This window comes from Lepisma saccharinum, chromosome 5 (genome assembly GCF_977018435.1).
Source record: "Lepisma saccharinum chromosome 5, izLepSacc3.1, whole genome shotgun sequence".
NCBI lineage: Eukaryota > Metazoa > Arthropoda > Insecta > Zygentoma > Lepismatidae > Lepisma > Lepisma saccharinum.
Window position 1 is genome coordinate 18,579,258 of NC_139233.1, and position 61,946 is coordinate 18,641,203.

Sequence of the window (61,946 nt, forward strand, 5' to 3'; positions counted from 1 at the left end):
TGCATATTCCCATTTTATAGTTATTCATACTTACTTACTGGCTTTTTTAAAGGTTTTCTCATTTCCTTGCTGAATATAGACCTTCATTTACGATTAAACACTCACACTCACACACAATTGCTGCACAACTATCAGGAGTGTAAGAGATGGGATGGTCCTTTCTGAACATATCCAAATGTCAACCTCTCTTCCATGTAGTACATGTTTGTTCTGTTCATGCGTGTTACTGATGGTCCTTCATCCATTTTATCTTATCACCATCCATCCTCATCTTCGCGATTAGCGAAAATCGGCAGCAAAACGAGGTAAAATGAAACATATTCAACCACTCAATCCTGCGTAGTTGTTATTTGAACAACCAATAGAATTTCTTTGTTTACATTGACTTTGATCGTGCGTTGGACAGAGAATACATAAATGATCCTTTCATAATAACACACTTCAGAGCAGAAAAATATTATCCTGTAAATCATCTAAATCGAGGATGTTGGTTTTATCAACTAGCTTCAAAATAAGCTGTTTGGGTGTCAGCCAGTGGTGTGCCCAAACGGGAGTTGGTGGGGTCATAAGCCTCCTCCATTGGCCCAGTATTTCTAAAAAAGAGAACTTCAAAGGCAGGAAAAGATGGGAAAATGAGAGCTAAATACTAAACAAAAGTGTATATAACCCTCCCCATTTGGAAAATCTTGGGTATGCCGCTAGTGTCAGTTATGGTAAAATTAGAAATGTATTGTAGTTAGTTGCTCTCTTGTTTAGATTCATTGATTGGACTATAGTTTCTTGGAACATGGATATGTAAAGAAAGTTTGGTAAACCTTGGAATATGTGAACACAATATAGTAATTTCGCCTTAATACACATGCAGCAAGTTCATGACCTTGTGCTTTACACGTTAAGCAAACATGCCTTTTGTTGTGAGCCACTCAGAAAAGTATTAAATATTTAATATGTATTCAATGTTTGCTCGTATTAATACACTTCAGGCTGTCCCACTGTTGCTGTGTATCTAAGTAGCACGTGACGAAAAATATGATATATCGAACACGGTCACATGAACAAATCATTGAAATTTACATTACGAATAAAAAATTGGGTCAGTTAGTTGTGTGAGTGGTTGTAGGCTAGTGCTTCCAAGGTTGGGATTTGACAAATAATGTAAGTTTGATAATTTCTAATTTCACATCACTGCAATCACAGTGAATTTTCTTGAATACGATTAAAAAACAATTAAACTAATGTTGCTAACCAATATGACTGTCTGTAGGATATTGAACGGGCATGGTAATGATGTTAAGTAAAGGTTCGTCGTTTTCTGTAGAACACTACTTTAATTTTTACAATTGTATGCAACTAATTTGAAACATATCAGTGATATCACTTAGTATTTTCTAGGGGGCACTCATACCTAAATATCACGCAAAATGCACATTTCGGATAAAATAACATTTATTTAAGTGTTTTTATTTGCTGGGGGTACTGGTCATGTGGGAGAGACGCTTTTCTATCTCTCCCCCTTTGGAGCTCTGACTACAGCATGTGTGTTAGATTAGGTTGAAATAATTTTGATCTTATTGGTATTTATATCATTTATATATCATTTATAAGCACAACTAACGTGATGTCTACCAATCATTTAACTTATTTGAAGTTGTTATAAGACTCATCCACATTAAAGAAAATCCTGACAATGACAACTAAAAAATGGTGCCAATACATACAGAACTGACACCTTTGGAGAAATTTCCCAATTCTTTCAATACAATTGCCCATCAAGGTCGGGGACTCGAGGAGTAATACTCCCTGCATTCAAATAGTGCCAATGAAAAGTCATACTTTTAGTGAAAGGACGTGGCAATTAGCTCAGATACTCATGCATAAATGGGTTAAGTTGAGGAGAAAATTCGAAATCTTTCCCTTGACGTCCCTCTGCACATCTAGGAGCTGCTGTATCCGAACCAGTATGCAATGTGCCTTCATCAGGAATCGAAGCTGGTACTCCTTGACTAGAGTTAACTTTAGCCTATTGCGTCGTTTATTTTTTATATTTTGTTGTTATATCAAAGTGACCTAATTCAACATACTTACCGGTGTGTGGTACCTGAACGACAACTGAAACACCAATTCAATATAACCTGTCGAATAACACATTCGGAAAAGTAAAAACTTATAGAGATTGTGGTATACGCAAAGGCGAAACTACAAACAATAGAATATGTTAAAAGTATAAAATGAATAACAAAATGCATTTTTTCCCCACAGATCGAAGAGAAAGAAGATTTAGTCCATTTTGTTTACTCTTACGTGAGGTTTGACAGCTTCCATCATGCAGATGACTACTGCAATGAAAATCTTCATGCTTTATTGTATGGGTGGAAATGTGTATGTGGCTGAAGAAAAAGAAACTGTTCGTCAGTTAACTACATCTATTTTTGCCCTAATTGACAATCACTGTAAGAATTCTCAACTTGCCACAATACTCTTCGAAATCGACAACGAACACCATCACATGTTTCTTCAAGAATTTCTTAAACGTACCATTTTGTCTGTATCTGCAATAACACATGATAGTATTTGCAAAAAGAGCATTATGCAAGGTAAGGAGTTATCAAGAGATGAAGACATAGTAATTGTACTGACCTCTAATCAAGTTGCGCTGAACAAGCTTTTTTGCAATGAGAATCATTGTTCCTACTGGAACAACAGATCCAAGTTCCTCGTCATATTGACAAATTCTCCAAGTGTCACGAAAAATGACAGCTATAGTATCTTAAACAAGTTTTGGGATAGATGTGTACTCAAAGTCGCTATCATCATGGTAAATCTAGAGTTTTCTTCTATTGAGAATTCCAGTTACACTGAATATCAAAATAGAGTACTTGTAACTGCTTTCAATCCATTTCTGGATGAGACATATGCTCAATACATATCATTACGCAATGTACAAGGTGGAAACAAAGTATTTTCTGAAGCGTACTCGCCTTTGAAAACGGCAAATCTTTATGGGTACACACTGAAATTAACAGGACAATGGTTTGACTTTTTTCCAAATCTTGCCGTCTGGAAAGAAGACGGTGTAATCAAAGTGAATGGATTTTTCGCGATAGTCTACGATACTTCAAAGAAGTCGATGAACTTCACGAGTGACTTCATGGTGCAGCATGAACGAACATTGAATTATGGACTAAAGTTAACAAACGGAACGTGGTTAGACATGATAGGTGATCTGGTGAGCAAAAAGGTGGATATGGCATTTGGTCCTTTTGCAGTCATCCAAGAACGATATGAAGTGGTAGAGTTCACCGAGTATATCTTGGCAGATAGTCAATCAATCTTGGTACCTAAGGGTAAAAAGATTCCACCATGGTTATCTCTTCTGCTATTTTACCGATTAGAAGTATGGATTGCTATCATAACGACGTTCTTTGTTGTAGTAGTGGTGTGTAAATTCCTTAGATACATGCTTTCCCTCCGAAAAGAACAAATGGAATCAGTTATATCATATTTTGAACTGTTTAGAGTCTTTCTTCAGTCATCAGTGGCCTTTCCTAGGAACAAGTCTCTGCGAATGGCGATAATCTTCTGGACATATTACAGCTTCGTCATTGTTAGTCTCTACCAGGGAGGAATAGTAAGTATTCTGACGGTTCCGAAATATTTTCCTGCAATAGATACATTAGAAGAATTGGCACATTCAAAAATTTCTCTCAAAGGTTTCATGTATTTTAAAACATTACTTAACCTTAAATCAGATCCTGTGCTAAGTTCTCTGCATAACAGATTTCAAGCGAGTCATGACTATGAGGAAATGGTGAGGAACCTGGCCCGTGGTGTTGAACACGCAGTAGTACGCAGCAGAGTAAATCTGGAATATTTTGTTAGGAAGGTATACAACTGTCCTAGTTGTCCATACCCTTTACACTTCATGAAAGAAAGTATTGGGTTTGTACAAATAGGCTTTCTATTCTCCAAAGGTTCTCAGTATATTGAGCGATTTAATATTATCATTAGGAGACTACGAGAAAGTGGAATTATAGGAAAGTGGATTTGGGATACTTTGAATAAATCCATAAGTGGTAGAAACTGCGAATCACCATGCAATGTGGAAATACAACTCTCAATGGAGCACATGATGCCAGCGTTTTATCTTTTAGGGATTGGATGTTGTACCGCCCTGATCATAATTTCTGTTGAGTATTGCGCATATAAATATAATACTAAGAATTCATGAATTAAACCCAATGAATGATATATCATGTATATACTGCATATATTAATATGGTAAATATTTTTATTAGAGAAAATCCACATAGATGTTGTGAAATTAGTAGAGACTTTATTTTGCTGTGATTTGATAGAGACAGGTTGCAAGAACTTTTACAATTAAGTATAATTTTATCTCAGCATATACAAAATCTTAAGAATAAACTGACAGCGACATGTATTTATTAAATACATCTACACATAATCCAATATTACGTAGGACATTTCCGTATATATGATGAACATGAAGTACTTAGACAAAAGAAATGTGCTCCTAAACCAGAATTCAATTCTTAGTTACATATCAAAGCCTGGATGGTTCCGGGAATCCTCTGTTTCTGATTATATCAGTATAAACAGTTGATGATTGCTTGGGTGTTCGTGGTCTTGCTGGATCGTCAAAATCTACACGGTAGAGGCCAAATTTCGTCCTGTAACAATGAGAAAGGTACTCATATACACGCAAGAAATATTAAAATTAATGTTCTCTACAATTGAGGGGTTCAGAGCAAAGCAGCGTAACTCCACTTTGTGTGAAAATTGAATTAAATGTATAACTTAGAACTGTGAAATATCAAAATTTCAGTGCTAGAAGTAAGTGTATTCTAAGTTTAAAATTCTTACTCATAGAGGCACCACAGGTTTGTGTTCCAATAGCTAAACATAATACTAAATGTGCTTTTTTCTAAAAACTGTATCGAATGGAGTTATGCCACTTGTGCTCTGAACAGCTCAGTTCATGCTATTTTACTTCTTAAAGCCTCTTTGCCATATAAAAGTACAAGTCAATAAAAAAATGGAAATTTCTATCTGCTAAGGTACCAATTCCAACAATTAGTTTCAAATTATAAAAATGCTCTTACAATGAACTCCAAAATGTAAATGTTTGAACATAAATGACAAGAGGAAGTGCTACATCTAAGTTAATGTCCTCTATGAGGATTGAGCCTTCATTGTATGAAAGGGAACATAATAAAATTTCAATAGGTAAACCAAACAATCTTGCAAGAACGCAATAGATGTTCAAATGTACGTTATTTTGTAAATAACCACGATGTTCTATGAGCTTCCTGTTACATACAGTTTCCATGTGTCAAATATGTGATTGATTGATTTATTGATTTGGTTTACTTTCTTCGCTTTTCTACCACTTTTAGCTAATCGCGAAGATGAGGATGTGTGATGATATGAAATTCATGAAGGGACAAAGAGCACCCATGCCCTAGGCCGGGATTCAAACTCGGGACTCATGGGGTCGTAGAGCGTTCTGCTAACCACTTTGTCATGAGTCTCGGCTCAAATATATGAAAAACTGTGATACTTTTGAGGAATAGATTAAGATTATGAACGAGTTCTATCATTTTGTCGCAATTAGAATCCAATTATAGTTCTATTCAACACCCACATAATTATGTTGATATAAGATGAAATGTATGTGTTTTAAAAAATATATATTTTATTGAGGTAAATCATGTTTTCTTCTCTGACATATAAGCATCCAACGAAGTTATCTTTACTATGATAGTGAAAAATTAAAAATAATTACTGGGGCCTCCACGATGGCGCAGTGGTAGGGTCGTCGCCTTGTAATCAAAGGGTCCCGGGTTCGATACCCGATGGAGGCACATTGTGGTTCGGATCCCACTTTAAACTGTAGGTCCAGTCCCGATTAGCCTTACTGTGCATAAAGTGGACTTAAAACACCAAATCAATCAATCAATTATTTTATTTACAAAGTTTACAAAGTAATGATCATATGAGACTAGTTTATGGCAAGGACAAACAGAGTAATAAATAAATGTAACATATTTCATGTGGATCTGTCAGTTTGTATCTATATCAAAGTCCATTTTCAAAGAAGGTTGTATATTAGCTTATAATGATATGGCGCATTCTACATCCCTAACTTAATGCCTGAACAACCACTTGAATTTTTTGAAAGGGAGAGAAAGTTTATTTTCCTTTTCTACTTATATAGTCACCTTTCTATAGTAGCTAGTAACTGAATTATATTAAAATATCTCACAAAGGATAGGATATAATATTAAAACTATCACTTGATTTGAATCAAAGCCGTTAAGAATTCAAAGCAAAGTCTGTTGTATTTATTGAAAATATAGATAACACAGATTAAGGTAAACACTGTGGTAGAGTTTAAACGACATAGAGTACCAAGATCCCAGGTTCGATTCCTTTTCTACCAGTATTTTTCAATATCTAGAAGAGGAAAAATAATATTAGAGTTACTGCATATAATGTTAATTGAACGTACGAGAATCCGCTCATCCATTCGAAATTATCCATCAGGCTCCAAGCAGCATACGCTCTTACGTCACATCCGTCCAATTTGATAGCCTTTAGGACCTCGTCTAGATAATTCTGCAATTAGAAATGAATTTAGAGTAGTTTTGTAGAGAAAGAATCACGAAAGGCGTGTATACAGATAAATGCACACCGACATTTCAAATCAACTCTCAGAGGGGAATGGCCATTAACAAAACGAAATCGAAAAGAAGTTTGTTAGTTACGTCTCTATTGATTTTACTTTTCATAATCATGTTCTACAATGAAATGTATCCCACTAGGTATCAAACGTTAGACCTGTTGGCTGCAAGACTAAACGCACGGCCATGAAATTAGGCGGGTGGCAGAAGTTTGCGCTGTTGCCACGTAGGTACACAATCCCGTGTGTTCGGAGGTTTAAGAGCAGTCCAACGTGTAGATAAGGGACTCCATTTCTGGCGCCTGTAACGAACTTTCAAATTCACACGATCACCAACTCTGTATCGAATGGGACTCGAAAGTGCTCCCGAGAGAGGTCGGTCTGATGCTCGAAATGGGCAACGCAGCCCGGTTGACGTTGCCACACAGGGCGCGGGAATCAGTGACTTCTGTGCCGCTCTCGGTTTGCTTTTCCTATGTGTGGCATCAGCGCAATTCTGCCCAATCTCCTATTTTCATTTCCATGAGTTTAGACTAATCGATACACTGTTGTCAAATCATTCAAGGTTTGAAAAAATAACAGAAGCATATGTTAAGTTTAGCATATTAAGAAGCACTCAAAAGTAGTGGGGATGTTTGTATATATAAGCGAATTAACGTTGATCTTAATAAGAAATCCGTGAATGCATCCGGCAAAATCGAAACAAAGTCATTTCACCAGAAATACAGAGTGTCCCACAAAGGGGTTTACACTATTTGAATGTTAATAACAGAGAAAATATTACAGATAACCTGATGGAACTTTTTGTATGTGGATCTGTCATGATTAGTGCTTGTTGCCATTCATTTGTTTTTCTTTAATTTCAGTTCAGTTGCCAGCAGTGACAAGTAATTGACAAGATGGCTGGGAACCTTTCCGTTTAGCAACGGAAGTGGATTTTAAAGTGTTTTTGGACGGGCAGAATTTGATACTGCGCCACACCGTCACGTGTAACAATTACGAAATTACGCGACACGTTTGAGAGGGAATGAACTGTGTGTGATCTGGGACGGTGTGGCAGGAAGAAATCAGTATCGGACGGAAGAGAAATGGAAGCAGTGGTACAAACTTTCACAAGATCCCCCAAGAAGTCCATACATCAAATTCTGCCCGCCATCGTCTCTGCACTTCTTTCAGGTTCTCACCTTTCCAAGAACACTGTAAAATCCACTTCCGTTGCTCAACGGAAAGGTTCCCAGCCATCTTGTCAATTACTTGTCACTGCTGGCAACTGAACTGAAATTAAAGAAAAACAAATTAATGGCAACAAGCACTAATCATGACAGATCGAGATACAACAAGTTCCATAAGGTTATCTGTAATACTTTCTCTGTCATTAACATTCAAATAGTGTAAACCTCTTTGTGGGACACTCGGTATGTGTTCACGTATAGACGTAAATCTGCCATCTAAAGAAAATTACTGATTGATACATATGGAGAATACAGTTATTGCACACTTTTCTCATTTGACGACGAATGTGATGTCATCTTTCAAACTGGATAATTGATAAATTGGACAAACTAAAAACTAACTCTTTATCCTTCTTAAACCCGGAGGTTTATGGCTGCACCAACACAAGCCTTCCATCTGTATCTATCCTGAGCAATCCAATCTTTTCCATCCTTACCGATTGCCTCTAGGTCCATCTCAACGTTATCCCTCCATCTTCGTCTTGGCCTTCCTACAGGTCTCTTACCATCAGGTTTCCCAACAAGAATCCTGTAACTCTTCTTTCCTCTCCCATTCGTGCCACATGGCCTGCCCACCTAAGCCTTCTTGATTTAATTATTCTAATTATATCTGGACATGAATACAAATTATACAGTTCTAAACTATTTATAAATTAGACATCAGCAAAATAAAAATAAATTTTGAAAGGAATTGTTAGGAAAACAAGTTTCATTTCACATACCGTGACCTGTGTAACTCGATACGTATCGTTGAGCGTTGGGTTACTGTCCCCGTATCCATTTTCTGTGATGTAAACCTTTGGTGTGTTGTACTGATTAGTCACCCAGTTCAGCTGCTTTCTCATACTCTCCGGAACCAACTGGTTTAAAAAGATTAAAAAAAAGAAAATAAACTTGTTCAACAGAAGTTGCAGACACTACCGAACCCATAAATATGGATTTATGCTCTATTCTGGGAATCTCTGGAGCAAGGCCGCGCGTTATGGTAGAGAAGAGGAGAAAGGGAGCGGGCGGAGCGAAGCAGTACTCGCTGCTGAAAAGGTTGGTAGTTGCAGTCGCTCTTCCTCCTCCATGCAACCCCATTCCATCGGACGTATTCATTGGTCGAGCCCTCTCGAGTCCTTGAATAGACTAGCTCCAGAGATTCTGAGGACAGAGTATAGGGCAGGGCAATGCAAGTAAAGAGTATGCAAACGGAATACTGTACCAAAATTGTTGTATTTCTAGAAAGTAACAGTTTTAAAATAATACAAATTCTAAAAAGTTGTATAAATTTTTATATTGCTTATTTTTTTCTTTCCGTGAGTGGCTTATCTCTAAGGAAACGTGTTATTTCTAAGACATTACGGTTTTAAGTTACAAGCATATCCTATCCCAGGTAAAATATGTTTGTCAACTTATCAGCGAATAGCAACACAACGATCCTGCAAAATTCAGGTTTTATAGTACCCCTAAATAAACAACAGCTGTTATATCGAAACATACAAAAAACAAAGAATATAAGTTATACCTTACATGAGCAGCTATAAAAAGTTTGTTATGTACAGATTACAGCTGCTTTGTGTTATACAAAGTCAAACAGGAATTATATAACAGACCTTGGTTCCTTCCCCTGGCCAGGAAGGATCCTGGCTCTTAATGACTCCTTGGTCCCTGTTTATAGAAGGGTCCTCTCCAGTTTCTCCTGGTTCTATGAGGAATGTCGTATAATGGTTGAATCCAAGAAAATCACCAGTACCTATCACGAAAATAGAATAAATATATTTTGGATGCAGAAAAGTTAATGTGATTCATCGACATTTTAAATTTCTGTTACTAAATATTTAATATCGAATAATTTTGATGATGGATTTGTGTAGATTTAAAAAATTTCTTCTTAGTTTACAAAGAGAAGCGAACTTTACAGCACCTACCTTTAATGTAATCTATCTCTTCCTGGGTGAATGTTGGTAGCCTTGATCTGTTTCTTCCCTCTGCAAAGCTGTTTCTGTCGATGTACTCCCTCATCACAGGAGGGTAGTCACCCTCTTCTGAGTAGATGGGGTGGCCGAACCACCCGAACTGGAAAAGTAACAGAGTTCTAACGGAAATACACGATGAGACAAGCACAATGATTTGTCCTAGGAATCAAACCTAAAGTCGGCGCTGATGAAAACGGCTGATTGTTGCACTCACTTCTCCCCTCACGAGTTAATTGGTCGAATCCTCTCGAGTCGCCACTTGCGCAGATACTTGTGTCATTTCGTTCGCTCCAGAGATTCCCTGGACAGAGTGTAGTGATTGAAAGCTGTTGTATTATACCCTGTCCCAGCTATCTGTGGAGCAGGCGAACGGGAACAAGTATCTGCGCAAGAAGTGCTCCACCAATGAACAGTGAAAGGAACGGGATTGCGTAATGGGCGCTTTCCCTCCTCCTTCTCTGCCGATATGCGCGGCCCTGCTCCACAGTTAGCTGGGACAGGGTATACAATTACATCGCCATTCGATCAATAGAGCAATGATCGTCAAAAGTGACTGAAGCTAGTATTACAAGGAGGGTATATACCTATATTAAGGAATCTAAACATAGAAAATAATCTTACCTGAACTTTCTCTAGTACAGTAGGACAAAAGTGAAAAAGATGAAGACTTTGCTGGAATTATCGAAAACAAAGTTGTGGTGACTTGCAATGCATTCTGGATACTATTAGTTGCCCGGTATCTAATATACTATGTTTCACGCATCAACAGTGCCAGGTCTCTTTTCTTTCCGCCATGTAAAAAATATCCTGAGTGATTTAATTTGAATGCAATACCACACCAGTCCTCGAAAATACGAGTAGCTTAGAGAGAGACAGTTGTGCAAATTTCAATTCGAAAGGTCTAATTCTCACGGTCAAAAATTTATGACTAGTCCATAAACCCTTGTTTCTCGAGCTTTTTCGCGAATTAAGAATTGATCAATTAACTAGCAAGATGACGGACAACCATCGCCAGAGTGAACTAAAGCTACCAACATAAAATCTATCACCCTATCCGAGAATCTCTGAAGAAAGCCAATAAAAACAAGTCTTTGCCCAAGCGGTGACCAATGATCTCTTGAGAGGAGAAGTGAGGTCAGCTACCAGCCATACTTTTTGTGTAAAAGACGACTGAAAGTATTAAATCGGATGGAATTTCTATCAAAATTTTATAGGATAACAACTACGTATTTCTTAGAAATGGACTCCATAATTAAATTATTACAAAATATATTTTAGAATCTCAATAAAATTTGTTATTATGCATTTTTTCCGTGGATAAGTCCACACATGAACCTAGATTGTATCATTGAACTTCAGTGTTGCTCTTCAGTGACTGGCCAAAGGCAAATCTTAACTTCCAATGTCTCTAATGAAGTCACAGTACATTTCTTAGGTGAAATATTTCTTGCAGGCATTTTCATATTTAGCAATGTTTGTTATCCCTAGGAAAACTAAGATTATTGAACTCACCATAAACTGCCTGGCTCTTTCAGCATCTTCTTCGTATTCAACAGCCTTTGCTTCGGGCCAGTCCATGCTAATGGTTATTCCAACTTCCCCTACAGAGCAAAATGCATGTTATTCACAGTACTGGACTTTCATAGGCATTTTACACAGTTATTAAAAAGTCTCACATGTTACAAGGCAAGTTATGATGACTACTCTTCTCATGCATTATACTTGGAAATTGGACATAGGGTGTCCATATAATGTGTAGTTGCAATGTGCAGGAGGTAGCTTTATCTCATCATTTATGTAATAAACAAATTGATATTATACAAATTTATTCAATATTTTAGAGATTAATTCTAATCCTAATCACATTCAGAAATTGTATTTCATGAAGTCTGTAACAGGATTATGCTTTTAAAACTAAACAGTTTCTGCGCCACTGCATTGCTCACTTCACACTGATGCATTTTAAATTTTCACGAACCTGTGAAGGTATTATTTGTCAGTATGTATGAAGTGTATTGTCAAGGAAATTAAATCATTTGTATGAAATACGAAACAAAAAAGATTCGCCTTCTGATGGGGTTAGTATCACCTGGGGCCAGCGTTCGAAATCTTAACAGAATATTATCTCACCTTGTTGTTCTTCTTTGAACTCGCTGTCGTAGATATGGTACGCTAATGCATGAGACTTGAGGAGGGTATGACCTGACAAGTATTCACCAATGCCGTGAGCGTTTACCCCAGTGGCGCCTCCATTGGTTGCATAGTCTGTGCTTACGTAGTACGGTTCGTTAATTGTAATCCACATCTTCACCTGAAAAATTCAATGATGACTTAATGAGGCATTTAAGAAGTTTATTAGTTATATTCAATAAATGTTTTATATATTTTGTTGTACTTCAAAGACAACATAGTTAGTATGCGACTCCAAGCGTCTCCATCCAAAAAATATATTCACCTTTCTCTTTTTGTGTTAGGGTGTGTGTCTGTGTGTGTGCACGCGCGCGCATAATTTAATATGTAACAGACATTCTTAATATATAGAAAACACTATATAATGTATTGCCATATTAAGCTAAAAGAAAATCCGCACCAATCTGCAATCATTATAATACTAGTAATGCAAGTATATAGGGAAAATCGGTTTTTCGCCCGCCATTTTGAATCGTGTTACAGAACGTTGATGATATCTATCTCCAGTGCAAATTTTAGTTGCATTACTTTCTTAAGACGCCAGGGAAATACGCGCTGGCTTGCGAATAGCAACGAATCTGAATAACTAAGGATAGTAAGCTACAGGAGCGCTGCTCTTATATCCGGTGCGGTAACCGCCTTCACGGCAGTGACCCTCTGTTGCCGCGTTTCCCTACGAAGGAACTCGCGGTCAAACAACCATGGGCAGGAGCCGACAACGTTAAAATTCAACCTTCCCATAATAGCCAGTAGAGAAACAGGATTTTATTAAATTAACCGTTCTGCGCTGTGATTGTCCTTCGGAGATAATAGAATACCATTTCCACTCACCCTGTCGCCGAATTCTCTGAATGCAACCCTGGCAAAGTCTCCAAAATAATCCACCAGCACCGGATTCGGCCAACCTCCAAGGTCTTGCAGCGGTTGAGGAAGATCCCCATGGAACAAGGTAATCTGACCATTAAAGAAAATCAAGTGCATTACCATTTACTAGCGCAATGATAGCAAGTAAAAATAATATAATTTTCCCAATAATTTCTTTTTATTTTTCAACCTAATTACATTTTTGATATTGTATATTGCACTTGTGCTTATTTGATTAATTGCAACCACGAGAATGAATAATAAACAAATACAATACTCAGATTTTAAACTTGAAACATATAGTATTGTATGTGTTAAACGAATCACTTTGCCATAGAGTACACCATGCACTTCTATTTGTTTGTACACACTGTACAATGTATATTTTTCTTGGATCAAACAAGTTTGTTAGTAAAGAGTAGGCTTACGCAGAGAATACTTTGACATTTTTAACTATTAATTTTTATCAGTCATTAAAATATTATTAAAACAGATCAGTATAACAAATTGAAATTTTAAATATTTTAGAGTACATTAATTACAGAGTTTACTTTCATACTTAATTACACTTATACGTTGCATGAAAAATACCTAAATTGTACTGTATTGTAATTGTACTAAATTGTATATTAATAGTTCTTCCAAGCTATTTTAAATAATTACTTAACAACGAATTAGATTGATCTAGACAGAAATAAAGAAACTATTAAAAATATTTTAATCTAAGCACAAATATATGTATTTTACAACGTATCAGCTAAGCCCAACTTCTGAAACGGAGGGCCACGAGACGTCTGTAAAGTTTTAAACATCGAGCATATAAATACAGTAAAATTTCTACAGGAGGAACAATAATACTCTTAAATACTCTTACATAAAAAAAAACTGAAATCAGAAGCCTCCTCGATGACGTAGTGGTAACGTCGTCGCCTTGTAATCAAGAGGTCATGGGTTCGATACTAGTGGAGACACTAGTGGTTCGGATCACACTTTAAACTGTAGGTCCAGTCCCAATTAGCCTTCCTGTGCACTTAAAACCGAAACTCAAACTCAATCTGGTGAGATCGCAGTGACAATAAAATTATTTCAAATATCGCCTTACAACTAATTTACGTAGTCTAAATAACAAGGATAGTAACACGTTAAGTCCAACTTAGATATTGAAAATAATATAATTTTGTACATTTTACTTCTGTTTGGAATGCAATATTATCGTGCAACAAACATTTATATAATTAGCCAAAGTGTAACTCGCTCTTATCATATTTACTATCTTACCATGGGTTGGATATCATTGTCGAGAAGTTCGTTGATTAGATTATTGTAGTAGTCGATTCCATCTGGATTTATGAAGTCAATATAACCAGTAGGCAGTATTCTTGACCATGACAAAGAAAATCTATAGAATTGTGCCTGAAAAATAAACTTTTAACTTGAGAAACAGCTTACAAAGTAAAGTAATTTATTATTCCCAAAGTTCAAATATGCTTATACATGTGCGTTTGCGAATCAGTAGCGTCGGCTTGAAATACATTTGGGTCAATCCATATGAAGTCATACAACCTGGTTGCTTGACCATTTTTAAAAAAAAAGTTTATTTTTTGAGTGGTGTGAGCCTCATATATTGACAGTTCAGAACCACTCTTATTTTATTTTTACTATTACCGATTTGAAGATGGCGGGCATTTTTTTATCATGGCGCGTGTCATTTTCTCCATTCGTAAGCATCAGCGGCAACTTTTTTTTCTCAGCTCTGGTAAATCCTACGACAATGAGACAAAATCTGTGATGTTAAGCACATTATAGGCTACAATTATATTTCTGTGTAATTTTCTAAATATTATTCCTTTATTATAAATTTTAAGGTTAAAATTGTGTATTTTAATCGCTCGAAATGACATTTTCGGACATTTTTTTGAGGGGGAAGGCAGTTTGCTTGACACTTGAATTTTTTTGTGCAAGTACCTGTGTACCAATAGAGTACGTCACAATTATTTGAAGCTTGAGACTTTAATATTTTTTTTTCTACAGGGTCATAAACATGTACTTTTTGTTAAAAAAATTCCAAGTTCAGGGTTAAATATCTCTGGTGGGCATTTGTTTAAAAATCTGAAATTTGTACACAATACAGTACTTCAGGATAAGTAACTTCAGTAAAAATTTTGAGTTTGAGATTTAATTGGTTTAAGAGATACAAAACTCGTGAAAAATTCAACATTTTGCAGTAAATATGGCATGTCTAATTTCATTTCTTATTAACATTTTGTGTTGAAATTCTGCAAACTGTAATTTGAAATGTCAATGAACAACATTATAATCCTGAAATGGCTCTGCAATAAAGTATATATACGAGGGTGTGCTGAAAAGAAACGCTTCCTATGTTTTTATTTTCTTTGTTACCTTGTAAACGCATTTTGGATTTTGAGCAACCATACATTGCACTTACAAGACTTTCCCGCTTCTCCATTGAAGGTTTCAAACTTCTATCGCCAGAGGGTGCTGAACTATTGCGAGGAAAATGTCAGCATGTAACCATGCAATGTCGGTGGAGCACCTGAAGTAGCGTGCAGTGATCGAGTTTCTAAACGCAGAAAATTTGCTACAAATTGACATTCATCTGAGATCAGTCTCATAAAGATAACCCTAGCTGAACACGATTCCGATGACCTCCATCAGTTGCAGCTCGCGGCCTTTCATTCCATTCTCTCACATAGCTGAGATTTCTTTAGCTGGGGTTATCGTTACGAGCATGAACAGCCCACGATTGCACAGTACTGATGTTTACACATTCATCCCCATAAAGTGCCCTCAGTCTCAGATGAATGTCAATTTGTAGCACATTTTCTGCGTTTAGAAACTCGATCACTGCACGCTACTTCAGGTGCTCCACCGACATTGCATGGTTACATACTGACATTTTCCTTGCAATAGTTCAGCACCCCCTGGCGATAGAAGTTTGAAACCTTCAATGGAGAAGCGGGAAAGTCTTGTAAGTGCAATGTATGGTTGCTCAAAATCCAAAATGCGTTTACAAGGTAACAAAGAAAATAAAAACATAGGAAGCGTTTCTTTTCAGCACACCCTCGTATATATACTTTATTGCAGAGCCATTTCAGGATTGTAATGTTGTTCATTGACATTCCAATGAACAACATTGACGTACTTTATTGGTACACAGGTACTTGCACAAAAAAAATTCAAGTGTCAAGCAAACTGCCTTCCCCCTCAAAAAAATGTCCGAAAATGTCATTTCGAGCGATTAAAATACACAATTTTAACCTTAAAATTTATTATAAAGGAATAATATTTAGAAAATTACACAGAAATATAATTGTAGCCTATAATGTGCTTAACATCACAGATTTTGTCTCATTGTCGTAGGACTTACCAGAGCTGAGAAAAAAAAGTTGCCGCTGATGCTTACGAATGGAGAAAATGACGCGCGCCATGATAAAAAAATGCCCGCCATCTTCAAATCGGTAATAGTAAAAATAAAATAAGAGTGGTTCTGAACTGTCAATATATGAGGCTCACACCACTCAAAAAATAAACTTTTTTTAAAAATGGTCAAGCAACCAGGTTGTATGACTTCATATGGATTGACCCATTTTTAAAAGGCTGCAAAATTGGCATAAACGATACATACGTGTATATACCGTGTGTTAAATAAAATTAAGCACGGTACTCTTGCCCTTATTTTTATTCTTTGGGTGCAATAAATAACCTCTTTCTTCAACATATTCCTATTTGTATATTTGCCTTATTGTATGTCGCTTTTCCACCTCTTGAGGGAATGAATTACGATTTGGTGAAACTGATTCAGGCACCTCACACCGACACACTAGCCATGGACTCGAACTCAGAGCCTTAGTTTGACCAGATCCTGAATGAATAACATTACTTGAAATTAGCTGTTTTATCAAAATACCGCCGTCATATTTAGTTTGGCATCTAACTGATTTTACCTTGTAGTTTTCTTTAGCTTCTATATACTGAAAAAACATTGGTGTTTAAGCGACACAGATTTTGGTCAACGTTTAGGATGTAAAAATGGTGTTGATTACAAACATTACTCTGTGTTATTATAACACCACTGTGGTTCAATGTTGACCTAATTAGATGTTGACATTGTGAACCACTTTGTGTGTCGCCTTAACACCAATTTTTTTTTACAGTGTGAATAACAATAATAATGAGATTTATGTTCTGTTGACTCATGAAAGTTTAGATTCTTTAATTCTAAACTAAAATTAGGCCTATTATTACTAAATCTGCAGACGTTTATACGAACCCCCATTTCCTTCAGAATGCGCACATCTTCCTGGTAGTTGTGATAGGAATCACATGCCACATCCCCATTGTTGTGATCCGCAATGCTTTCAGGATGCTCGTGAGTGAATTTATCCCATATATTCATTCCCTTGCCTGTGAATGTAAATTACAATTACTACGTATGTACATTTCTACAATTGCCCTCCTCGATTTCAAATTTTACGAAATGTATTTTTATTTGCATAAAATTTGAAATCGAGGGGCATTTGCCCCTCTGTGTCAGTCCCCCATGCAGGTGCCCTTGGTCGTCTGGAAGAAAAAAATGCAAGAAATGCATGAAAACTAATTCCATCTTGAGTATCCTATTGTCCTGCTACTCTTAGATTCCACTAGCTTTGCATTTCTGGAGAGACTGTAGCTCCATCAGCTCATATGATATCAGTCACATATGATATTATATGATATCACTTCAGGCAGAGTAATTTGCATTAATTATTGTAAAGGACTGATGCTTTCTATTAATACTTAATTTGAATTTTTGTAGTCAGCTTAATGTACAGATAGGCTAATCGGGACTTGACCTACACTCTGTCCCGAGAATCTTAGGAGCAAGCGAAGGAAGACAAGTCATCTTTGCAAGTAGGACTCGAGAGGGCTTAGCCAATGAATGCGTAGAAGGGGAAAAGAGGCTGCAGCTATACCAGTCGTTTCCAGCAGCGCACATTGCTTTGTTCCGCTCACTCGCTTTCTGCCCTAGTTTGCCTTTATGAGCGACTTTGATTCACAAATTCACGAGACAGAGTGTACAGTTTAAAGTGGGATCCGGACTACTACGGGTCTCCACAGTGTATCAAACCAGGGACCCATTGATTGCAATGTGGCGACGTTACCACTAGGCAATCGGGAAGATCTACGAGTAAAACTGGCACAGATTATTACGGAAACGCGATATCTCCAAACTGAAGCTGTGTTTTGTGGGTAAAAAAATATGTCCTCCCCCCTCCCCGGACAATATTCTGTGGGTGCTCAGACTTGGAGTTATTAATGTCAGAGGTCTGCGATTATCCATCTCCACTGAAACTTCGCAAGGAATTATAACATGTATGACTTACCACTAGCATTCCACCCTCCTTCAATTTGATAGGTTGAAGAGGCACAGCCGAAGAGAAAATTTTCGGGGAAAGTGTCATAATAAAAGCCATCATCCTGCCCTGAGGACAAGCCTAGAACAGAAGCGGTGAGGAATAGCAACAACATCGCTCTAGGAACGTCACTTCAGCACTAGAAACTAGGCCACGGACATCTCTTCTTTAACAACAACGAATGATGAATGATAAGATTATCAAATACTCTTCAGCAAGAGACAATGGCATTTTTCATTGTTTCAGCTCTTCTATTATGTAAGTTAATTATGAATGTCATCCATGATGAAGTGTTGTTATTTTTTTCCAGACAATTTGATGTTACCAAGTGTTGTAAGAATTATCACTTATTTATATGAGAATTCAATAAATACATCTTAAGACTTGCACATATTATACAAGAACTTTGATGCTTTTCTTATGATTTACATGTGAACTTTCATCTATAGACCCAAGTATAAGCTTAAATTCGTTTCAATTGAAAGCATTGGCAGATATGTTGTCTTAGTTAATAAAATTTAGCGGGAGAACCTCGTTGTTATAGCAACAAACAAACAGCTTGTGAAATTCTATTGTCCATAGCCTCAATCAATTCTAAAAACTTTGTCTTGAAATGGATGACTTTCCTTCTACCAACACACAACCTACTTCGATTTTGAAAGGTGTCTAACGACTTTTGGAACACCATGTAAATCCAATTGGTCAAGAGTTTGAAAAAAACATGTTTTATATTCACTTTAGGCTTTCTCAGGTTAATGTGGATTGGGAATACAGTTTAAAATTGGATAAGACGCACTAAAATGTGTCACTACTGAGAATCAAACCCGGGACCCCTCGATTACCAGGTGACATGATAAAGTACTATGTTGGTTTTAATATTCAAGAGGTTGTAATTGGTCAGTGTAAGAACAAGTTCTTTGACCTTGCCATTGAAGCATCCGGAGACAAAAATCTCGCCATCTTGCTATCAATGTACACCTGAATATTAGCGATGTGTCCCACTACTTATTGTTAATAGCAGTTTCTGTACAATACATATATTTTAAAAAAGCATTCAGTGAGTTTTTTTATTTCTCCTTACATTCCTAAAAAATCTCTTGACGTCATTCGTCGTCAACCAATGGTCGCTTACTACTCATCATTGACCAACTGTTATATTTTCACCTTGAATCTCAACCTCTGTTATCTAAATCTGCTCTAAGTTTTTGATTTATAGCTTGCTATAATTAAATGCACTTTTTTCTGCCTTTTGAAGGCAGTGATGAAGCCTGAAACCGATACAAGACACGAATCTTGTAAATGTAGTATCAAGGTATGAAAAAGCAAGATGAAGAAAATAATATTTTTCTGTGGAGATGGATTCATCGCTGTAAGTTCACATTAACATATATATTCAGTAGATTGAAAATATGTTTTTGCTATTGTTAGGTTATTACATGAATTTGCTATTCTTATCCCAATATATTATGAAATGTTTTGTTGTGGTATTTCCAGAATTAGTGATATATCAGGAAGAAAAGTAATCATTGTTTTCTGACTTCATACTTCGACAATTAGCCACACAAATGTGAAGCAAATTATGTTTCAGATTATGTTTCACATAAAAACGTATGTATGTCTACATGTCTGTTGTCTTTACACATACTTAACAATGTACGTACACCCGACGGCAAAAGAAACAATAGCTGAATTGTCAATCACAATTTTCATTCTTTTGTTTTCCACAGTATGATGATGATGAATTGAAATAAAAGCGTCAATAAGTAGAATAAACATAATTCCATTCTTTTAAACAACACAGGATGTAGATTAAATATATAATGAAAAACCGATGGACAATTTGCCTACTATTATCTTTGCCGTTGGCTGTACAATTATGAACAAGGTAGAATCGATTCAATATTTAGTTAAAGGTTCTATAGTCCTATATTTCCTTACTTTACTACCTATCACTCTTTTAACCAATCTCAAGATTACAACAATAAATGCTACAACTAGGTTTAGTGAAATATAATATCATGTAACCAGACTGTTATCACTCATTATCAAATAAGTAGTTTTTACAGGACATCAGGGTCTTCTAAAACTTACAGGGATGTACACCGTGTATTCTCCATTCACCTAATGGCTTATGAGTACACGATAATGTGATTAATTTTGACTCAACCGCCATTTTAGGTAAAACTGGAATTTCTGTTTCGTCTATTTCCATTCCGCCTTTACGCCGAAAGGGAAATACTTGTATTTCAAATGAACGAAAATTGTATCAACGGTCTGGTCTCACACGTGTCCATCAACGAAAACGGTAACGAATTTTGAACATGAAGAGAGTATGGCAGAAGAAGTTTATTGGCAACACTGTTAAGCCTTGTTTCCATGTTTAATAAAACACTCAAACTTAAAGATCCAACCAACATCGAGTTGGTTGCAGCTAGTGTATAGTATATACGATGGTTGAATTTTTACATCAATTTATTGTGAATCTTTGTGTGAAGAAAGCCCTGTTAGAGGGTGTAAACGTTACGGTAATAGTGTACTTTTATACAATAAATTTTGCCTAGGTCAGCGTTTGAGTGTTTTATTAAAGAAGTTTATATGTATACAGAAAGTATACATAACGGCACATAAATAGCCAATAACTTTAGGTTAGGTTTAGTCATATTAGTCAATAGTTTTGTCTGTGATAATTTTTGTGCGTTGTTTGTGCTGATAAAGAGTGCAATGTGAGAAGTTAGTGAATGTGTGAAAGAAAGAATAGGCTGACAATAATGGGGACTGGGAAAAGGATAACGGGGGAGGGGCAGCATGATATGTTAAGAAATTTAAAGAAGCCAGTGTTGAAGTGCTGAAATTAGACTAAAACACATTGTATAGTTCCGGACAAACTTAAGAAACTTGGATCTTATCTCCCTCACAATCTTGACGATCAGTGAAGAGGCGTGTGACCAACACATGTTCCTTCGATGTTGTCAACTTTTGTAAGGACAACCAGGTGGACATGTGGTAGCCACACGCCTCGGAAAGATTGTGAGAAACGTAAGGTCCGAGTTTCTTTAAATTTGCGCCTGAAACTATAGATTGTGGTTAAATCTTGAATGTTTCATTCAAAAAGACAATCTTACGTTTACAATCGGAGTGAGTTTTGTAACGTGCCATGAGACCAGGGTCTAGCATTTCTTTGAAGAATAGATATTTAGGGGTTGGCCCTGTAATGAACTTTATATCAGTCTTCAGGGACATTGTTGTAACATCATAACTAACCTAAAGAAAAATAAACGGTGTAAGCTAATAAATACGTAAATTCAATCTTCTAACGGTAACGTTGAAATCCCTTTCACTTGTAAAAGTTTCTTGAAAAATGCATAAGAAATGCAAGGTGTTTGTTATTAATGTTGTAGTGTACTAATCAGCAAGTGCTTTGAAAGAGCTAGTAATTAACAACTTAACACAGTGGCACATATTCTTGACTGAACCGTCGAATTTTCTGTTCTAGTCAATAATAAAATCTAATAAAATATGTTATTCAATCCGTTTAAATATCTGCCATTGATAGTTGTCTATCTAATTCATTTGATAAGAAATCAACGATCGATTTATATTATTGCCTGGGAAACAAGTAAAGATTAATTCATTCATTCTATTAAGGAACTAATAATCGAAAAGTGTTAAATATCCATTATTCAGAAAGTATTACAGATGCAAATAACATTTGCTGTACTGGCATTCATGTCATATACTAAGCTATCTCAACATAAACTCACCACATGTTTGTTCAAGAAACTGTATGAAATTACTTATGGGATTGGTATTTTCTGAACACGGAAAACACAGTTGCATGAGTTCGATCACACAGATAGATATGAGGGCTTATATATTGATAGTTTATGCAACTCAGTGTCTGCTGTGTGAAGCCTGGTTTACATTGGACGAGTAGACGGGAGAGTAGCTGGAGCGAGTATGGTAAACCGAGCTACTCTCCTCGTGTAAACAACTGGAAGAGTACTGGAGCCAGTTGCTTCCTCCCCCCATCGAATTTTTCACTCGCGCCTAAAATCGACAGACCACTCGATCAATGTAAACGCTTTCTGAGGAGAGTATAGTCTGTGTTGTGGTAGAGTGTTGTAAGTGTGCTTGTGTGTGTGTGTGTATGTAGGATATATATATATATATATATATATATATATATATATATATATATATATATATATATATATATATATAAATCAACCATGAATAGGAGGTGATCCAAGTCTGAAAATATAAAGTTTTTAGAACTGTACCGTGAACATGAGTGTCCATGGAATTTGTGTCGATTTTAGGAACAAACATAAGAAACCTCGGGCGTACGAGGCCATAAGTGCAGGACATGGGACTTGATGTATTTAGCGTAGAAGTAAAATTGAAAATAAAGAATTTACGTTATAATTAAAATTAATTAAAAAATCAAGAAAGTTAGTTTTCTTTCTGGCCATGTCTTCGTGCATTATTATATTCATCCCGTAAAAAGAAAAAGGGTAAACTGTATTAGAGCTTTTTTTAATCGCCAACGACGTCGATGGGTTCATTCTGTCAAAAGAGCACCAAACAACTGCAGCCACTATCCCACTTTGCTAGAGTCGAATAGAAAGTGTGTAAACAACTACTCGCCATAGATGGGTCGAGTCGAGCAGACAGGCCAGTAACTCGTCTCAGTAACTCGTCCCAGTAACTCTCTCGCTCACTCGACCAATGTAAACCAGCCTTAAGTCTAGGCTGCCTGCCAGTTGAGTTGCTGACATAGAACCAGTTTTGACCTTGAGTATATAAGCCACCACCACTCCAAAGCGTCTTGTAATTTGGAGCACGAATTTCCGTTCCAGGTCTAGGACATTTTGGTGCCAGGACTCTTGGGTGCTTGGTAATTTTGGTGCCACACACTTTGGTGCCTGGGCATCTTTATCCTTGTACACCCTTTCACCTCTGACCTTTAGCATTCGCTTTCACGTTTCAGTGACTAAATACTGAATGTTAGTTTCTTCCTTAGAAAATGTCTTCGTTGGTGAATATATCTCATAGTAGGAACAGGGGTCCCGAATTCGAATCCCGGTCTGGGTTTGGGTGTTTGTGAGTGTCCATTCATCAATTTCATCATATTATTATCACCCATCCCCATCCCCATCTTCGAAATTAGCCAACAGTGGCACAAAAGCGAAGTAAAATAAACTAAATCAATCATAGTGGGAAGAAACTAATTCACAATGGATTTTTGTACTTAAACTCTTTTTATTTACATTACTGTGTTGTATCATTTTAAAAATCATCAGGTTTTTCTGCCTCACCCTGTATTTGGAACTAACACCAGCCTAGAACTTTCCAAAGAATTATTTTATCAGCTGTACACAATCCATGTGCAGATAGAGAGCTCGGTACGTCCAGCTTTATACGTCTTGATGTCAAACATAGGATAGGATAAACATATTATAGGCAAACATATGTGGCTGCATATAATAGGACACATATAGTTCGCTACTTACAAGGTCTTGCCCATAACTTTTCCATGTAACATTGCTTGTATGTAAGGAATCTAATAAAGAGCAATAAATTAACAATAACATTAATTTGTTTCTGTACACAAAGCTACATGTTGGTTGCACCAAAATGTCGGACTCTCATTTGTTCCAATGTCAATCATTGTTTTTCTGTTTTATGGTTACTCATTATTTGTTTTCTTTTATTTGTAAGCTTGAATGTTTTACCTCTTATCTTTGCAGCTAGTTGGAATTATATTCATTGGTTATGGAATTTATCTTCAGAAGGAGCATGGGAATGCACTGCAAGTGATGAGTTTAGGCGTGAGCTATCCCATAAAACTGTTGTTTACTATTGGAATACTCCTAATAATTATTTCTGCTATCGTGGGGTTTGCTGGTTACGTGTCTGACGTCATTTGGATGCAAGTTGTAAGTAATATTTTAACAACTTACAGCAGTTGTAATTTCTACTTTGGTATTACTTGTTTTAAGAACAATAAAAATGGTGTAACAAGTAACGATGCTGACTGCTGTTTTGTGGTGGTCATGATAACACACTCCGAAGTTCTTGACTCAAACCTCGGACATTTCATTCATTTCTTTGCTCCTTCATCCCCTTTTACCAATATATCTCCTCTCTACATTATCCGGATAGAGAGCCAAAACTGCACATTTAGGATATAAAGATTTATGAGAATGAAACAACGTCCCATGACGGCTCAGCCACCCCTGGCCCCTGCCTGGCTACGGGCCTGATAAAGTTTCGGAAGTGATGGAACAATCAGTAAATACATTTACTTTACATATTTCTGCAGTTGATTTTTTAATAGTTTTCGTGCTCGAAATGAAAATTCCTAAAAAAAGGGAGGGGGTATTTGTTCCAGCCTTGGGAAATGGCTGCTATACGTCAATTATCCTAACCGAAGGGATGATGCCCTCCACGTCGAATACTGCAAATGATTTCCGACTCGGAACGAGCCGTTCTTTCGTTTGGAACAAGTTTCATGTGTAGGATTACGATTATGTCTTTATTTCTAAATTTACGAGTAGACCCGTCCTGTGACCCCACGTTCAAAAGATCTCTTCCTGCAAAATAATAAAATAAAATAAATAACAATAACCCGTGGTTCTACAGCCCTTGAAGGGCCTAGGCAGATGTCCTGCAGAATAAGAATGTGTGAACATTTTTGTCTCTAGGATAATTAGAGCCAGAACTATGGCGATTTGAAATCTAAGTTTAAGGATCTGCGCAAAAGATTACTGCGCATGCGGTGAACAGAAGATTTATGCGCATGGGCTGCGCAAAAGGCTACAGAGCATGCAGCTGGGCACAAGAGTAGTGTCTAGAAATGAAATGAGCTTGTAATTCTCCAGAGGTTTATGTTAACTATAACATTATCTGCGTTTCAGTCCATCGGATGTTTGTTTCTGGTGCTGTTGATCCAGCTGATTACGGGTGGAATGGCGTTAACCCACAGGATAGATGTGCAGAGGAAGTCGAACAAAATGTACGAAAACATGAAATCCAGGTTCTTTGATTTGAAAGAGAATGGTGTACAATGGGGCACGATGGAAACCAAGGTGAGTAAAGTAGTGCATGCAAATATTTATTATTATGTCTTTGTGGCTTGTTAACAGCTTTTGATTCATCCCTCAATTAGTGAGTAATATGTACATTCAGGGCACTGGCGTACGCAAGGGGGAGCTGATGGGGCTACAATCCCACCGGAAATTTTGAGGAAATCTTAATTTTCGAATGAAAACAGTACATAACTGGGATAAATCAAAGTGGTAAATGCAAAGTCACCTTACTATTCCTGTATTTGAACAACGTTAAGGTTAAGAGAGGCAATTACGAAATATTTTATATGTGATACAAGGTGTAACGAAAACACGAGGCAAAACTTAGGAATACATTGCAAAGAAAGAAAAGGTCATATCAACATGGTTCCAGAAATACGTAATTTCTGAGTGATAAAACTTGCAAGTATGATCGTAGTGTACTCCAAGACGCACTGAAGGCCTTCTCGATGTCGTAGTCGTAATGTTGTAGTCAAGGGGTCCCAGGTTCGAAACCTGGTGGAGGCACATAGTGGTTCGGATCGAACTTTAAACTGTAGGCCCAATCCAGATTTGCATTCTGTGCATAAAGCAGACTTAAAACAAAAGCTCAAACAAAACTCGAAGAGGCGCTGTTGTGTGACAGACTTCCACAGTTCGCGCAAGGACAATTGTTGCGTCACCCACAACAGTCGATATTCTGTTAAATATCATTGGAGTTTGCTTACACCATTGCCCCATAGTTTAGCATATTGGTTCGTATTAAATTACATATAATACACGTATTGGATTACACCACGCCATATTTTCTTTTCTAAAATATAAATATATAGGCTAAGTGAGAATCAAAATATATTTCCTTAGCAATCAATTTACTTTAGCTGGTTCCAAGTCGCTTTTGCTACTAGGTGCACCATATTTAATCCGTTAAGTGAAGAAAACGAAGAATTTAGGGGGAAGATCAATTATAGTGTTCAGCTAATGCTTTAAGAAAGTGACTTTCAGTAATAGGATAGTAGTGGACACGCTGTAGCAAATTAAATACTTTATGGGGATTATGACAATATCTGGGGGAAGCGTCATTGACCTTGGGGGATGGACACGTGTGTGTGTGTGTGTGTGTGCAAGAAATATGTAGTGTGTTTTATAGGCAATACAAATAATAAGAGTTGGACCTAAAGAAAATCGTTAAGGATGAAGAAGATTGGATTAATGTTTCCTAGAATAGGGACAGATGGAAGGCTTGTGTTGCTGCAACCATAAGTCTTTGGGTTTAAGAAGGCTAGAGAGTTAGTTAGTTAATTAAAATTTGTATTTATACTCGCATATGCACACATACACAAAAGTTTAAACCTATGTGAAAAAACTCAAGAAGTAAGTTTTCTGGTAAATAATCTGTTTGGCCTATTCATTTCTTCAGTGACATCCTAATCCATTATCCTATTCTAATATTTTTTACGTGACTAGCCGTACTGTTACGAGGGGCGATCAGGTTGCTCTGACCCTAACATAGAAAGAGCGTCAATAGGGTTTCATTTTTTTTATTGTTTTTCAACATACTCCCCTGCAACTCCAATGCACTTCTCCCATCGGTGCTCCAACGCCTGGATACCTTGCAAAAAAAATTCTTCCGACAGCTCCTTTAACCATGAGTCCACAGCCCTTATCACCTCAGAATCATCAGAAAATTTTTGCCCACGAATGTCATTCTTCAAATGTTTGAACAAATGGAAATCACTGGGGGCCAAATCTGGGGAATAGGGTGGGTGGGGCAGGAATTCGAACGATGCATCTGCGATAGCGGCCCTCGCAATGCGTGAGGTGTGGACAGGTGCATTGTCCTGGTGAAGGAGCACACCACGGATCAACATCCCACGCCTCTTTTTCTTGATGGAATCACGTAATTTCTGGATTAGGTCACTATAGTATGTGCCAGTGATGGTTTGGCCTCTTTGTAGATAGTCCACAAGGAGGACACCCTTGCAGTCCCAGAAAATTGAGGCCATCACCTTCTTGGCTGACGTTTGCACCTTGAACTTCTTCGTTGGTGGAGAATGTGGGTGTTTCCACTCCATGCTTTGTGATTTTGTTTCTGAGTCGAAGTGATGGACCCATGTTTAATCCATAGTTACAAATCGGGCAAGGAAATTGTCTATATATCACGAAACTTGGCAAGAAGTTCTTGACTGATGAGCACTCGGGTGTGCTTCTGATCTGGGGTGAGGTTTCGAGGGACCCATCTTGCAGCAATTTTTTTCATTTGCAATTCCCGGGTAATTGTGTTTTGCACAGTGCCATATGACAGGCCGCGCATCTCAGCAACATGACGGATAGTGACTCGACGATCCTTCAGTACGATATCGTGGACTTTGTTAATGTTTTCGGTCGTCATGACAGTTTTTGGTGCTTCACCTGCATCTTCATCCTCACACGACTCTCTCCCACAATTAAACGCACGACACCATCTCTTCACCATACTGTATGAAGGAGCACTGTCCTCTAGTGTATCCACCAAGTCCTCATGAATTTTGGATATCGCCCACTTCTTCTTCACAAAATATTTGATCACCGCTCTCACCTCAGTTTTCTCCATTCTGGCAGATTGACACAACTTCACTCAGTTAAACCCCTGTAAAAAGAAAACTGTACGTAACTTAGACTTGCAATTCAGATTAAAAGCATATAAAGGATCACTAAACAATAACAAAATAAAAAATCAATCGTGACGTCATTCCTTCTATGTTAGGGTCGGAGCAACCTGATCACCCCTCGTAGATCTACTAACCAGTGCCGGATCTACAAGCCACAAAACCCAGCAGTATCCAGAGATAAGTAAACCTTTAGGGGGCCCTAAGCCATTGACATAGTAGAGGGTTCGTATATGCGTATGTAAGAAACAAACTTAGTTGCTCAGGGGTACAGGAACGAATACAATATATAGAGGCTATCCACCGGAAGGAAGTGCCTTCGCGCGGATGCCATACTTGAAGCACAACAACTTCCGGTTCGTAGGCTCACAACATGCTGCTAAAGAGTGCTGAGATTATGTCATGTATGAAAGGAACGAATGGGTGTGTACAAGAAGGATGTAAACTACGATCAGGGCTAAATAATCTTTCACGGATCTCTCTTCATCCATTTCCTCGAGATCTAGGCGCCAAAATTATTGCATTCAAGCTGTCAGGCGTGAAAATTGGAAGCCCATTAGCAGGAGTAGACTCCACAGTAATGACAACGGATGTGCAGGAATCCAAAAAGTCGGGACCTGAAAAAAAATCCCGTTCCTATTCAGACTTCGGAAAAAACGATAGAGTTTAAAAGTAGTTTATTCCCTACATGTTTTTTTGTACTAAATGTACGACATTTATTGAAATTAGCAGTTTTTATTCCAGAAATGCAAAATAAATCCTCACCCGAGGGTGAAATTGTGTGTATAATTAACATTTTCTTTAGTATCGGGTAATATTTAATATTCTTCGCCCCTATAATCTCCCAATTTAGTCGGGAAATAACATAATTTTTCCCGTTTTGAACGTCAGGACTTTAAAAATATCCCGTCCTGTTTCCTTCCCAACCAAAAATTTTGTGTACCGCACCCCTTGCACTTCAATAAAGGTAGAAGATAAATCATTCAAATCTCTATTTTCTCTCTGGTTTAGTGATATGAGCAAAAATATTACTTTTCCTTTCAAAAGATGCTCGGTCATAGTGAGATGGATTACACGTTACGTTCTTAAGTACACACGAACTGTATTAAACTTTTGTATAACCAGATTTTTTTTTGTGTCTGTAACCAGAGGATATAAATTTTTGTGCAACCAGAGGAAATATTATTTTGTGGAACCATAAAATTAAGTTCGGGTACTATTATTAATTTTCGTCTATTGCAATGGAAATCTCTTCAACGTTGATAGAGAAGAGGTCCTAGGTTTGAATACCATGGTGTGTCATTGTGGTGTTTGTCCCATCATTAATTTTTCCAGTTTATTATTCATCTTCATCGTCATGTTTAACACAAATAGCAGAAAATTGACTTAAAATAACAATGAGTGTTTTGTATTTCTGCGTTCAAACGGGAACGAAACCAGCAAGTGTGCATTACCGCATCCCTCTGGCTCGCCCTGACTGAAGAAAGAAGAAAAGAAGCTCCTTTTTCCGTTTTTTATATGTCCGTACATCTCGCACTTTTTCACTTAAAACATAAATGTATGCATCCGAAGATTTACATGCTCTTAGCGCTCTCGCTGTATAGGAAAAATTACTTTCTATTAAATATATAGGCTACAAATATCGCCAAAATGCAACGACGATCAGCAAATGGATCTCATCCTGGAATAATGCCGTATTACTTCCTAGTTGCTCATCCCATTTATATGCAAAGGCCTCTACTTTGCCCTGATATCTCTTCTTCTCCCCGTCGTCAAGTGCTTTTATATGATCCATTTCATCCGATATACAAAACGAGAAGAAAGGGCACAAGTGCGCGCTTGAATTAACCGGCCGCCGTGAACCGGAAGTTGCTGTGCTACAGTTCCACAATCGATTGTGCCGTTCGATATGTTTTTGTTTACTCGTGGATAGCCCCTATACAGGTAAATTAAAAGTTAAATTCCATGTGCACATTGCACCGTGCCATGAAGGCGCATTTAGGGAATGGGGGGGGGGGGTAGGGCCTCACATATTTTCGATGTCCGTCATCTTGGAGGTGATGTGATCAGCATCACGCTGCGACAGCCTTTACCCCCCGATACCATTTGATTTGAGGCTGAGTGTACCCTGAGCCGGTTTATGCGGAGACAAATCCGAAAAAATTCCGACCTAAGATCACCCACCTCAGATTTCCCGCATGGCAGTCAGACTAGAATCAAATCAGGCTAGAATTTCACTAGAAATGCAGTGGTGAAGGTTTCTTCAACCTATCTTTAATCAGGAAAAAGTTACGACTGCGTGATTGTAACAGATGTATCATTTTCCAGGTGTGAGAAAACAGTGTACTATTTATATCACATAACCCCCTTCCCATTTTTTAAAAAAAATTGAGTTGGATGGGTGTGTGTGGGGATAGGTAGAGGGGGTTTTTGATAATATTTTGCGAGGGGGCCCGAGACTTGTAGATCCGGCACTCTACTAACCCAAGAAATGTGTTAGTAAAATAAAGTTTGCCAATATCTCTTTTATAGTTACTGTATTTTTCCATACATTTAATATTGTTTTTTTATTATTCTTAACTTAACTGAAAGTGAATATTAAAGGGAAGAAAGCACACAGCTCCCCCTTGAGCTAATTATGGGTGCAAGAATTGGCTCAGTCTTGTAGTGTGTGGGCGTTACCAACGGGGTGCAAAGGGGCAACTGGAAAACGAGTGGTAAAAGTGCCTTTTGGTTCTTTTTTTCTTTTCGTTATAATGTACAAAGTAAATGTTATTCCCTTTTCAAATAATTCAAAATAAAGTACTGCCAGAATTTTCAAGTATATATTCCTAGCCCTGTCTCCCTGAAAAAATATTGTATCGTTGGTATATTTGGCTTATTTGACGTCGTTTTTGTGCCACTTTTGACTAATCGCGAAGATGAAGATGATTGATGATATGATTAAATTGATGAAGATACACTCGCAAAGAACACCCATTCATAGGCCCGACACCCCTGGCGTCGTAGCGCGCTGTGCTAACCACTTCACCACGGAAGTCGGCTTATTGTGATTCGTGGTGGAGTGCTATTGAAATCATTAAATAGAATTTAAAAAAAGAAAGCTATGATGTTGGTAGGCATTAATGAGAATTTATGAGTTTTTTTGTGAACTTATAATTTAAGTGTTTTGCCCCATCCTGCTAAAAAAAAAATAAGTCTGGTTACGCCCATGCTTACGTATGTGTGCGTATTTTTTTTTCCTGACACTTGTAAAGACATGTATTCTATCTTTCAACAGAACCACTGTTGCGGACTGGACAGTTCCAGCGACTATGGCTTATTTGGAAAATTTACACTGAATGGTATACTAAACGCCATCAACACTGCTCTGAGTTTCATACCTTTCATCGGCTCTTGGCTCGGAAGCATGTTGAATTCGGCTGCAGACAGAGTCGACGAAATAATAAATTTCCAGTATCCCTCCACATGCTTGAAGGACCCTGACGACAGACACAGTGGCGCATGGCCTCAAGGATGCTTCCAGGTGGCCAAGAAGGCGATCAACAGAGCTGTTTTGGTTGTTGGTATTATTTCTCTCGCATCGTCAATCGCTGTGGTAGGTATTTTTCAATTCCTTTTATCACTTTTTTCTACCCATTTTTGATATACAGGGTGATTCATTAAAAGCCTACCAAAAGGAAACATGAAATAGGCGATGCACCGCTGAACAGGTGGAGTTTTTTTTTTTAAGGCAAGCCGCATACCGGATCCGACAGGACGCGACACGACGCGATGAGTCACAAAGCGACACGACGAGTAATTTTGTTAGTTAGCTAAAATCTGATAGAAGATTTCGTCCATGTACGTATTAGGTCTAGGTCTTTATTTTATTATTAGGAAGTAGGTTAACAGTACATAGCAGTTTACAGCTGAATCAATGGATCAATGTAGGCTATATGTAGAATTAATGTATCATTTTATATGTTGTGAATCGAGTCAGTTTGTATTACCTTAAATGTATTGTCGACGTCACTAACATGACCTTTACACTTTCAACTGCACCAGTGGCGTATTATTCCATGTTATCTGGTTTACCTTCAGTAAACCAACTTTTTAAATATATCGCCAGAAAATTCGAAGTTGTCAGACTTCTGTTATTGTTTTATTTCTATGTAAATAAAATATACACAATAAATAACAATTGTTGCGGTAAACCAGTAAAATTTTCGGAATACGCCACTGAACTGGCTGAACTGTACAATTTCCGACAACGTACGCACAATATTAGGCCTACGGACATACAAATCACAATAAACGTTATTCTCCCGTTAAATTAAGGAATTCTTGGTAGTTAGAGGTTAGAAAGCCATATAATCAGCATTAGCAATCATCTATGTTCACAAATTCTTAAATGTCGTACAGTAGAATAGGTAAGACAAGAAACTCCTCGCGGCCTCACGCCCAAGCCATACGTAGGGGAAGGACGCACAGAAGCAGGGTTGGCAGTGCATACGGGTCAAATGTCTACGCAGAACGAGAACACAAGAAAACTAAGCAAGAAGATGTGGGTGGTATGGCGGTAAACATACAACGGAATGACCGTGTTCTGCTAAGATGGAATCAATTTTGAACATCTTCAAACGGGGTTTGTTAATTTTCACCAATGAATACAATTCTGGTTTGAACATGTGTGCGTCAAAGGGGGTGTTGTTTTGAACGAGCCACTGAATCATAATGTCTTTTCGGGAGGAGGAAGAAGGCGCAGGATTTATTTGTACGTTATGGTATGTGGCGTTGTCAACAACAACCACACTGTTTCGTGTCAAATTTGGGATCAACTTCTCTCCGGACCCTGTGGCTGCGACGCCAAGGGTCCCGGGTTCGAATCCCGCTCACTCATGGTTGTTTATAAATGTCCATTCATCAATTTCATCATTTCATCACTCATCCCCATCTTCGCAAATTAGCCAAGAGGCACAAAACGCGAAGTAAAATAATATATATATATATATATATATAAATTTTTTTGGGCATTCATATCATGGTGGTAATCGCCAAAACATTTTCTAGATTTGAACATTAACCGCCAGCATGTACAACAATTACACGTTGCCCTTTAGACACCGGTGCTTTGACGGCAGCCGCGATTCCATCCACCCAAGCTTCTTTCTTTGTTGTCGAGCTGCGAAAATAAGTCCGTCAACGTAAACAATGGGTCATCCTTGTCGACGAAAGATTTTTATGGCTTTGAGGTACGATGAACGTAAACTTCTTATTTCGTCCTTTTCTATAAGCAATTGTCTATATTTTCCGCTTTTTCCCACTTAAACTCTAGGTCACGTATTATCTTGCACACACACCAGACACTGCCTTGGAACTCTATTCTTTGTTTCAAAACCCTTCGGATACCTTCCCCGTCCGTAAGGTGAAATTCGTGCACAACACGCCTAACAACACACTCATCGAACTCGTCTATATGACTTTTGATTTTTCGTGTTTTATGGGGTGTATGAAAGTGTTTCTTCAACGTAGTGCATGGTTTACTTTCTATTAGTACAATTCTTCTCACACTGCTGAATGAAACACCACATGCGCGAGCCACCCTCCTATGCAACTGTTTTTCGGACATACGAACTCCCACCTCGTCCTTCATAAATGCATTGACATTATATACAATTTCTCGCCCTTGGCTGTGGATTACTTTCCGTCCACAGAGTTTACTTGCTTTCTCTGAACTGCAAGCTTCCATGCTAGCTAGTACACTGCACACAAAACAAACACACACTTTAAATGAAGAAAGGCAAGTCGATCGCGTTGTTTCTCGGTGCTCACACAACATTTATGACGTTCGGCAACCCTGACTGTGTGCACGATAAGGGAAGTTCGCGCATGCGCTTGCCGCGTTTCCGACCCCGCACATCGGTGGGAGAGTTTCTTGTCTCACCTTTTGTACTGTACCTCGCACAGGTTGAACATAAACATTTTATGCACCAACATTAATCTACTCATCCAGATTTTCGGTCTCTGCAATCTCCTGTATCAGAATACAATCACGTTTAATTTGCAATTAAATAAAAATATCTTCACCATGATACTGTCTCCCAGTTCGGAAATTTTGGCTTGAAATTTCTGGTCTGTAATTAGATGTCTGTGACTGAATTGAATGGATTCACGCATGCGCGAATCGTTTTGTCGCAAGCTGCTCCTTGCGATACCAAATTCATAATTTTGTCGCAAACTGTCGCAACGTGACTCGAAGTGGCTCGAGTCAAATGTTTCGTCCGGTGTGCGCCCCCCCCCCAATAAGATCCCCATGTTAAACCTTCCCCGAGTCGGTTTGCAACAAAAATGACTCGTCGCGTCGGGTCGTGTCGGATCCGGTGAGCGGCTGGTCTTAGTCCACGTCATACACAGAAAGACTAATCGGGACTGGACCTACAGTTTAAAGTAAGATCCGAACAACTATGTGCCTCCACTGGGTATACTTGGTATCAAAATTTCATTAAAAGATGTTGTGAATGTGTGAATGCAGTTGGCCACCACTTTGAACAACTCTTATAACACAGGTTAGTACTCATTATGCAATATAAATACGATTCTCTGCATTCTAAAGATATGTGCGTAAAAATAAGCGGGACGTTATTTATCAAAAATGCCGGCATCTGCGCCATGCCTCGCCGTTCTGCGTCACGCGCTATCTCGGCCCAAAGTCAAACTGAACGCAATGTTTTACTTCATGTGTTACAAAATTGATATTGATAGTTAAGTAAAGAATTAAGTATGGTTTACATGACAATATTAAATTTCACATCTTAATGTATCTACTCCTTTCTCATTGCGTAATTGTATCACACAGTAGTCAATGAAAGTTCACCTGATTCATTACATTGATTACACAACATGTTTGGTTTTATTGAATTCTCATTGCATGAATATGTTAGATATGAAAAGTTAATTTTCCTTACTCTGTCTGTACATCACTATACTGATCGCAAGCCCAACTGGCGGTTGACCTACTTTTTGCTGCATAGCTCTATCTGTCCACCAATCGTATTCGGGAGTGTGTGGCTCCATGAGTGTCAGCTACCTCAGTTGCGAAGTAATATCTGTAGAGGGTAACATCGCTCTCCCCTTACAACGTTGGCAATTTTCCGTCCTTATTTGTAATATTGTGCAACTTTTATGCTTTAATGGCGCTGATCAGCTCTAACCTCACCCCTCACCCCGTTTTACAGTACGTTTGGCAACATGCTGTGTATCCTACGCTCTTTTGTTTCGTCCCTCCAGGAGGAACTTTCGATGCCTTGGTTTCCCAGCCGCCAGTTGGAATTGCGAGCGGTATAAGTTGCACCTTCTGCATGTCCTCACATGGAAAGTTCGGTTCACTGGGGATTGAAGTACGTCTGTGTCACTCACCGGGGTTGTCCGGATACAAATGGGGGAATTGGGAGGAAAATTTCACTCCACAGGACAATCTTACCGTAACAAGGGTTTATTACTGAAGCAGATGGTACTGAGGTAGAGTAAGTTCGTTTTCATCTGTCACCATTGGTTGGTCGGCCCTAGAAATATGGCAGCAACATCCACTCAGGCACAATGAGTTGTAGGTGGAATCTGTAACTGGAAGACACTAAAGGTAAATCGAATTATTTCCAATAATTATTAGAATACTTTCGTAGATAGGCGAGCTTTTCGGGCCCTCATATTAGGGGGGGGGGGGCGTCTCATAGCAGTTGCTCTCATGGCAACTGGAACATTATTAGCTTAATGTTTCCGGGCAGTTTATGACTCTCCAAGTAATTTGCCTCTAAGTGGGAAGCAAGTTACGTGCGAAAATCTTACCACGCAGTATATAGCTTAACTCGACCCGTTTTCCTTTAGCCATAAAACTACATACATTGGTAGTGAGAGCTATTGACCTAAGTGATAATTAGTAACTATAAGCAAATATTTCAATTAGACACACCAAATAGATTCACCTCCAAGTTTATTATAACTAGTGCAGTAAATTGTTAACAATTTGAAAATACAATTAACAAGAATTCGAATAAATATGACATGAACATTTACATTAATCACCAATAATTACATCCTTGACTTGCCTTGTAATTTTGTGTTGTCTCCCCTTATATATAGGTTAAATGGTTATAGCACGAAACTAATTCTTTACATTAATCACAAGTAACATTATCGGCCATAGAAAGTGTGAGCTATGAAAGTTTAATTTAAAAATAATAACCCCCCATTTTAAAGTAGTTATTTTTAGCCCTATATGACCGGAATAGGTAATTGATTAATATATGGTTTAGTTAGAATGCTTAACTGTTTTGGAAATTTCCCCAAGCGTGTGTTGCGCTTCGCTACCCGAGACCAAGTGGTCGAGCGGATTTCCTTGCTCGGACACGAGGCCTCGAGATTAACTAGCGTGACGTCAGAACCTGTGTTGTAAATGTTGCCAAGTTTACCGTACAGCTATGAAATGGGGCGAGGGCTGATAAGTTATACGATACTTTATCCAAAGGATAAGGCTTAACAAAATACATGTTATTAGAGAGAGCCAAATGTATACAAATAAACACAGTGAAATCAGACTTGTCATTCTCTGGAAGTTTTACCGTAGTTGAGATTCTTGTATATCTAGGGTACATTCATAGTTTGTCCGATTGGTCTGAGAGTGGTCTACCAAATGGATAAGATTTGAGATTTGTGCTTTTCTAGGATTCGGGTGTATACCTGGGAATGAATCCTTATAACATGAGTTAAATATGCAAAGATTGTACTGACATCCCAACGAATCACCAATGTCCCAAAAAGAGAGTCTCGTTAAAAGCTAAAAAGATTACTTTCACATTTTACGTTAATTTCAATATCAGAAGGGACTAATAAAGATAAGAGGAAACATTAAACAGTATCGGAGGAATAATCCAGGGGTTATCAATACATTTTAAAGTGCAGTATTTTACTTGATTTGGCACGTTGTTTTGAATATTAAAAGTAAGCATCGATTCTCTGGGGTGTACATGTCTCGTAAGGGTGTTATAAAACAAAGTGGTGTTTTAAGGAAAGTCACAAAGGGGTTTGCATAAGATTTTGTCCTTGGTGTCATATAAAATGTTAGAAATGGATAGGGGTGTAGTGCAAGTTTTGTCGTAGTACTAAAAAGACAGTGGTCTGATATTATACGCAATATATTTTGCAGATTTGTGCACAGGGTGTACCTTAACGGTTATTAAAGCAATTGTGGAAGTGAGTACATTCTACTATGGGAATATTATAATATTGTCCTAGTTTTCTCACAGCAATATCTAGGGTATAGTTATAGTTACTTGTTTTGGGGATTACTTCCGTTAAGTGACTTTTGCAAGAGTTGAAACGGAATAAATGCGGGATGTAGAATTGTATTTTGACAAGAGGATAAGTCCTTCAGGGGTAAATTGTCAATAGTAACCCAATTTTGAGCTGGAAAATGTTGAATACGATTGTAAATTTCGTTAATGTCTGTGTCTTTTAAGAATAAAGTCCTCACATGTGTTTTTGTAGCTCTAAAATAACTCCATCCTTGTACTGCCGGGTCTGTTATAATAGAGGTGTTTCCAAGTGATGCGGGTAAATTTTCCCAATCTATATAGATTGAAGCGATAGTCATAAAGAATGGGAGAATCAATATGATTTTTGTATAGACTAGAAGATATAAAAGTTCTCATAGTCGGTCCACTAATAGTCGTAGCGCGTGACAACACAAGAAGTAAACTGTCATAGTTAAATGGACTGGAATACGTCCAGGATTGTGTCTACGTGGTGTAGGTTTAGGGATTGGTCTATTCCTAGATGAAATATGACGTCTGGGAATTTCGTCATTCATAAAAAAGATAGGATTCGAATGAGCGTGATTGGTCCGTTTAAAAAATGGAGTTGCCTTACAGCAACATTTCATGTACTGTTTCCCTATCCAATAAATGATTATTCCAAATAAAATAAGGATTAATGATATTATTACATATATAATATTATCATCTAGTGTACTGAAACTAAAATTTAGAGCTTCTACATTGCTAATTGGAGTGGTTAACAATCGAAATATATATATATATATATATATATATATATATATATATATATATATATATATATATATATATATATATATATATATATATATATATATATATATATATATATAGATAGATAGATAGATAGATATATATATATAGATATATATACAGGGTTAGTCAAAAGTATCGGGACAGGCCAGTAATAACGAGACCCGTGGACGGAGGAAAATTACATGTTGCAAGTGGGTATTGGTGCGGAAACTGCATTGAATGGGGGTGTGGATATCGTGGCAGCCATCTTGGATTCCGCCATATTGGCTATCACACAATATTTTCAAATGGAAAGAGGTATATATGACACATCAATTTAGGCTAGAATCGTCCCACAAATGACAATCCGAAGTCACTTTGAACCTATCGCCATTTGTGAAAGAGATAGGGTGTGCTACGTTTGACTGCAAAAAATGAGATTTGTCTGAAAGAGACGCGTGGACGGAGGACAATTACATGTTGCAAGTGGATATTGGTGCGGAAACTGCAATGAATGGTGATGTGGTCATCATGGCAGCCATCTTGGATTCCGCCATATTGGATATCACACAATATTTTCAAATGGAAAGGGGTATGTATGACACATCAATTTAGGCTAGAATCGTCCCACAAATGACAATACGAACTCACTTTGGACCTATCGCCATTCGTGGAAGAGATAGGGTGTACTACGTTTGACTGCAAAAAATGAGATTTGTCTGAAAAAATTGTTTACTGTATTCTTGTGGGTAACTGTACACTGCAAATTACAGAGAGCATGAACAAGAAAACATGACATTGACTTACAGAATGCCTCAAAGCAAGTGCTCACACTGTTTCCCGTCGACTGTCTGACAATACTATATCAACCGATCGTAAAAAGTGCAAGTTGTAGAATATCCCGAGAAACTCCTCTTGTATCCTCCACAATGCGATTCTATAGATCATTCAGGGAGTGTGGTTTGGTGCGATACACTTTGTTCTTCATGTGCCCCCATAGGAAGTACTCCAGGGTTGATAGATCGGGAGATCTTGCAGGCCATTCGATCATACGTCGTCTTCCAATCTATCTTTGTGGAAAGGTTTCATGTAAGTAGTGTGACGGCGCTCCGTCCTGTTGGAACAAAACACGATTAAAGTCCCGTCTCTACACTTGGATGACAGGGACAAACTGCTCACGAAGCATTTTCAAATACTTCTCACCTGTCAGATTGTTGTCAATGAAGAAAGGGCCAAGAATGATGCCTCTTATCATTCCTACCCAAACATTCAGTTTCTGTGGATACTGGGTATGATGTACCATCATCCAATGCGGGATTTCATCGTTCAAATAGTGGCAATTATGTCGGTTCACATGTCCGTTTAACATAAATGACGCTTCATCAGAGAATGCAATGTCATTGAGGTGAATACTATCGTTATCGAAATTTCGCATCATACTTCGCAAAATTTAATACAGCGATCAAAGTCATCTTCGTCAGTTCGTGCCTAAACTCACTTACTGCGCACTTAAATTCGTTGCACTGAACTCTGGGAAATGTCCAGCATGTTGGCAACGCTGGTTGTCCATGTATGCGGATTATCCACAGAAGATTGTAACACATCCAAAGAAACTGCCTGGTCGCTACACGATTTCGGCCATCTTGATCGTACACGGTCTAACACTTCCACTTGCTGCAAAACGTCGAATGGTTCTTTCGACGGTTGACTTCGAAATTGGGTTACCTTCAGGGAATGTAGCATTAAATATCTGTCTCACCTCGGTATACGATCGCTTGCGATCTCCATAGCCACGCATCATTAATGACGTAATACGTTCTCGTTCACTGAGCTCCATTTTGACCACTGACACTGACACAAATCTCCTTCCTTTGGCACAACACTCACCAACATGAGCGACATGCAGAACGTTCGCAAAGACGATAACAAATGCAACTGACCTTCGAGGAAGTTGACTACAATCTACAAGGGATGTGTACAGGTAGGGTCCATATCCAGACGAATACTGTTATTGCTGTCCTTTGAAAGGAAAGCAAATACGTACCTGATGCTCTTAATTCGTCAAATAGGATTGTTAGCTACAAAAGAGTATGTTTCTCTGTTGTAAGGAAGGACTGTTTAGACTGGCATTCTTTAATTCGGTAATTTGCGATATTATGTTGTTTTCAACAAACTATCAAAGCAACCCGGGGAAAGGACTAGAGGCAGGAAAGGAAGAAATGAAGAGAAGTAGTCACAGCCTCGAAGTAAGGTACCATCCCGGCATTCGCCTGGAGGAACTGAGGAAAACCGATCTCCCGATCTATCACCCCTGGATTACTTTATGGGGGCACATAAAGGACAAAGTGTATCGCACCAAACCACACTCCCTGAATAGTGTTGCCCACGAGACAAGACTTTGGTCTGTCTCGTCTCGTGGAAATGCTGTGAAATGCCGTCTCGTCTCGAAAATATTCGTTTGTTCTCGGGACACATGATCAATCTCGTCTCGTCTCGAATTTTTAAAAGCCTGTCCCGTCTCGTCCCGTGGGCAACACTATCCTGAATGATCTACGGAATCGCATTGTGGACGAAACAATAGGGCTTTATCGGGATATACTACAACGTGCACCTTGCAGTTTTTACGATCGGTTGATATAGTATTGTCAGACAGTCGACGGGAAGCAGTGTGAGCACTTGCTTTGAGGCATTCTGTAAGTCAATGTCATGTTTTCTTGTTCATGCTCTCTGTAATTTGCAGTGTACAGTTACCCTCAAGAATACAGTAAACAATTCTTTCAGACAAATCTCATTTTTTGCAGTCAAACGTAGTACACCCTATCTCTTCCACGAATGGCGATAGGTCCAAAGTGAGTTCGTATTGTCATTTGTGGGACGATTCTAGCCTAAATTGATGTGTCATACATACCCCTTTCCATTTGAAAATATTGTGTGATATCCAATATGGCGGAATCCAAGATGGCTGCCATGATATCCACACCCCCATTCAATGCAGTTTCCGCACCAATACCCACTTGCAACATGTGATTTTCCTCCGTCCACGGGTCTCGTTATTACTGGCCTGTCCCGATACTTTTGACTAACCCTGTATATATATATATAGCTATATATAGTCATGCAATCAAAATAATTATATATTATAATAATATTATTATAAGTGGAGATTTGATATGACTGTTTTCAGGGTAAGGGAGATTCGGTAAGTCTTCCAAGTTGTCTAAGTTACTTCGATATAGGTTCAGTCTGAGTTGTAATCTTTAAGAAATGAATCTTTTCTGGCCACGCTGTATCTAAACAATTGTTAAAGTGATTAAATTCTGCGGCTTTAGTTCAGGCAAATAGCATATCTATTTTCATGGTGGGAATTTCCCCCCCTGAAGCAGTTAATATGTGATAGAATTTTATGTAGTGGCTTGTTTTACTATAACAAGGGAAAGTTCAGGGGATAAATATTTAATTAGTTATAGAGAGAAAGCAATGACAAGGCAATGTTATTTCTAGTACCCCTGGTTCGTTAGCATATGTTTGGAGATTAAGCGTCTCGTTATGGCACTCGCCTGTTATCACTGAAGGCGGATTCGTTATGACGTAATGGTTTGAAGCTATTACAGTAATGATAACACTATTTCCTTCATAGTACTGAAACATGCAGTGTCCTTCTGGTTCTTGTAGGGTGGCTCCTTGCCGTATATTTTGTGCACAAGAATTTCCTAATGTTGCGTCGTGACCATAGCGTGGAATATAACACATGGGTGAATTGTGGGGATCACATGTGGATAAAAAGGTTCCTGTTAGAAGTCAAATAGACTGAGAACTTGTTGCTGATAATAGAGGTGGGTGTATTATATTACAAGTATTATTTACCCATCAAAAGGGAACTGCTAGGAATTCTTCTGAAATTACCGTTTCATCAATTTTCGTAAGGGGAAGTTTTAGATCAATTGCCACTTGTGTTGCTGTAAATAAACAATGAACCAATAGCATAGTGTAATACTTCATTACTTATGAAAGTGGAACTGCTAATTGGTATACCTTCTTCCCAGGAGTGAAATGTAAGCGTTTTAAACCTCTTCTCAAAACCTGAGGTGTGATTAAAATTAAGGAAATTTTATAAGCAAACATATGGTTCTTAATTCTGAATTTCTGGAGTTACTTATAATGAGTTAGTGCAGAATGGCTGACTAAAGCGGGACGGTATAATTTATATGTAGTGACAGTCTAATCTCTGATAAGTTCTGAAGATATATCCATAGTTCTAGTCTGTAGGAGATGTATTTGTTTTTTCATGGTTACAATTGCATCATTAGTTTGAATGATTCACGAACCTGATACCTTAAGAGATGTAATTGTTGGTGTTCTCCTTTTAAGCTTGAAGTAATTTTATGAAGTTCTGAATTAAGTGTTCTTTAATTTACTAATAGATTGTCGAATTGTTGCTCACTGATGATTTCATAACCCCGACTCGCAAATTTCCCACAAAATTTAGACCTAAACCTCGTTTAATTCTATCATAATCATCTGCAGGGGTACTGAATACAATATTTGTGGTATTTAGATGCTGTTACATAAAAGATTGATAGTCATTTACCAATTTATCCAGTGTATTGAATACCTGCATATCGTGATATGCATCTATCTACCTGATTGATCTGTACTCCCTTTTTAAGTTCCAGTATTGTTGGGTCGATAACAATAGGCGGCATAATATCTTCATTATACATTGGAGGAGCCGAAACCGCATTAAGCAAATTACTGCCGCTATAGCCTAACACCGGCTATGCTCCAGAGCGTCTTTCGCGCCACTGCCGACAGATGGAAAGTGTGTCGTGATGTGGATGGTGCCATGTTGAAAGTAATGTGTAATGAACATATACCATGAAAAACACCTGGAGTAAAAATCACTATTTCAACAAAATAGATACTTAATGTATGGACACCCTGTATTTATTTGCATAAAGTGAAAGAGGAAAAGCCAATTACATGTAATTTCGTTCGGGTGTTTAGAGTGTTTAAATCTGACGAAGTATTCACTGTTCCAACCGGAAGTAGATAAGATTAATCCGGTCGCTGCAGTCTTCCGAGCGTTATCAAAAGGAGAAGGAAAATTAGCCTGGTTCCACGGTGAGTCGATAAAAGACTGAACGAATGGATCCGGGTTGGAATTGTAGCTTGTTACGTACCCAATAGGACCAAGTAATGTGAATAGTTTGCCAAAGAAGAATAGAGATGGCAGCACCAGGCGTGCAAGGTTAAGAATTGGCATAATATATGTGAATAACTTTATAAATAAGAACAAAGCAAATTGGAAAGATGAAAAACAATAGAATATATTATAAGAAGACAAAGAATAAATATGAAAGAAGTAAATTAATATATATATCTTATAAATCAAATCAATGATCACACGTAAGTTAATATGAAAATTAAGGAAGTCAAAGCACTGATACAAGTTTGTGCCTTTGAACAGATATTGCATCTGTTTGGTTGATTTACCATTCCCGTACCGGAAATTTTGTTTACATCAGTGGCGAGCGCGTTCCGATCGACGCCCCACAGCACTTTTTGGTTTAACCGTAGCACCTACTTGGATGCGCATATCAATCGGCTGCACCAAGTATACACTCTGTTGTACCTAGTTAGTGGTGGCGCGTCCCGATCGCAGCCCCAAGGGAGGATATTAGTATTATTCCCAAAGCTTAGAGGAAAAGGATAAAGGAATTCGTTAAATAGTCAAAACATAAATAAATTGAAATCCAGAGGAAAGTTCACAAATAAGATAAGAAGGAAGTCCAGATCCAGAACGAGGGAAGTCCAGATCCTCCATATTGAGAAGGAAGTCCCGATCCAGACCGTCCATCAAGAAGGAAGTCCAGACCCAGAACGTCCATTAAGAGGGAATCCAGACTGTCCATTAAGAAGGAAGTCCCGATCCAGATCTGCCCATTACGAAGGAAGAATATTGAGATGAAAATTATAGAAGAATGTAGCTTATCATGTAAAATTCTTACTCCATGTATCCTGTGTTTACATAATATATTCGTTTAAACGTCTCCATTGGAAGGCATCCTGTCTGGTTTCGTTGTCTACAAAGAACCCTACACTGTAGATAAGCTAGCTGAGTTTTAAGATTAAGGTTTATGTACCTTTGCACCAAATGAAGGTAGCAAGCTAGCTTCTCGTTCCTCTTGTTTTCTCATATACATCTACACTCACATTAGGTGCAAAATCATGACCCTTTATCCTTTGGTGTAATTGTTTTATTATAGCCGAAAGCACTTTTAGTTCATATTTTAATTCAGTAGCCTTAATGTGTTAACATTCCGGCAAGTTTTCTACACTTTTCAGACAAAAGATCAGATGGCATGTCTTTATGCTTACTAATATCATTAATAAAATTGAAAAAAAAAAACAGTATGATGTTTAAGCTGCTCAAATCTTCCTCTTAGAGCTAAAATAATCGTTTAGGACCTGGTAATAAAAATCAACTTTGTACCGTTTTGTGGATCTTCAACAGTTTCATCATAATGAAACTGCTTCTTCTTTCGATTTCGGCCCTGTTCAGTATTACCTATCTTTGGATCATCTATATCTAAATACGATGCCAATTCTTTCTCACCAACTGGGACTCACAGGTCACCGCCCCCGACACCTCCACGAGTGGAGGGAGAAAGGCCCTGACAGGCTGCCAAGTAGCGTCTAAGAAACTTTGAAATTTTTCATCACTCCTGCTTTTTTCAAAGCGCTGATATATTTGCAAGAAATCTAATAGCATCTAACACATCGTAGATTAATGTTTTGAAGACATTTGTTCATTACAATACGTGTAGTAAAAGTCATAACTAGTGAGCAAAGGAATGTAAAGTCACACAACTGGTTTGCAATACACTGAACATCATGTACGACCATTTGGGCAGTTTTGTTGCCAATTATTTGAAGGAGCGCATCCTAGACCTCTCCTACTTGATATATAAACTGAGTTAAAGCATCGAATCTGCTTCCTCCCTAGTGGCACTCAGTGGTTTTAAAGTGAGACTACTGATATGTTCCTTCAAAACTGTGGATTGTCATATATTAACTTCCAAGTTATGTAATATAATATAAGTTCCAAGTTTTCAATAGGCTTATTTTTTTCTTCTCTTCAAATTTTGCCGCTCTGTGCGGTGGCACAGACCGCCCCCTCCCCCCTTTCCGCGGCCCTGAGTCAAAATAACAAAGAATGCAAAGGAAAGCTACTTCTGTTCGAAAAAGTTAAAATTCAAAAAGTTCAAAACCCTGTGTTTACGATACGTATATAACATTAAAAAATTTGATTATATCCTTCCAACACTAAGCGAGAGCAAAATATTAAACGTGAACAGACGTCGCAGACTTCATTTCTGCTGTTTTATGCAGAATCTTTTGCAATAAAGAAATTCCAGAAAACTTATATGAGAAACTAAAAATTAGAAGGAATATACACAGGGGTCCAGGTTCGAATCCCGGCCTGAACATGGATGTTATTTGTGAGTGACCCTTCATCACTCATCTCCATCTTCGCAAATTAGCCAAAAGTGACACAAAAAGCGAAGTAAAATAAATCAAATCAATCAATTTCATCATATCATCACTCATCCTCATCTTCGCCAAAAGTAACAGAAATACGAAGTAAAATGAACCAAAATTAATCAATCAATCAATCAATCAAAATTTGTTGCTTCTTCCAGGGCCTCATGATCGCTTTGGCATTTCAATTGGTAAGCGATTTAGTTGCTCCAAAGCCAGAAGAGGAGGCAGGTGAACCGGTTGATACTGAAGAGACTGAAGAGAAGGAGGAAGGTGAAGAAGATGAAGAAGGTGAATGAGAATAATCTGCAACCCTCAGTTATATTTACATGAAATATGGTGTCTGGTTTTTACGTTCAATAAAAGTACAAATGAAAATTCGGGACGTCTGACAAACTTTCTGAAACATGGAAAACGTTAACAATCTTGTCAATCTAAATCTCTTTGATAGTGTCTGATTCTGGTGTTGTCGTTTAATAATGTATAGTACAATAAAACGTAGTGTATTTCACTACTTGTTTCTTTTACTATAAAATTAGTATCAAACGCTGGAAAACTAACGCAATTTCAGTTCATATCAGAAAGTAACTTCAACCTTGATCTCAGGAACCTAGTTAATTCTGGCACACCCACACACACACACACACACACAGAGAGAGAGAGAGAGAGAGAGAGAGAGAGGTGTGCCTATTTTATAACTGAGAATAAATCTAATAGATTCTAATTTTTAAGGAAGCATATATATATATATATATATATATATATATATATATATATATATATATATATATATATGTGTGTGTGTGTGTGTGTGTGTGTGTGTGTGTGTGTGTGTGTGTGTGTGATGGGGTGTGTGTGTGTGTGTGTGTGTGTGTGTGTGTTGTGTTTGCGTGTAATTACATGGGTTATGAACATAGGACAATGTTTTGAATAGTTCTTGTAATGAACACAATAACAAACCATCTCGAAGAGTATCGGAACCTGCCTGCCACAGAAATGAATCATTGTACGAATATATACATTTACATATGAGGCACATCCAGAAAGTAGTATACCCCTTTTGGAAAGAGAAACAAGAAGGGTAGAAGTTAGTTGAACAAAACCTTTTTACTCCAAAAGTACATACCTTGATCTATTTTTATCCATAGGAACCCAACCCGTGCATTGAGACCCTCATGGAACCAGGAGACAAGTTTTTATATATCCTCGTCAAACAGAGTAAATAGATGTGTTCAACAAACTTCTTTCGCTTTTTAATGCCAAACGGATACTACTTTCTGCGCATGCCTTGTATATATATGTATATATATATATATATATATATATATATATAGGGTATCCCATAAGTCTGAAACCATACAAGAAGAACAAATAAGTTAATATTAAGAACTTATTATTCTACAACACAGTTAAAGAATGTGTACAAAGTCCCCACCAGCAAAATTGCTCCTCCTTAGTCAGTGCCATGGTTTAACCAGAGCGTATAGAAGAAATAGTGTTCGCACTCCCCGAGTTGCCGTGGTCCACCGCCTAGATGGCAGTGGTGACGTTTGAGAGGGTGCGGAAGATGCTCGCGTTGCTTACATAACTAACTACATAAGAAACAAGAATGCATGTTACTTACGTTTGGAGAAAAGCTCAGCAGCTGGATAGTTTGGAGAATTTCCGAGATGATTTTGCTGTCTTCGAGGCACTTAATTCCTTTCTTATCTCCTTGGTGCGGAAGAAAAATCGACATTTCAGATAGTGCAATACGAGTTTAGGTAGCGTACGCAGAACATGATCTTCACAGCATCCTAATTGAGATGTTTTTACAGCAATTATATTTAAATTGTCCAAACACTCAAAAAATATATCATCCCATAAACTATTAGCACATGATATTTTTTCTGCAACAAATTCTTCGTAACAGCATATCATAAACACTTTTCGATGCGTACGTAAGGTATTTACAGCCGTCGCCCGAACCAGTCTTGGATTAACGTAAGTGAGGCAGGTACATTAGTTGGTTCCCCGAGTAGAAAAGTTGTACACAGTTTACAATCCGTCACTTTGAAAATATACTGGACTATGTATCCTGCTAAATGATACACCTAGTATTCTTTACCAACACTTTGTTCATTTAAGTTCGGTATGTTGTTTTACCAGTCCTGTATTTGAATTTTATCTTTAACAATGGAATTTTTTTTCCTTATTTTATTTTCAGCTTGCTTCTTCACCGAAAGATTTTTATTTTCGGTTGATCTTGCCAGAGTTCGCATTTCATTAACAAAATACGTCAGAGGAGATTCAATCCTGTATTCACAGTTTCCGCCCGAAAATAAAGCAAGTTAAGCTGGTACATTGATTGCAGCATATGTAAGTGCAGAAAATCCACAGTGGAGGGATGATCATCACAAGTGAACGACCGCAATATACCAAAATGGCGTTCTATGGGATCTTGATTAAATTTTCCTGTCAAAACGTACTTGTAATTGTTCTTCCACAAATATTCGGACACTTCTAAAGTACTTTCTAAAGTCACTCTTAAGGACTCTAGAGTTTTTCTGAAGCGAAGGAATTTCGATTATCTCTAAGGACAGCATTCCATTTTATTAAAGTTGTATGTGCTTCTGATCCTTTATACAGGGTGTATAAAAACATGTGTCAAACTTTAGGGATTTCTTCTTGACATGAAAACATAACAAAAAGTTCATATGAACATGGGTCCGAAAATCCTTCGTTAGGGAGGTATGAAAGGAAATAATATTCATGGCACAAAAATGAGACATTGACCAAACACATTTACATGTATGAAAGGATTTAATATTCATAGCACAAAAATGATACATTTACCAAACACATTGCCATTTACCAAAAATGCTTGAAGTGACCACCTCCTGCTTCCATACATCCCCTGACCCTGCGTTCCATACTTTGCCGTACGTTGTGGAAAACTCCTGGTATGTTCCGTATTTGGTCAAATCCATGTTGAATTCGCTCCCTCAGAACATCGACATTCGGTACGGGAGTTGAATACACCAATGATTTTAAATGTCCCCAAAGGAATAAAATCCATTGGGTTTAAATCTGGCGTTCTGGCAGGCCATGCAATGGATCCCCCGCTACCAATCCATCTGTTCGGAAACTGGTTATCGAGATACTGGCGAACTATCCGTGTAAAATGCGGTGGAGCACCATCGTGCATAAACCACATTCGTTGGATGACGTCTAGAGGTACATCATCAAGTAAATGTAGCAACTCATGTCTGAGAAACTGTAGATACGTTTGTCCAGTCAGACGTTGTGGAAAGAAGTAGGGGCCAGTGAGATGATCATGAATGATTCCACCCCACACGTTGAGGCTGAACCTCTGTTGATGTTTGTCTTGTGGCACTGCATGAGGGTTTTCATAAGCCCAGATGTGATTGTTATAATAATTGAAGATCCCATCACGTGAAAAGCCAGCCTCATCAGTGAATAAGGTACATGCTAAGAACTGCACAAACACAGTACACTGCCCTAACATGCGTTGACAGAAATTTATTCGTGGCTGAAAGTCTGCCTCATTTAATTCTTGCACCCGTTGAAGGTGATACGGGTACAGAAGATTTTCATGCAGAATGTTCCAGATCGTCATGTGATTAACGCCTTCCCTTCTCGCAATTCTCCTTGTACTGGTTGATGGAGTTTTATCCACTGTCCGAAGAACCCGTTCTTCAAGCTCAGGCGTTCGTACATCGCGTGGTCTCCCACCATCTGCAACTCTCTTCTCAAATGTGTCTGTCTCTCGCAAGCGTTGGTGTAGTGGCACAAACGTTCTTGCACAAGGTAACTGCCTCCCAGGGTAACATTCAGCATAACGTTGACGTGCTACATCCGCATTCCCATCTGCTAGGCCGTACATGTAGTGCATATCCGTCATTTCAGACACTGAATCGTTGTGATGTGTTGTGATGGAAGTTACTATAAAACAGAACAAACGACAAGAACAAACGACAATCAGACACAGAAAAAACAAATGCCATGCCCAACTGTACACAAGAAAGTGAGTACAAATGCACATTTGAGGTACATTACACAACCAGGAGTCACTACAGGGAATTCCTTTCATACATCCCTAACGAAAGATTTGCGGGCCCATGTTCATATGAACTTTTTGTTATGTTTTGAAGTCACGAATAAATCCCTAAAGTTTCTGACACATGTTTATATACACCCTGTATAGTGCCTGTGCAGGAGTGAATGAATTTAAAGCGTCAACCAGGCAGTTTAGGTCCCTTGTGAAATTTTCCGTTGTTTCACTGCCTTCTAACCCCTCTGCATTAATACTCCGATAAAATTTTATTCCATTAGCCACAGATCTGCTGAACAGCTGCATTGCGAGTCTTACATTCATTCGTTGGAATGAATCAGGATCCAAATGAGCAGAGGATACTTTGTAGCAAGCTTTCATACCGGAAAGTTCAGTAGATGAATCATGTTCATACACTTTTCTGTAAAATGAATAATCAACAATATCACCATTATAGTACACCTGCACTTTATCATGGAAGTTATTCCTTATGCATTTAAATGTATGTGGTGCGTCTGAAAATGCCCAAAGCTTTCTACTAGAGTCAGCTGGATTGGATATAGAGCACTTAAGATTGCTTCTGTTTCCGGAAATTCCTAAGCATTTCCATAACTTTTTGTTAGATGTAAAACCAATAATTCTGACCCCTGCTTTTAACAAATGTATGATTACCTGGATAAGTATTTTTGTGAGAATGTCACCAGGGGTGGCATTCCTGCTAGCATATACTGCTATGGGTTGAATCCAATTATACAGAAAACGAACAAACATAAAGACTAGAGCATGATTTGCTAATTGATTCTTGCTTTCGTCTGGAGTAAGATTTCCCAAATCAACAAAGCCGTCTATTTTTAAGGAATTCGAGTTAAACTGAATTGCTTCCATAAGTTTAACTTCATCAAAAATCAGCATTCCGCTACGCTCATTCTCATTCTTTTCACTAAAAAAATGTGTTATAGCGTCGATGGCATGGGAATTTACGCCGTAAGGACATTTAAGACCCTTTACCAATTTTCTCAAGCGAGCTTCAGAAGGCAAAGGTAGCAAATCGTGATGCAAACAGTGTCTATACCCCTTGGGGGACTTAATTTTTAATAGAAGAGAATCCAGTATAAACTCAGAACTGTATCTCATTCCTGTCTTACTTTTCAGTTGGCATTTCTTTAAGATTGTATCAATTACAATTTTTTGATTTTTGCTAAGAGACGCGAACTGTTTTGACTGTGTGACCGTTGTGTTTAATTTAGCATCTTTAACGCCTTTTCCAGGCAAATTTATTTTAGCCTGTGCGACCTTTAGTTTATTCTGCGTTCTAATTAAATTGCGTTTCTGATTCTTAAGTTTATTGTATTGTATTGTAGCTATTGTATTGCTAGCATCCGCAGTGTGAAGCAAATCATCCTCTACTGATAAGCTTCATGATACATTGCGACGAGTACTTACTTCATTATCATCTGTCCGCAAGGATTGCCTTTTCATGGGAGATCTTCGCTTCTAAACTGTCTTGGAGAGGTATTTGGGCAGATTAGGAAATATGAGGAACTGCTTCTGGTTTTAATTTCCACCTTTGTCGTGGAATTTCTACTGTATCGCCATCCACTATGAACGAATCCACTTTCACTAAAAGATCAGTGGAAAAATGAATATCACACACATAGCAATTATGACTTAGTTTTTTATCTTTTACATGGATGGCACTCCCCCATTTTGAGAGACCATTACTGTCTTTAGGTGGCCTAAAAAATGTCTACTGCCTGAAGAACAGCGGTCATATCCAGATCTACAGCCGGGTACGAAACACGTAGGCATCTTGTAGTTTTCGCTCGCTGCTGTCTCAAACACAATAATAATGCGTTGAACACAACACAAACTAGTCACAACGGATCAATCACAAATCTAACGACACTAAACTCAATAACGTAACAACGTTGTCATTAATAAAAGTACACAATGTTATTCTAGCACAACAAAACACAATGCTCTACCTAAAGCGCGGCCGCACTGCAAGCAGAAGACGCTCGCAAGCGAAGGTGCTGCCAGTGTTTCGGTGGGGCACCGCTCCATTCACTTGGCTTACGGAAAGAAAACGAAGTGCACACACTTTCTCTTCTATACGCTCTGGTTTAACTGTAACGGAACAAAGAAGGGAAATATGAACAATAGCTATTGTTGTGTAAGGTGCTGCCACCTAGGTAAACAAAGCTGCACTATGCCAGTGCCTGGGGCAGTACGTCCTCCGACCCACAGCGGAATACCTCGCTTATCTCTTGCTCCGGCTAGCACGACAAACACTACATGGTGGCAGCGGTGGGATCCGAATTCGGTCGAACGGAAGAGTGGAATAGCTAACATGGGATCCAGATATCGTGGCTCTACTAGACTTTTTTGAGAACCGAAAACAAGGTACGTGAGTATCAAACATGCCTAACAATAGTGATTCGTCGGTAACCGGCAACGTTTTGCATTCACTAGTGAATGTGAATCCTCCTGAACAATTTGACTTTGTTCGACCAGAACTGTGGCCATTATGGAGAAAAAGGTTCGAACGTTATCTAAGTGTTTCGGGCTTGGTTAACAAAACTGAGGACGAAAAAATCAACCTACTTCTATACGTGATGGGTTCACAAAGTGAGGAATACGAGGGTGGTTCAGCATGCTCCGCCCCTGACATAGAAGGAACCCTCGTAAGAAAACCAAATCACTGTCACTTTTCAACATAGTCCCCTGCAACATTAACACACTTTTCCAATCGGCCTTCCAGTGCTTCAATCCCAGCAGAAAAAAAATATTTTGGTTGGTCCTGCAACCAAGCATTCACAACATCCATAACCTCGGAATCACTGGCAAAATGTTTTCCACAAAGGTGTTTCTTCATGTTCGGGAACAGGTGGAAGTCACTGGAGGCCAGATATGGAGAATAAGGGGCATGAGGGACAATTTCAAACCCTGCTGCATGAATTGCAGCCACCGCAACTTGGGAGGTGTGGGCGGGAGCATTGTCACAATGGAACAACACACCACGGGCGAACATTCCGCGGTGTTTCTCCTTGATGGCAGTATGTAATTCTTCAATTAGGGTTGCAAAATAAACACCTGTGATTGTCTTTCCCTGTTGGAGATAATCTATGAAAAGGATTCCTTCTGCATCCCAGAACACAGATGCCATCACTCTGCCCTTTGATGGTTGAACCTTGAATTTCTTTGGGGGTGTTTCCATTGCATGCTTTGGCGTTTACTTTCGGGATCGAAGTGGTGAACCCACGTTTCATCCATTGTAACAAATCTCTTCAGAAACTTTGGCTTGTCAGCCTTTATTGTCCGCAACAGGTTCTGACTTGTCACACGACGTGTCCTCTTTTGGTTGACCGTCAGCATTCTCGGGACCCAATGTGCTGAGATTTTTTCCATTAACAAATGATGATGAAAAATTGAATGCACACTGCCAGTTGAGATGCCACATGTGTCTGCTATATGGCGAACAGTCACTCGCCGGTCTGCCAAAATCATGTCATGCACTTTTGTAATCATTTCTGCTGTGGTCACCGTTGCAGATGAGCCACCACCATGCTCATCCTCACAGGTCTGCCGACCACATTTAAATTCACGGCACCATCTCTTCACTGGATCATATGAGTTGCTAGAGTCTCCAAGAGTTCCCACCATATCTGCATGGATGTCTTTCGGTGTTAGATTTTTCTTGAGTAAATATTTTATCACTGCTCGGACCTCAGATTTTTCCATTGTATCACATGTGGCTACATTTCTTACTGATCATCAACGTGTAAGAAAGAGAGAAATTGTTGTAAATTCTTGAAACTTTGTGGATATTAGTCTAAAGAATGAACAATGTTACATATAAAATTACAGGTCCATACTATCAATGGAAATGGGTCAGGGGCGGAGCATGCTGAAACACCCTCGTATTTGTTGCGTTTCCCGGAACCACGTTCAGTGAGCGAGTTGATGAACAAGTTCGATTCTGTGTTTCTGCCACATCGTAACATAAGTTTTGAACGATATAAGTTTAATACCAGAGTGCAAAATGTGGGGGAACCAGCTGACGTGTTTATCACGGATCTGCATAGACTGGCTGAACATTGCGTGTTTGGTAATCTCAAGGACGACATGATTCGAGACAGGATCGTCGTCGGTGTAGCGGATAAACGTGTGTCCGACAAACTACAGATGCAGCGAGAATTGACGCTTGCCGAGGCAGTTAATTGGGTTAAGCAGCACGAACAACAACAGAAGAATTCACATGAAATTGCCGACCAAGGACAGGTACAACAAGTGACCAGACGACGCGAAGAGACGACCGGGAAGGACTACGCTAGTAGAACCGGGACCGGAAGTGCAACGTACAGGGGAGGTAATTCTCGACCACCAGCTCGGAGTAAGTACAACACAAACTTAGAGAAACCGAAGTATTGTCCCTTCTGTGGAGGACCATTTCACCCGAAATTAAAGGATTGCCCAGCTAGAACAGTGGCGTGCAGGTACTGTAAAAAAGTAGGACATTTTTTTCGAGTTTGTAGGAAGAGAAACACGAAAACAATCAATCATTTTGAATTTGGTAACGTGAATGAACAAAACACTAACGAAAAATCGAGGGTGGAAGATAATTTTGTAGGAAATATTAAAGGATCTACTTCTAATTCAGAATTCAGTTGGTATCGTTCAATTTTCATTAAGGAACTTGGCGATAATGTTAATTTTTTGATCGATACAGGTGCTGATTGTGTATGTGTACCTGATAAAGTGTTATTTCCAAACATGTTGTGTAATTTAAATGCAAAGCAATCTGGTCTTAAAGGACCCGATGGTACACAATTAAAGGTGTTAGGTACTACGAATTTTACATTATGCTTTCAAGGCAAGGAATTTTGTACAAGAGTATATGTAGTAGAAGGGTTGCAAAAACCATTGCTTGGTCGAAATGCAGTCACTGCTCTGGAAATGCTAAATGTAAATAATCTGCAAAAAGACCTACGATCTTTCACAAAAGTTGATATTAATTCACCAGAATATTGTAAATTGTTTCAAAACATTGGAGAATTTAAGAAAACAGTTTCTATTACTATGAAACCTAATGCAAAACCATATGTACAGGTTGTACCAAGAGTAGTACCCATACCAATGTTGAAAAAACTAGAAGTAGAGATTAACCGTTTGAAAAATCTGAAAATAATTGAACCGGTAGAAGAAGTAACAGACTGGGTTAGTCCTATTGTGTGTGTGCCTAAAGGTAATGAGGTTAGGCTATGTTGTGATTATACAAAGTTAAATGAGTGGGTGTTAAGGCCACATTTCCCTATGCCAAAAGTAGAATCGACTCTTGCACAATTAAAGGGAGCAAGGTATTTCAGTAAAATTGATCTAAATACCTCGTTTTATCAAGTAAAATTAGATGAAAACAGTCAACTGTTAACTACCTTCATTTGTCCATTTGGAAGATTTAAATTTTTGCGTATGCCATTTGGGATTTCTTGTGCTCCGGAGTGTTTCACAACACAAATTACCATGTTATTGCAAGGTGAAAAAAATGTAATTTTTCATGTAGATGACATATTATGCTTTGGGAGTACTATAGAAGAACATGATGAAGCTCTTAAAAGAGTCTTAAATAAACTGAAAGCAGAAGGTATTACTATTAACAAAAGCAAAAGTATCTTTGGTGTAACTAAAGTTAAGTATTTGGGTCATATCCTGTCTGAGAAAGGTATTTCAATAGACCCGGAGAGGGTCAAATCTATTGTAAACATGGAAAGACCTACTTGCAAATCAGAGCTTCAAACATACTTGGGTATGGTTAACTATGCAGGAAAATTTATTCCAAATAAATCAGATATTTTAGTACCTTTAACTGGTTTACTTAAAGATGATGTAGAATTTAATTGGGGTGTGGCACAAGAATGTAGTTACAAAATGCTACAGCAAGCTCTAACTACAACCCCAACATTAGCATATTTTGATCCTAGTAAACAGTGCATTGTTAGTGCAGATTCATCTTCATATGGCATAGGTGCTGTGTTATTTCAAATGAAAGGTGCAAAAAGAGAAATTGTTGCTTATGTTTCTAGAAAATTAACACCTACAGAACAAAGGTATGCACAGATTGAAAAGGAAGCTTTAGCTTTAACGTGGGCTATGGAAAAATTTTCAGAATATGTTTCAGGTCTAAAAGTGAATTTGGAAACTGATCATAAACCATTAATTCAGATATTGGGTTCTAAGAACATTGATGAGTTAACTCCAAGATTGCAAAGATTTAGAATAAGGTTAATGAGGTATGACTATACAGTTAATTATGTACCAGGCCGTGAACTTATATTAGCAGATTTTCTGTCCAGAAATCCTATTGATGGCTGGGAGAGAGAGGAATTAGGTGAAGAAGTTCATGCTTTTGTAAATTTTGTTATTCAACACTGTCCTGTGAAAGATTATTACTTGGACAAAATTAAACAGTGTCAAGTAAATGATAACATATGCAAGAAACTTAGGTACTATACTTTGAATGGTTGGCCTGATAAAAGTAAAATTGCAGTTGAACTGTTACCTTACTATCAATATAGATTAGATTTCTCAATAATACATGATATATTGTTAAAAGGTTCTCGTATTGTAATACCAGGTTTGCTACAAAAGGAGGTTTTAAAATTCATACACCAAGGTCATCAGGGTATAACGAAATGTAGACGTCGAGCACAGATGTCAGTATGGTGGATAGGACTTAGTTCACAACTTGATGATTTAGTGAAAAACTGCTCTCAATGTATTGAAATGAGAGGTAACTGTAAAGAACCATTTTTAAGGGAAAGTTTACCTGATGGACCGTGGCAACAGGTGGGAATAGATTTGTTTAAATGTAAAGGTGTATGGTACCTTATTGCCACAGATTACTACTCAAAGTTTTTTGAGATATTTCCGTTGAAACAAATGACAGAAGATGTGATAATCACAAAAATGAAGCAAATGTTTGCTAGATATGGTGTTTGTAATGTAATTAGATCTGATAATGGACCGCAGTTTCAGTACAAATTTCGCTGTTTTGCTAAGGAGTATAACTTTATTCATCAGACAGGTTCGCCATATCATAGTCAGTCTCAAGGACAGGTGGAAGCTACTGTTAAAATTGCTAAACATTTGTTAATGAAGAATGATGACATATATAAAGGTTTGCTTGCCTATAGAAATACTCCATTAGCGAATGGTTATTCTCCTGCAGAATTATTTCTGAACAGGAAATTAAGATCAGATTTACCGATGTTACCTGTAAAATTACTACCTAAAGTGTTGAATCGTAGCCAAATTTTGTACAAGAATAAGAATTTAAAAAACAAACAAGCTGACAATTACAACAAAAGGCACAGAGTTAGACATTTAAGAGACCTAAAGGTAGCTGAGAGGATCTGGGTCAAGGATTTAAAACAATATGGTACAGTTAAAACTAAATTGAAATATCCTAGATCATACTTAATACAAACGAATACAGGTACTTATCGTCGAAACAGATGGCTCCTCATCCCTGCTCCTCAGGTAATGAACAGGGATGATATTACATTTCCTGAAAGGGCTCCGCCCAGAGTAACTCCAACTACACCAGGACGAGATAATAATAAAGATAATAAGTTAGAAGAAGCTGAAAGTTTGGTGTATATGCATCCTCGAAGGGAAAGAAACCCTCCAGGATGGATGAAGGATTACGTAGGTTAAGATATTATTTGTGTTTTTGTTAATAGGTATGGTGGTTATGGATAAAGTTGTTAAATGTGTCATTTTTATGTTTTGGTTAAAACATTACTGTTCGTCAATTTGAGTTAAGAAACAAAAACTTTGTTTAAACTGTTTTGTAATAGGAGGTAAGATTTATGTAGAATATGTAAACAAACATAGCTTAAATAAAGAAGGGGGATGTTGTGTAAGGTGCTGCCACCTAGGTAAACAAAGCTGCACTATGCCAGTGCCTGGGGCAGTACGTCCTCCGACCCACAGCGGAATACCTCGCTTATCTCTTGCTCCGGCTAGCACGACAAGCACTACAGCTATGGTTCCAGATTTATGGGACACACGGTATATAAAGAACAAAATAACTCAAAACGCTACAAAAACGATGACGTAAGTAAAGAAGAATATCAGGCATAGTTTTGTGCACCGTCCTGTGTCACTTCCTTACACAAAACCTTTACCGGGGCATTAATTATTGTTCATGTAAAGTAAATCTCTTAAAGGCATTTTTAATTATGTTTAAAGAAAAGTATGCAAAAATGTTAGATACGGTCATGAACGTTTGTAATACTAAAACTCCATTGCAGCCATATTGTAACTTATTTATATTCATCCATTATGAATGGAACATGCTGAAACTACAAGAAAGTAACTATTCTGTTATTGGTTCTATTGGGAAATATTTGCTCATTTATGAAAGTCTATGTCGCCTGAAATTGTGCACTGTGAATGTCTAAATCGCAAAAGTACTGTATTAACTCCCTTAATGGCTCCAATAGCTAAAATTTATTTTAAAATATATCAATTTTCAGATTTTGATTGCATATGGAAACTGGAACTCTACTGTTTAAAATTATATATGGCACATGGATTTAACTATCAAATGACGAGGCACAATAGCCTATTATAGTTCGTGATGATGCATATTAGAAAACGTTGAAAAACTGAACCTACAGAATTATTTAACGAGAGAGATTCAGCTGATTTGAATTTTTCAGTTTATTACGTTCATTGTATAAATAATATAAATATCGTCACAATGATATGAAAATCTTTGATAAAGTGATAACGAATCCTCAGAGACTACAATGTTAAAAATTAATTTTCAAATACCTAACAGTTTCTAACACCATTAAGCCTTGTTTCCATGATATGAAATACTCAATATGCTGACCAAGGCAGAAAATTTATGTTATTTTAAAACATAAACTAAACGTAACGTTCCAACCTCCTAGCAAGGTCTTCATCAGACTCTGTACCCAGTACAAATGAAACAAGGTACAAAACAGGAAGATATATATACACAAAAATCACTCCCCTCCAGACACAAGATTATAAGAAAGTTGTTTCTCTCCAGAACATTTCAGCAGGTGGCCTTCCCTTGTTGTACTTTCACCTGACGGCGATTTGAATAAACATTTCCTTTCATCTGGGAAGTGATTGGACTCTTTATCTCACGCTCTTTTTCTTTCTTTCTTCATTCCCCTTCCTTCTTCGTCCTCTTTCCTTTCCACTCTTTCTAACACCTTCTTCCATTCTTTGTTTATCTTCAGTCCCCCATTCCAGTTCATTGTGTCTTCTTCTCCTTTCTTCTCTATTTCCTTGGCCTCCTTCCATTTTCTCTAGTACTCTCTTCTCCCTTCCTATCTGTTTAGCCTCATCCCACTCTATGTCATGTCCTGTTTCTCTCGTGTGTTTAAATATCGCATTTCTCTCTCTCTTAAGTCGTATATGGTCCCTATGTTGTTTCAACCTGTCTTTCAGCCTCTTTTTCGTTTCTCCTATGTACACACTCTAACATTCTTTACATTTCACTTCGTAGATAATCCCTTCCTCTTCCTCTTCTCTGTTTTCCTTTTTCTTGTTTGCATTCTTCGCTATTCTTAAGATGCTTCTCCCTCCCTTCCTGTACGTTTTAATTCCCGCTTTTCTAAGCACTTTGCATATCTTTTCTGTGGTCTTCTCCATACTCCTTATTCCAAACCTTCTCTCTTTTTCTTTCTTTTCCTCTTTTTCTTTCTCTTCCTCTTCTCCTCTGCCACTTTTCTTCCTTCTTCGGTTTATGTCCAGTCTATCCTCCTTCTCGTAGCCATTCTTTTCCAGCTGTTTCCATAGGCTATTTATTTTGCCTTCTTTTTCACATTCTTTCGTGCATATTTTCTTGATTCTGTCCTCCATATTCTTCATGAAATTTATTTTTGTCACCTCACTTACATCACTTCTTTTGTGGCAGAATACCCCTGCTGTACACTTCTTCTGATGCCAAGCTGTTTCAATTTCTTGTCCTCTTTTCCTTTTCATCAATATATCTAGGTAGCTTATCTTGTCTTCTTCTTCTATTTCGAGTTACAACAATATCCCTCCTTCTTCATTCTGTATTTATTTGGCAAATATGTCGAGCTGCCTCTTCGTTCCCTTCCATATGCCAAAATAATGGTCCACATATCTGGAAAACAGAATTATTGTGTCACCTCCTTTTCGATCACTTTCTTTTCCCATTCATTCATAACCAATTCAGCCAATGCTGGGCTTAGGCTAGAGCCTATATTCAGTCCTTCGCTTGTTACCATTATTTTATCCCCCATTTTACTGTAACCGTTATTCCAAATGGTGTTGATATTTTCCCAAAGTAGATAGTTTAACATGCGCAAGCCAGTTCACGAACCCGAGACCTCTGAGCTTAAAAGGAGAATTTTTGAATGTGGCGACAGCAGCTAGTACACAGGGAAGTAATTTTGCTTTCACATGACCATTCATGGAAGTAAAATGTCGCACCTCGTATGTGCATTAAAGAAGCCAAAATAATACACAAACTATGATTCACAATGCCACCTTGGGAAGGGGTTAAATTTAGGATTACACGACTTTCGAAACACTAACCTTTCATCAAGAGCATGCTTAGATTGAGATACTTGATAAACAACAACTTATCAACAACAAAATAATCACGCACCCGCCTGCAAACTGAGGTGTGTTGAGATAGTGAAAAGAGATAACACAACAATAGACACTCCCTCCTTGACCTCCAATGATCATGATATTATATAATATAATTTGTAACAATCATGGTTCGAAAATAAAGTATAAGTTTATCTCTTTGTCTATTAAGTACAGGGTGTGGCACTTAAAACCAGCCCGTCCCTTCATAAGATATCATTAGATGAACAATTTATATGATTAAGTGAAATTAAAACAAAATCAAACAAAAGCAATACACCAAATGAAATTTAATGTTGTGTGTTAAGATTTCTCACCTTCACAATAGATGCTGAAAGTGTCCTCCACCCACTTCAACACACGTCTGAGCACGTTTCAGGAGATTCATGTACACCTTTGTTAATTCTTGAGTGGTGATGCTGTTCATGATATTCTGGATGGAGGTCTTGAGTTCTTCAATTTTGTGTGGATTTGTTTCGAATACTTTCCCCTTTAACATACCCCACAAGTAAAAGTCACAAGTTGAAAAGTCGGGTGACCGAGGAGGCCACAGGCCTTTGCTAATTGTCCTCTCTGGAGTAAACATTTCATGCACACGGGATAGCGAAGCATTTGATGTGTGGCTTGTTGATCCGTCCTGCTGAAAGTAACAGAACTGACGCTCCTCTTCTGTCAATTGTTCATAAAACTCTTCCAGAATTCCCAAATACACGTTACTGTCTACTGTAGTTTCAAAAAATATGGGCCCCATAACGCGTTGTGCGGAAATGGCACACCAAACACCAATCTTTTCGTCATGCAATGGCTGCTCGTGGATTACGTGTGGATTCTGTGACGACCAATAGCGATTGTTTTGGGAATTTACGTATCCCGACAGGTGAAACCACGCCTCGTCACCCATGATGAGCACCAATGGACCCAAAACACCACTGGCAACATTCGTCAATAGCCATGAACAAAAATCCACCCTCTTCCCCGGGTCAAGCTCCCTCAGTTGTTGCACTACAGTTATCCGGTAAGGTTTTAACTTCAGCGCCCTTAACACACGTCTACAACTTCGCTCACTAGCTGGAACCTGTTGACTTAATTTCCTCGTTGATTTACGAGGACTTCTCGCCATTATGTTCTGCACCTGCCTCCGTAATTCAGGTGTGCAGACTGATGGTCGTCTGTCCCTGGGAGCATTTGCAACAGATCCTATACGCCTCCATTTCCCAATCAAATCCTGTATTGTGCGTTTTGCTGGGACAGGACGTCCTGGAAATTTCTCCTGAAACAACTTTCTTGTTTGCACAAAGGATCCGGTGCGCACAAAAGCTTCAACAATTGCAACACGCTCAGGAATCAAATACGGCATTATCACGGCTTCACCCAACAAGGCCTGATTCTCAACTGCTTTCACTCGACCACGGGTTCACAAGCCACCTGTTGGTGAGAAATAGAATTAGTAACTAATGCAACGCCATTTTCTGTTGACATGTTCATGTAGATATTTTACATGTTCATTAGCAAAGCAATTACATCGGGATTACAGCGGGCTGG

At 38.1% G+C, this 61,946-nt stretch overlaps 2 protein-coding genes across 3 annotated transcripts; one reads left to right on the forward strand and one right to left on the reverse strand.

The window, feature by feature from the left end:
- Positions 1 to 4,321: 4,321 nt before the first annotated feature.
- On the reverse strand, positions 4,322 to 18,514 carry LOC145988246 (myrosinase 1-like). Its single transcript, XM_083123109.1, has 11 exons — positions 18,335 to 18,514; positions 17,242 to 17,375; positions 14,229 to 14,363; positions 12,918 to 13,040; positions 12,027 to 12,207; positions 11,409 to 11,497; positions 9,849 to 9,996; positions 9,534 to 9,673; positions 8,658 to 8,795; positions 6,533 to 6,639; positions 4,322 to 4,691 (listed from the first exon to the last, which is right to left on the reverse strand). The coding sequence occupies exons 1-11, from the start codon at positions 18,477 to 18,479 to the stop codon at positions 4,565 to 4,567; spliced, it is 1,467 nt and encodes a 488-aa protein (XP_082979235.1). The 5' UTR covers positions 18,480 to 18,514; the 3' UTR covers positions 4,322 to 4,564.
- Positions 18,515 to 19,552: 1,038 nt separating this feature from the next.
- On the forward strand, positions 19,553 to 46,180 carry LOC145988247 (uncharacterized). 2 transcript variants are annotated; one of them, XM_083123111.1, is made up of 5 exons: positions 19,553 to 19,676; positions 24,115 to 24,303; positions 25,285 to 25,455; positions 31,363 to 31,680; positions 45,850 to 46,180. In XM_083123111.1, the coding sequence occupies exons 1-5, from the start codon at positions 19,626 to 19,628 to the stop codon at positions 45,985 to 45,987; spliced, it is 867 nt and encodes a 288-aa protein (XP_082979237.1). In that variant the 5' UTR covers positions 19,553 to 19,625; the 3' UTR covers positions 45,988 to 46,180. The 2 variants fall into 2 exon arrangements, with proteins under 2 accessions (XP_082979237.1, XP_082979238.1); XM_083123112.1 differs by having other exon boundaries at positions 19,555 to 19,733.
- The last annotated feature ends 15,766 nt before the right edge of the window (positions 46,181 to 61,946 follow it).

Bases quoted from the DNA above. Each gene is read 5' to 3' on its own strand.
- LOC145988247 (XM_083123111.1), top strand. From the start codon at position 19,626: ATGAAGCCTGAAACCGATACAAGACACGAATCTTGTAAATGTAGTATC. The intron at 19,677-24,114 runs GTATGAAAAAGC...TTATCTTTGCAG, and splicing joins CTTGTAAATGTAGTATCAAG to CTAGTTGGAATTATATTCAT. The intron at 24,304-25,284 runs GTAAGTAATATT...TCTGCGTTTCAG, and splicing joins ACGTCATTTGGATGCAAGTT to TCCATCGGATGTTTGTTTCT.
- LOC145988246 (XM_083123109.1), bottom strand. From the start codon at position 18,479: ATGTTGTTGCTATTCCTCACCGCTTCTGTTCTAGGCTTGTCCTCAGGG. The intron at 13,041-14,228 runs GTAAGATAGTAA...TTTAATGGTCAG, and splicing joins ACAATGATATCCAACCCATG to ATTACCTTGTTCCATGGGGA. The intron at 8,796-9,533 runs GTCTGTTATATA...TTTTTAAACCAG, and splicing joins GGCCAGGGGAAGGAACCAAG to TTGGTTCCGGAGAGTATGAG.